This window comes from Magallana gigas, chromosome 10 (assembly GCF_963853765.1).
Source record: "Magallana gigas chromosome 10, xbMagGiga1.1, whole genome shotgun sequence".
NCBI classification, from domain to species: Eukaryota; Metazoa; Mollusca; class Bivalvia; order Ostreida; family Ostreidae; genus Magallana; species Magallana gigas.
In genome coordinates, this window is record NC_088862.1 from 8,638,265 (window position 1) to 8,699,212 (window position 60,948).

Sequence of the window (60,948 nt, forward strand, 5' to 3'; positions counted from 1 at the left end):
GAGAGCAAAATTTCATCCAAAATTCTCTGACCTAAAACATCAAACACGTACTGTTCATGTACTGAACTAGTACATAAAATTCATTAATATTAAAAAAAAAATACTAGTAATCCACTGGGGGGAGGAGACGGGATATACATGTAGATACATGTATTTCCTCATTAAAATTTTGATACATATGATTCGCTCCTTGCACTTTTTTTGTAAAAGTTTTCTTTACTTCTTTTTCCCTGCCAAAAGTTTGGATTAAGTTCGTTTCGTTCAAATCTTCTTTTCTTTTTTTTTTATAATTGAATATTAAATAAATGTCGCCTTCCAACATAAATTGGGGCCCAGCACTGCCTCCCTTATTGCTACATGCCTTAATAATTGTGAGTTAACAGAAACAAAGTGAGATTTTCTACTGAAGTTATCTCTCTTATCAGAGGGATATTCCACCTTAAGACAATATGTTCTCAGTGAATATGGCCAAAAGAATCAGAGGTACCATAGCAGGGATTAAGCTAAGCTATAAAAAGCCAACGTGAATAAGACCACACAATTGTTAAAACCAATGCTTCAAATCTAATTTTCCGTGTTTAAGAGACTGAATATAGTACTGCGTATTTCAGTATAATGATTAATTCTAGTCAGTATATTCTGGTGTGGTTCAAAACCTAAGGAACTTATAATTTTTGGGTTTTCATGCTACTGAACTTTTCAAACGTACATGTGTAAACATTCAAACAAATGAACGGAGGAACTGTTGATCCCTATGATCACTGGACCATCGGAATATCAATTCTTTAGACTCCTGTAGCTTGTCTGCCTCGATTACCATACGTAAGCAATATTTTTGAAGCTTAGCTTTACTACACTTGAAATAGACATTGCGAAAAAAGCGGTTGCAATTGCAATGCTTAATTATTATAGTATTTATATCCATTAAGTGGCGTTGTATCATTGATAGCTATTAAGTTACAGTAACAAAAGCCTATAATTACATGATCTATAATTATTAACAATAAATGCGTACAAAATCTAAAATCAATTAGGATGACACTTTTTCTCAAATGCATCAATTTTTAAAAAAAAATTAAAACTCAATTCGAGAAACGAATGTTGTTGATCATTGATTAAGCAGGATGTCAAAGTTAAGAAGGTGGTCAACCATCTGATATATAATTAGATAAAATATCCGAATAGTTTATCTTACAATTTAAATCGTCTTTTTAACATTAAATCGAGCTATTTTCCTCTATGTGATTGATATACATATATTATAAACGATTCACGTAAGGGGATATCTGCGTATGACCACGGAAAAAATAGAAACAACATTGGGGAAGAGGAATGGCAAAAGGTTTGTTCACAAAATTTGATAGTGAAAACCCTCTTTTGACGTAAGCCAAAAATATTCCTTTAAAACTTTATCTAATATTAAATATCTATTATCAATAAATCCATAAACCACCATTTTACTTCATATCTGTTCATAGAATAAGTTAGATGTCGATATTTCCATTTTGGGCCCCTCGACGTTGTTTCCTTACTGAATACTAGGCTTTCGACACCACGTGGTCAGGTAATTATGAATAATTCAAACTGGGTCGGTCAATAAAAATATAATTTAAAACTATTCACTGGTTTTTAATGTGTATGTTAAATATGTAAAATTTTCCGAAAGTGTTTCACTTAAATAGATTATCACCCGACATCGGGTTTCCAACATAACAAAACAGCGTAAAAATGACAAACTTAAGGGTTGTTCGGTAATTATTAAGCAATACGAATTTTCCCTATTAAACGTATGACATTAACAGAATATTTAATATTTTGCTTACAACGGTAGATAAACAAGTCGGTGGTGGGGGTACCCTGCGCAAGCATGAACTCCAAGATTTAAAAACTTTAACATCTATATTCTAAGTGTCTGTAGACTTACAATTACTGATAAAACAAATTAAATTAAATATGTTCATTTTGCTATTTTTTACGACTTACCTTTTATTAAGTTTCAGTATTGTTCAAGCTGAAAAACAGATATGGTACTTTATTTACCTAGCATTAGAAATCTGACAACGACTTTATATTGAATTTTGTTCTCAGGACGGCACAGCGAATATACATCAGACTGGTGGAAATCTCAAAAGAAGACCTTTCCATGCCACGCAATTGCTGAAACAAAACTTACACGATGACAAGTCATAAAGAGCTTCAGTTCATCATATTTTTTCACAGGGTTTTAACTAGAATTAAGACAAAGGGACTAAATATCAAGTAATTTTTACAAACTAACCGTTATAAACAGTTCTGAAATATTTACAAAATGACTGCAGGAGACATAAACAGTAATTTGATTTTCAGGTGAGAATAACTCGAATTTGGTTCCACAAAAAAAAAAATCATGGATAAGAGAAAAATTAAAAGATGACGTCTTGAAATGAAAACAAAAGATGAGAAATAAAAAATAATTTCTATTTCCGTTCGTTTGTAAGGTGTATAAAACAGAGGAGCAATAAGAAGCTTTAACTGACGTTGCAAAAAATTTGCAGTTGCGCTGGGTCACTGGACGAAGGCACGGTGATTCGCTTACCAGAAATGATTTAATCATGCCATGTAGAAGAAGCTTTTTACATTGATAAACTCTATCCTCATGTACGTTTTAGTGAAATTTTGAAAGTTATTTTTTTTCAAAAATAGATGAGAGAAAATGTCTCAATAATTTCCGAACAAAATCAAAAGAAATAGAAAAAAGACAACTATAACAATATACAGCGGTGTAATAAAGCGATAAATATTTGAGCAGTCACAAATTGTTTAGCAATATTCCTTTTTGACTGTCTACGTAGTCCATATATCCCAATCCAACTCGGCGAATCTACTGGGTCAATTTTCTTCGTGATTTCTGTATGAGTATTAATTAGCTAATATAAATTAGCTAAACCCCATTCTGCATAACAATGACCTCACATAATGTTTCATGTGTTCGCAAGTGAGATAACTCTTTCTAGTTGAAATCAAAGCTGTGGCTGTTATTCCTCATTGTTGTAAGATTTGAAAACTCTGAAATCGAACATGCTATCAACAGCATTACATCCTCAAGAACCAGGAAAATGTTGGCTTAAGGTATCAGGTAAGACTTGGATACAAAATGAGAACGTTTAGCAATAAAGCACCAAAATAACGAACATAAGGACAGTAATTTTAGTAGAAGACTCTTTTTAATATTTTTTAGATTTATCAACCCTTTATTTACATTACTTCACACATCAGAGAATCTGTAGCAACAAAACATGAACATGGGTCACAGTGACTAAGAAACACAGGAAATATAATGCTAAGTACTTGCAATCTCATGCCAATAATCTAATTAAAATGCAAGACAAGATGATTCATACATATTGATATATTTTTGTTAGCTATTGCAATACACTAAGCAAAAAAGAAAAAAGAAAACCCCTTAAGAATCACTAGAACGCTATTGACGAAATGAATCGAAAACATGAAGGGCATAAAACATTCATGCGATGGCGTAATGTCATAGTCTACATGATTTTACAAAATTTCTTTTGTTAATCATATTGAAAAAAAAATAAATTCTGTCTGATACGATTACTCCAGAAAGCTTTTGATAAATCGGGATTGATTTGTATTTTAATAAAGATAGGTAAAGTTAGCTACTAGTAACTGGCTACTAGTAACTGGCTACGAGAAGTAAGAAAAGCTAGCTACTAGTAACTGGTTACGAGATTAAATAAAAGTTAGCTACTAGTAACTGGCTACTAGTAACGGGCTACGAGAAGTAAGAAAAGCTAGCTACTAGTAACTGGCTACGAGATTAAGGAAACTTGGCTTCTAGATACTTCTTACTGTCCATGGGAGAACACATACCAAGGATTTCTATTTTTGTTCTTAAGATGTACATTGCACTATATCACTGTCAATTGTCAATATATCTCAAGTAGCTGTATATATAGACTGAATATATATGCCTGACTTGCTAATATCAACATTCTGCCGAGTCATCCACATAATATTACCACACAAATACTCAGATATCTCTCTTTATGTAGTCAGCTACTTGTGCGTTTCGTTACAAATATCTTTATTTTTTGGCTGTTTTTCAATATATCTCAAGTAGCTGTATATATAGATTGAAGATATATGCCAGACATGCTAACATCAACATTCTGTCAAGTCATCCACATAATATTACGACACAATTACTCAGATATCTCTCTTTATGTAGTCAGTTACTTGTGCATTTTGTTACAAATATCTTTATCTTTTCGCTGTTTTGTCTATATATCTAAAGTAGCTGTATATATAGATTGAAGATATATGCTAGTATTGCTAATATCAACATTCTTTCAAGTCATCCACATAATATGATCACTCAATTACTCAGATATCTCTCTTTATGTGGTCAGCTACTTGTGCATTTCGTTATAAATATCTTCATTTTTGGCAGTTTTGTCAATATATCTCAAGTAGCTAAATATATAGATGTAAGATATATGCCAGACATGCTAATATTAACAATCTGTCAAGTCATCCACATAATATTACGACACAATTACTCAGATATCTCTCTTTATGTAGTCAGCTACTTGTGCATTTCGTTACAAATATCTTCATTTTTTTGCGGTTTTATCAATATATCTCAAGTAGCTGAATATATAGATTGAAGATATATGTCAGACATGCTAATATCAACATTCTGTCAAGTCATCCACATAATATTACGACACAATTACTCAGATATCTCTCTTTTTGTAGTCAGCTACTTGTGCATTTCGTTACAAATATCTTCATTTTTTGCGGTTCTATCAATATATCTCAAGTAGCTGAATATATAGATTGAAGATATATGTCAGACATGCTAATATCAACATTCTGTCAAGTCATCCACATAATATTACGACACAATTACTCAGATATCTCTCTTTTTGTAGTCAGCTACTTGTGCATTTCTTTACAAATATCTTCATTTTTTGCGGTTTTATCAATATATCTCAAGTAGCTGAATATATAGATTGAAGATATATGTCAGACATGCTAATATCAACATTCTGTCAAGTCATCCACATAATATTACGACACAATTACTCAGATATCTCTCTTTATGTAGTCAGCTACTTGTGCATTTCGTTACAAATATCTTCATTTTTTTGCGGTTTTATCAATATATCTCAAGTAGCTGAATATATAGATGTAAGATATATGCCAGACATGCTAATATTAACAATCTGTCAAGTCATCCACATAATATTACGACACAATTACTCAGATATCTCTCTTTATGTAGTCAGCTACTTGTGCATTTCGTTACAAATATCTTCATTTTTTTGCGGTTTTATCAATATATCTCAAGTAGCTGAATATATAGATTAAAGATATATGCCAAACATGCTAATATCAACATTCTGTCAAGTCATCCACATAATATTACGACACAATTACTCAGATATCTCTCTTTATGTAGTCAGCTACTTGTGCATTTCGTTACAAATATCTTCATTTTTTTGCGGTTTTATCAATATATCTCAAGTAGCTGAATAAATAGATTGAAGATATATGTCAGACATGCTAATATCAACATTCTGTCAAGTCATCCACATAATATGATCACTCAATTACTCAGATATCTCTCTTTTATGTAGTCAGCTACTTGTGCATTTCGTTATAAATATCTTCATTTTTGGCAGTTTTGTCAATATATCTCAAGTAGCTGAATAAATAGATTGAAGATATATGTCAGACATGCTAATATCAACATTCTGTTAAGTTATCCACATAATATTACGACACAATTACTCAGATATCTCTCTTTATGTAGTCAGCTACTTGTGCATTTCGTTACAAATATCTTCATTTTTTTGCGGTTTTATCAATATATCTCAAGTAGCTGAATATATAGATTGAAGATATATGTCAGACATGTTAATATCAACATTCTGTCAAGTCATCCACATAATATTACGACACAATTACTCAGATATCTCTCTTTTTGTAGTCAGCTACTTGTGCATTTCGTTACAAATATCTTCATTTTTTGCGGTTCTATCAATATATCTCAAGTAGCTGAATATATAGATTGAAGATATATGTCAGACATGCTAATATCAACATTCTGTCAAGTCATCCACATAATATTACGACACAATTACTCAGATATCTCTCTTTTTGTAGTCAGCTACTTGTGCATTTCTTTACAAATATCTTCATTTTTTGCGGTTTTATCAATATATCTCAAGTAGCTGAATATATAGATTGAAGATATATGTCAGACATGCTAATATCAACATTCTGTCAAGTCATCCACATAATATTACGACACAATTACTCAGATATCTCTCTTTATGTAGTCAGCTACTTGTGCATTTCGTTACAAATATCTTCATTTTTTTGCGGTTTTATCAATATATCTCAAGTAGCTGAATATATAGATTAAAGATATATGCCAGACATGCTAATATCAACATTCTGTCAAGTCATCCACATAATATTACGACACAATTACTCAAATATCTCTCTTTATGTAGTCAGCTACTTGTGCATTTCGTTACAAATATCTTCTTTTTTTTGCGGTTTTATCAATATATCTCAAGTAGCTGAATATATAGATTAAAAATATATGCCAGACATGCTAATATCAACATTCTGCCAAGTCATCCACATAATATTATGACACAATTACTCAGATATCTCTCTTTATGTAGTCAGCTACTTGTGCATTTCGTTACAAATATCTTCATTTTTTTGCAGTTTTATCAATATATCTCAAGTAGCTGAATATATAGATTAAAAATATATGCCAGACATGCTAATATCAACATTCTGCCAAGTCATCCACATAATATTATGACACAATTACTCAGATATCTCTCTTTATGTAGTCAGCTACTTGTGCATTTCGTTACAAATATCTTCATTTTTTTGCAGTTTTATCAATATATCTCAAGTAGCTGAATATATAGATTAAAGATATATGCCAGACATGCTAATATCAACATTCTGTCAAGTCATCCACATAATATGATCACACAATTACTCAGATATCTCTCTTTATGTAGTCAGCTACTTGTGCATTTCGTTACAAATATCTTCATTTTTTTGCAGTTTTATCAATATATCTCAAGTAGCTGAATATATAGATTAAAGCTATATGCCAGACATGCTAATATCAACATTCTGTCAAGTCATCCACATAATATGATCACACAATTACTCAGATATCTCTCTTTATGTAGTCAGCTACTTGTGCATTTCGTTACAAATATCTTCATTTTTTTGCAGTTTTATCAATATATCTCAAGTAGCTGAATATATAGATTGAAAATATATGCCAGACATGTTAATATCAACATTCTGTCAAGTCATCCACATAATATTACCACACAATTACTCAGATATCTCTCTTTATGTAGTCAGCTACTTGTGCATTTCGTTATAAATATATTCATTTCTTGGCGGTTTTGTGAATATATATCAAGTAGCTGAATATATAGATTAAAGATATATGCCAGACATGCTAATATCAACATTCTGTCAAGTCATCCACATAATATTACGACACAATTACTCAGATATCTCTCTTTATGTAGTCAGCTACTTGTGCAATTTGTTACAAATATCTTTATCTTTTTGCTGTTTTGTCTATATATCTCAAGTAGCTGTACATATATATTGAAGACATATGCCAGACATGCTAATACCAACATTCTGTCAAGTCATCCACAAAATATTACGATACAATTACCCAGATATCTCTCTTTATATAGTAAGCTACTTGTGCATTTCGTTACAAATATCTTCATTTTTTGTTTGTTTTGTAAATATATCTCAAGTAGCTGTATATATAGACTGAAGATATATGCCAGACATGCTAATATCAACATTCTGTCAAGTCATCCACATAATATTACGACACAATTACTCAGATATCTCTCTGTATGTAGTCAGCTACTTGTGCATTTCGTTATAAATATCTTTATTTTTTGTCTGTTTTTTCTATATATCTCAAGTAGCTGTACATATAGACTAAAGATATATGCCAGACATGCTGATATCAACATTCTGTCAAGTCATCCACATAATATTACGACACAAATTCTCAGATATCGCTCTTTATGTGGTCAGCTACTTGCGCATTTTGTTACAAATATCGTTATTATTTTACGGTTTTCTCAATATATTGCAAGTAGCTGTATATTTAGATTGAAGATATGTGCCAGATATGCTATTATCAACATTTCTTCAAGTCATCCACATAATATTACGATATGATTACTCAGATATCGCTCTTTATGTGGTCAGCTACTTGTGCATTTTGTTACAAATATCCTAATATTTTGACAGTTTTGTCAATATATTGCAAGTAGCTGTATATTTAAACTGAAGATATATGCCACACATGCTATTATCAACATTCCTTCAAGTCATCCACATAATATTACGACATAATTACTCAGATATCGCTCTCAATGTGGTCAGCTACTTGCGCATTTCGTTACAAATATCTTTATTTTTTGTTTGTTTTGTCAATATATCTCAAGTAGCTGTATATTTAAATTGAAGATATATGCCATACTTGCTAAATTAACATTCCTTCAAGTCATCCACATAATATTACGACACAGGTACTCAGATATCTCTTTTTATGTAGTCAGCTACTTGTGCATTTTGTTACAAATATCTTTATTTTTCCCCATACGTTTTTCGTGTGCACGTAAAAAGATGAAGTGAATGAAAGAAAATAACTAGTGAAATTTAAATAATAAGTAAATTTTGCCCCCCCCCCCCTCCCCCATCCCCTTACAGATAAGATTTTTTCAATCTTTATGATTTTAATTTTTTTTGTTTGTTCTTCAATATTTAAATTAAAAACTAGATATCTTTAATCTTTAATCTTTATGTACAGAAACTTGAGTAACATGGAAAGTGTTAAAAATGAAGATCTTTGTAAAGAAATGCAGTAGTAGCTGACGAGATTATGAATGATATCTGAGTAGTTGTGCCGTAATATCATGTGGATGACCTAATAGACTGTTGAAATACCGGGTAAGCAAGACTGGTTAATATGAGCAGTCTATACATAAAGCTACTTGAAAAATGTTGACAAAATCCTAAAAAAAAAAGGAAATATTTTTAACAAAAGGTTTTAGAAGCTGATGAGATTTAAAGGGATATCTAAGTAATAGTGTCATAATATCATGTTGGTGACCTTATAGAATGTTTAAATCAACCACACTAGTAGATATCTTCATTTTTTTACACAGCTACTTGAGGTTTATCAACTAAACTGTTGAAAATGGAAGTTTTTATAACAAAATGCACTTGTAGCTGATGAGATTGAGAAAGATATATAAGTAATAATGTCGTAATATCATGTGAATGTCCTAATATAATATTAAAATGAACATGACTTGTACATATCAGCATTCTATATACAGCTACTTGAGATATATTGACAAAACCCCCAAAAAATAAAGATATTTGTATCAAAATGCACAAGTAGCTGACCACATAAAGGGAAATATCTGAGTAATTGTTTCGTAATATTATGTGGATGACTTGAAGCAATGTTGATAATACAATGTCTGGCATATATCTTCAGTTTAAATATACAGCTACTTGCAATATATTGACAAAACCGTCAAAATATAAGGATATTTGTAACAAAATGCACAAGTAGCTGACCACATAAAGAGCGATATCTGAGTAATTGTGTCGTAATATTATGTGGATGACTTGACAGAATGTTGATATTAGCATGTCTGGCATATATCTTTAATCTATATATTCAGCTACTTGAGATATATTGACAAAACCGTAAAAAAATAACGATATTTGTAACAAAATGCACAAGTAGCTGACTACAAAAAGAGAGATATCTGAGTAATTGTGTGATCATATTATGTGGATGACTTGACAGAATGTTTATAATAGCATATCTGGCACATATCTTCAGTTTAAATATACAGCTACTTGCAATATATTGACAAAACCGTAAAAAAATAACGATATTTGTAACAAAATGCACAAGTAGCTGACTACATAAAGAGAGATATCTGAGTAATTGTGTTGTGATATTATGTAGATGACTTGAAGGAATGTTGATAATAGCATGTCTGGCATATATCTTCAGTTTAAATATACAGCTACTTGAGATATATTGACAAAATCGCCAAAATATGAGGATATTTGTAACAAAATGCGCAAGTAGCTGACCACATAAAGAGCGATATCTGAGTAATTATGTCGTAATATTATGTGGATGACTTGAAGAAATGTTGATAATACAATGTCTGGCATATATCTTCAGTTTAAATATACAGCTACTTGCAATATATTGACAAAACCGTCAAAATATGAGGATATTTGTAACAAAATGCACAAGTAGCTGACCACATAAAGAACGATATCTGAGTAATTATGTCGTAATATTATGTGGATGACTTGACAGAATGTTGATATTAGCATGTCTGGCATATATCTTCAGTTTAAATATACAGCTACTTGCAATATATTGACAAAACCGTCAAAATATAAGGATATTTGTAACAAAATGCGCAAGTAGCTGACCACATAAAGAGCGATATCTGAGTAACTGTGTCGTAATATTATGTGGATGACTTGAAGGAATGTTTATAATAGCATTTCTGGCATATATCTTCAGTTTAAATATACAGCTACTTGCAATATATTGACAAAACCGTCAAAATATGAGGATATTTGTAACAAAATGCACAAGTAGCTGACCACATAAAGAGCGATATCTGAGTAATTATGTCGTAATATTATGTGGATGACTTGACAGAATGTTGATATTAGCATGTCTGACATATATCTTCAGTTTAAATATACAGCTACTTGCAATATATTGACAAAACCGTCAAAATATAAGGATATTTGTAACAAAATGCGCAAGTAGCTGACCACATAAAGAGCGATATCTGAGTAACTGTGTCGTAATATCATGTGGATGACTTGAAGGAATGTTTATAATAGCATTTCTGGCATATATCTTCAGTTTAAATATACAGCTACCTGCAATATATTGACAAAACCGTCAAAATAAAAATATATTTGTAACAAAATGCACAAGTAGCTGACCACATATAGAGCGATATCTGAGTAATTATGTCGTAAAATTATGTGGATGACTTGAAGGAATGTTGATAATAGCATATCTGGCACATATCTTCAATCTAAATATACAGCTACTTGCAATATATTGAGAAAACCGTAAAAAAAATAACGATATTTGTAACAAAATGCACAAGTAGCTGACTACATAAAGAGAGATATCTGAGTAATTGTGTCATAATATTATGTAGATGACTTGAAGGAATGTTGAAAATAGGATGTCTGGCATATATCTTCAGTTTAAATATACAGCTACTTGAGATATATTGACAAAACCGCCAAAATATGAGGATATTTGTCACAAAATGCGCAAGTAGCTGACCACATAAAGAGCGATATCTGAGTAATTATGTCGTAATATTATGTGGATGACTTGACAGAATGTTGATATTAGCATGTCTGGCATATATCTTACATTTATATATTCAGCTACTTGAGATATATTGATAAAACCGCAAAAAAATAAAGATATTTGTAACGAAATGCACAAGTAGCTGACTACATAAAGAGAGATATCTGAGTAATTAGGTCGTAATATTATGTGGATGACTTGACAGAATGTTGATATTAGCATGTCTGGCATATATCTTCAATCTATATATTCAGCTACTTAAGATATATTGATAAAACCGCAAAAAAATGAAGATATTTGTAACGAAATGCACAAGTAGCTGACTACAAAAAGAGAGATATCTGAGTAATTGTGTCGTAATATTATGTGGATGACTTGACAGAATGTTGATATTAGCATGTCTGACATATATCTTCAATCTATATATTCAGCTACTTGAGATATATTGATAAAACCGCAAAAAAATGAAAATATTTGTAACGAAATGCACAAGTAGCTGACTACATAAAGAGAGATATCTGAGTAATTGTGTCGTAATATTATGTGGATGACTTGACAGAATGTTAATATTAGCATGTCTGGCATATATCTTACATCTATATATTCAGCTACTTGAGATATATTGACAAAACTGCCAAAAATGAAGATATTTATAACGAAATGCACAAGTAGCTGACTACATAAAGAGAGATATCTGAGTAATTGTGTCGTAATATTATGTGGATGACTTGACAGAATGTTGATATTAGCATGTCTGGCATATATCTTTAATCTATATATTCAGCTACTTGATATATATTCACAAAACCGCCAAGAAATGAAGATATTTGTAATGAAATGCACAAGTAGCTGACTACATAAAGAGAGATATCTGAGTAATTGTGTCGTAATATTATGTGTATGACTTGACAGAATGTTAATATTAGCATGTCTGGCATATATCTTACATCAATATATTTAGCTACTTGAGATATATAGACAAAAATGCCAAAAAATGAATATATTTATAACGAAATGCACAGGTAGCTGACTACATAAAGAGAGATATCTGAGTAATTGTGTGATCATATTATGTGGATGACTTGACAGAATGTTGATATTAGCATGTCTGACATATATCTTCAATCTATATATTCAGCTACTAGAGATTTATTGATAAAACCGCAAAAAATGAAGATATTTGTAACGAAATGCACAAGTAGCTGACTACATAAAGAGAGATATCTGAGTAACTGTGTCGTAATATTATGTGGATGACTTGACAGAATGTTAATATTAGCATGTCTGGCATATATATTACATCTATATATTTAGCTACTTGAGATATATTGACAAAACTGCCAAAAATGAAGATATTTATAACGAAATGCACAAGTAGCTGACTACATAAAGAGAGATATCTGAGTAATTGAGTGATCATATTATGTGGATGACTTGAAAGAATGTTGATATTAGCAATACTAGCATATATCTTCAATCTATATATACAGCTACTTTAGATATATAGACAAAACAGCAAAAAGATAAAGATATTTGTAACAAAATGAACAAGTAGCTGACTACATAAAGAGAGATATCTGAGTAATTGTGTCGTAATATTATGTGGATGACTTGACAAAATGTTGATATTAGCATGTCTGGCATATATCTTCAATCTATATATACAGCTACTTGAGATATATTGAAAAAACAACCAAAAAATAAAGATATTTGTAACGAAACGCACAAGTAGCTGACTACATAAAGAGAGATATCTGAGTATTTGTGTGGTAATATTATGTGGATGACTCGGCAGAATGTTGATATTAGCAAGTCAGGCGTATATATTCAGTCTATATATTTAGCTACTTGAGATATATTGACAAAACTGCCAAAAATGAAGATATTTATAACGAAATGCACAAGTAGCTGACTACATAAAGAGAGATATCTGAGTAATTGAGTGATCATATTATGTGGATGACTTGAAAGAATGTTGATATTAGCAATACTAGCATATATCTTCAATCTATATATACAGCTACTTTAGATATATAGACAAAACAGCAAAAAGATAAAGATATTTGTAACAAAATGAACAAGTAGCTGACTACATAAAGAGAGATATCTGAGTAATTGTGTCGTAATATTATGTGGATGACTTGACAAAATGTTGATATTAGCATGTCTGGCATATATCTTCAATCTATATATACAGCTACTTGAGATATATTGAAAAAACAACCAAAAAATAAAGATATTTGTAACGAAACGCACAAGTAGCTGACTACATAAAGAGAGATATCTGAGTATTTGTGTGGTAATATTATGTGGATGACTCGGCAGAATGTTGATATTAGCAAGTCAGGCGTATATATTCAGTCTATATATACAGCTACTTGAGATATATTGACAATTGACAGTGATATAGTGCAATGTACATCTTAAGAACAAAAATAGAAATCCTTGATATGTGTTCCCCCATGGACAGTAAGAAGTATCTAGAAGCCAAGTTTCTTTAATCTCGTAGCCAGTTACTAGTAGCTAGCTTTTCTTACTTCTCGTAGCCAGTTACTAGTAGCCAGTTACTAGTAGCTAACTTTTATTTAATCTCGTAACCAGTTACTAGTAGCTAGCTTTTCTTACTTCTCGTAGCCAGTTACTAGTAGCCAGTTACTAGTAGCTAACTTTACCTATCTTTTTAATAATGAATAACTATATCTCTCTAGCCGAATATCTAGCTTTAAAAAACCAAAGCTTAACATTTGTGTCAATATTCTAATCAATGATTTTGATAAAAACTATTTTGGGAAGATCAAGAGCCTTTGTGATGTACAACTGAAGTCACTACAGCCACGAACATTACATTATTCTTCCACTATGAATGAGATACAAGTATTTGAACCAGCAGCAAAGCTTAAAACAAACAGAAACTATAGTAGTCACAATACATGAATCATAAATACTAATACCAAAAAAGAATGCCCCCTAATATATATTTTTGCTAATGTATTAAACCTTTTCACTCAACTAAATTTGATGGACAAGTTTTACATTAATCGTGGTTTAATCGTAGTTTGTTAAGTTTTAGAATAAGCGAAGGTACAACAATTTAATTAAAAAAATACATCAGCTGATAACTGAAAATGAACAAAATTATCTTTTCAATCAAATGAATTAAACTAGCTGACATCGTTATTAAACATCAAAGGAGCATTATATAAGCACAAGCTTTAAATACGAAATGTTTCTCTACAGACATCCGAACCTTAAAAAGAAATGTCTTTCCTCATTTTCTTAAAAGAACAAAATAAGTTCCATTTTTATAAAATTTCAAATGTATACAGGCAACAATTTTATGACAAAGAAAAAAACCCAACAGCATCGCGAAATAACATTTAGGAAAATACTGTATATGCGTGTTTTCGCTTGTCACAAAGCTTGCGTAAAAATGTAAAAGGAGTGTTTTTTTCCTTAATTTTCTTGATATTGTATATTTTGCAATGTAAAATTTAATCATTGCTAAACAATTGATTATACCGCTAGCTAACAAAAAGAAATTATAAATGCTTTCAAGATTAAAAAACACGAAAAACAAGGCACAAGATCACAAATGTTTGAACCAATAGCATTGTGAAGGTTATGAAGAAATTCAGCTTGTTAATAATTCCAGAAATTTCTTTCCAAGTTAGATTTGCTTGGTCTGTCCATTTATTACTTGTTTCACTATTTTCGATTATATCTTTTTGTGTTACCTCGTACTGTTCAATTTCTTCAACTTGGTTTGCGTTTATCTTTGATTTTGATGGACATTTTCGGCAATCCAGGACATATATCAAGCGAACAAACGTTATCCACGATTTTGAGACGGGTTTTTCTGTTTGATGATTGTCATGAATACAAAGTGTAAGTATAGACATCAAAACAATGAGACAACTTGTAGTAAACTGAATGAAAATACCAATGTTAATCAGACTAATCGGTCCTGTTGATGGTAGTCTGTCCGTGATCATGTTGAGGTACAGAATTAATGATAATAACATTGTAAGAGAAAATGAAATCCTCTCTCCAGAAGATTCTGGTAAAATAAAGACAAACAGGTTCAGAAGACATAGAATAGCTAAAGGACCAATAAGGTTTATGAAAAGATGCAAAGGCCGTCTTGAAATTTTAAATGACACGGCAATAAAAGTGTAGTTTAATCCATATATCGTCTCAGAGCTAACACTATTCACTTCCCAATTCACATTATTGTTTGAAAGTTCAATATCGTACGGTAAAAGATTTGAACGATTCAACATTATTTTGTCCTTTGTTTCCTCGGCTGTGAAATTGAGTTCACATTTATGTTCGTCCATGGGAAAGTAAAACGAATCTGCTTCGCAATTAGTAACAGAAAGTCCAATTTCGATAAATCTTAAAATGCCGTTCCGGTATAGAAAGGCAGTCTTAAAATTGGACTCCCCGGTTTGCAGTACGGTATGCTCTGTTTTAGTATTGACGAGAAAAATTTTCGGATGCCACAAAAATTGCAATGGTATTGAAATGGAATCGCTCTCTCCAAAAGAAAAATTTCCATTTGCTATGAATTCATCTTTCCATTCCAAATGTACCATGACAAGAGCATTTAAAGTTCCTGTTGTATCATCATATGATAATAGAGAAAAGAGGATAACGTCAATATTCACAACCATTGGACTTCCTTGGTCCTCTATTGGTTTTATATAAGGACACATGTCCTGTTCAAGAAATTTGAAAAACTTGCGCTGATTTTCAACAGTCATCGCTAAAGCACAAGATGAAAATAGTAAGGCAATACACAAAAGAAGAATTTGTTTCACGATGCTCTGTCTGAAACACATGTCTGCAGTTTTTGAGCGGCTTTAATATATAAGTTTTGATGTGTGCTTTTAATATAAAGGTACAATCTCGAATACTGTTAGTAAAGTACCTAACCTTTCAATGCATCAACTTTGCAAATTCATTTTAAGTGTCGTACTTAACTACGCTTAATGGATTATGAACACACATCAGACAAATCCATTTGGAAAATCAATTCTTCATTGAATTAATACTGTTATGACGTTTTTTGATTGTCACAGCGATGTGTAAAATACTTCATACAATACGACTTCATAATGAACTTAACTCTGTATATTTACCTTTTCTACTCTACTTTCTTTGTTTGTGATAACATAACGGATTAATTGTAAGGCCTAAAACCCAATAATGAAATAAAAGATGAGTGACACAAAATGGGCGTGTCTTATACATGTAGCATAACCGTACAAACGGTATTGGCTATGCCGCATAGTAATTCATAGCATGTGCTACATGAAAAAAGTGGCTTTAATTTATTTAATTAATTAGATTAAAGAGTAGACATTGGTAAAAACATAAATATAATTTATAAGGAATCATTCGGGCTTTATTCGATTTTATTACGCCCCGAACAAAATTATCACCCCATAATACTCAAAGAATGATTCCTTATTCCTTAATTAAGTGTGATGTAGGAAATTTTCTCTAAATGTAATGTGGGAATTTCATATAACCCAATTTGAATCAGTCTAAAGGTATTTTAATTTAAGTGTTTAAACAAATATTAAAAAAATAAAATATCTATTTGAGAACAGCAATTATATGAAATACCTAGTGATTTTTACTTAGCATTTTGTAATCTGTCATTATTTACCTGCACCTGTGCGATAGAACTAGATCATTTGGAGTGTTAGCATACATATATCACACTTTTTAGATAGATTTATTTCAAGTGTCTCTACAATATCATTCAATTTTGAAACAAATCATTTCATTCGTCGGGACTTTGACTCTTGATTGACCTTTTTTATTTAGTGTTCAATATAATGAATATTATGTTTGGCAATTGGTTTTTTGATATCATAATTACTTATTTTCAGACATTTTACATCCTTGAATTTTATACAATTTATATCATGTTGTATAAGGATGAAAGGACCAATTATGTTACAGAACACGGCGTGGGACTTGAGATGTAACACCAATTGTCGTCTTCAAAAGTGATGTCTGGTAATGAAATTTAAAAATTGTATCCTTTTATTATGAAATGCTTCTATAACGTCTTTCCCTTAGTACTTACCTTTTTATCTTAGCACATTCATATATCCACAGATAGATACCGTATATCAAGTTTTTTGCGTGTTATGTTTTCCCCCACGAATCGGAACCTAGAACTGTATATAAAACTTACGGGAATCAAATTTTCACCACTAGTATTACAAAGTCATACTGAAAATAAAATTCACGATTGTTTAAACTGGTGAAGTAAGAGGGAAAAAGTATCTAATTTGTCACTCTAAATAATGAAAGAGATGCAAACACTTATAGATCAATAGATCATGTACTGTTACATACACGAGTAGCTCAGGTATAATAAGACATCGGTTTACGCAAGAAAAGTGAACACTACAGGTAGGTTGTGGATTATTAAAAAAACAACGTACTCACAAAGCTGTTATTTGGTGCTTGTCCTCCAATCCCGCTATATCTACCTCTACTAAACTATCTGAACACAGTTCATGGGTAATGTAACTTACCCGTTCACTTTATAAGGAAAAAGAAAACTCTATTACAAAAACAAAATTTTGACTAGTTACAAAATCATGATTTTATATAGGCCTTAATTTAGAATAGCATGTGAAATACAAATTTTGGCTAACATTCGAAATAAATCACCGTCTTTCTTTAATAAATCTAACTAATTTATAATTTTTCAAATAATTAATCATGATCTCGATTTTAAGTATTTACATTATCTAACATACATGCGCCTGGCAGCTAAAAACTAGTAATAATGCCATCTGACTTTGTCCATCGGTGGTTCTTATTTCTTTGTATCTATTTCAAATTGATTTATTTGCAGGTCAACCAATATGTCCTGCATATATGTGTACTTCGACGCATCTTAGCCTCAGTGTGTCACTGCATTTGATAGTTGTAGCCAGTGTTAAGGCTAGATCGTATCGAAAGGTATTATAGTATTGGTATACCATAATGCATTTGCAATAGGTTTACAATATTGTGTTGGATTGAATAATTTTCACAGGGCGAAAAACCATCTTTAAGCAAGTCCTTAAAGGTGGCTTAAAGGTGACTTAAAGGAGCTTAAAGGCTATACAACCTTTATGCAACCTTTAAGTCACCTTTAAGCAAGTGCTTATAGGTCCTTAATGTCCAAACTTCTTTAAGCCACCTTTAAGCTACCTTTAAGCCACCTTTAAGCATCTTTAAGTGGCATTTACGCTCTCTTTACACTGCCTTTACACTGTCTTTAAGTGGCCTTTAAGTCAATATTGATCAAGCTGAACATTAAAAACATATATTAAATGCAAAAGCTCTTTTATAGAGATGGGAGGGGGTCATCCGAGTGATAATATAATTTCCAAGGAAGGGGGGGGGGTGTTCCAGGCGGTTTTAATCGTCGCTCCATTAAACACAGATCGCTATCATCAGCACCGCTCCGATGGACACAGATTGCCGTTATAAAATTCTTTATAATTTTTGGGGGGTTTTAAAATTATTGAAGGGATGAGCGCAGTCTCTGTATCTTAATATGTGCATAAAACTAATTAAAGTATGTTTGTTTCCTATTTAAAATTAATCGGTGGAAAAAAATCTCTCTCTCTCTCTCTCTCTCTCTCTCTCTCTCTCTCTCTCTCTCTCTCTCTCTCTCTCTCTCTCTCTCTCTCTCTCAGTTCATCCGGTTATTAAACAAAATAAAGATAATGAACCAAAAATGCATGATTTAATTTGATAATCAGTTTAAGGTTTGTATTTTTTTTTTCAATTTTCATTATTTCTAACTCTAGATCTGCTAGATACATGTTAAAGATGAAAAGACTCTCAACTGCCTTTGTTATATCGGGCAGGATATTACTGCTTTGTTTGTCTAGACATAGTTTTGTTCGTTTGTGTATATCTAAATGAAGTCTATTGTTTGTCCAACTTAAGAAAACCCCTGGAACTAACACAGAATATACAAGATATACACAACAGTTGTGTCGTGTGCCCAGGTGCATGTTTGTGTATATCTAATTAAAGTCTATTGTTTGTCCAACTTAAGAAAACCCCTGGAACTAACACAGAATATACAAGATATACACAACAGGTGTGTCGTGTGCCCAGGTGCACGTCAGGGTTTCTAAAGGCGTTGAATCTTAGTATGTACGAGTATACGATAAGTCTAGTGAATAAAAGTTAATTTAATTTGTAATTCATTTTCAAAGTATTATTTCCTAGCTCTGGGTTTCAAAGATGTTACGTCTACAAATTAACGATACATGTATGTAAGAGTAAAATCTTGAGGCTAATTAATTAATGTACCGGTGATCATAAATAGGGGTTGATTATTTAAATATATGTATATATAAGGGTAAATATGTCAAATATACCCGGCCTGGCACATCATACAATTGTATGTACAAGTCATTTGCAATTGCCACATGCAGTAAATACGTGACCGGTAATTGGTAATTTTGTTTGTTATAGAATTGATAGTTTAAAAATCATGTACATACAATTACATGTAAATGTTTAAACATATTGGAACGGCGCCGCGATCATGAAAACCGGGAAATTGCGGGAAATTGAACAAATACCCTAATAGTATCAATGCATTTAATAAAAGAAATGATTTCATTTTTTTTCTTACATTTTTATAGTTATAAATTAGATGAACGTATATCTACTCGGTTTAAATTTATTAACTAAGAAAGCCTACTATAGTGAACCTAACGGTTTCCATTTAGGTATAATATATTTTTGTTCACTGAAGACCAAGTTCCGTATTTCATTCTAAATACATGCATGCATGTAATTTATAAATTAGATATAATTGATTGTTACAAACTGAATGGTTTGTCAAAATCTTTTCAAGTAAACACATTCAATACAGTGATTCAATATCCACTGATATAAAGGATATAAAGACGCCTTTAAGCCATCTTTACGCTTTCTTTAAGCCACCTTTAAGCAACACATATAGCTTAAAGGTGGCTTAAAGATCGTCTTTAAGCTACCTTTAAACACCTTTAAGCTATCTTTAAGGAGGACTTAAAGATGGTCATTCATCCTGTGTTTTATAAACTTGATTAGTGGGGCTGGGCACAAGTTCAAAAAACGTATAACGGTCGCACCTGATATTTACTAATCAATATAACATTCCAAATACAAGTTACCAATTATGAATATATAATTTTTTTTCTTTATTTGGAATTCACATATGTACGTAATGATAATGGACAGACACAATAATAAAATTATGCTTAGTAAATCTTTATTATCTTGAACCGTCTTTTTAGAACGGGGACCAATATTTAGTAAACAAAAGACGGAGCTCTGCCATTTAATTAACTTCTTTTACTTTGAAAATTATTTTTTAAATAAATATACGTTAGCCTCCCTTCCCCCACGAAGACTGACTATATAGTGGAGTTTCTCGCTTTTTATAGCCAGTGTACCCTTATGGAATGATATTGGGGAAAATAACGGATGATGCTTTATCGATTATACATATTTTTGAATCGTCTCTTTAGAGTAAGTGTCATTTTAAATCCATTGCACAGAAAGAAACATAAGCATTTGCTATACCATATTATACTGTAATATCATTTTCACTTTGATTATTAAAAATGGTGTCTCAACATATCATGATCATTTGTCACAAACTAACTGAATAAGACCCCTCTCAAGAAATGATATATAGCATGGGGGCTATGATTCATATCACTTATCTGATCAACATATCGTGATCATTTGTCACAAACTAACTGGATAAGAACCCTCTCAAGAAATGATATATATCATGGGGCCTATGATTCTTATCACTTATCTGATCAACAGTGTTGAATTTATCCATTCCCACTGTCATTTCATCAAAACGAGTCCTCATCTACTGCAGAAAAGGGAATGAGCTTCAAACGTATTAATTGGACATCATTGTGTTCCCTTTTCTATTGATGGTTATGTTGTCAGCCTTAATTTTAAATTTAGATGAAATGCCATGAATGTGTAAGTAAATTAACCGCTGTAACTTACAAATTTCCTTTATTTCCTTAATTAATTTTTTGAAACGTAAATAAAGCATATTTTCACTGTTAACGTGAACTTGCTACATTCAACGATTTTTGATTCTAGGATATTACCCTTTGGTGAAGAATTTTTGTCTGCGTTAAACATTCACATCATACCACAGAACAGAAATGGGATTGCATAAAAATATTCATAAGCGATATCAGAGCTGGGTTTGAGATGAAAATTGGATTACTTTGCAATACTATTGTCTAAAATTTTAAAATGCAGAAAATCGGATAGTGACGACATTGCAACTAAAAGAAAGAATGTATGATAAAAGGCATAGCGAGGTGACGAAATCCAATTTAGAGTTTCAAAAAACAAGTTTAAACCAATACGATAAGTAAAAAAGCATCTAGTATTACAAAAAATTAAGTGTTGTGTAAATCTTAAGTTAACTGCCTCTCGTTATCAATTGTGATCACTTACAATTCAGAATACTCGTACATCTTAGGCGGGCTGAATGGCTGTGACCAGTTTTAAGCTATGTTTACCTCCTTCGAAAGAAGAGCCCTGTTTAAAGATATGAGGACAATTCAAAGTTTAAAGGTCACATATTAAGATTTTTCTTTTACTAAATATTATATTATGGACCAAAATTCATATTTAAAAACTTAAGGTCAACCTAACAAAAAGTAGGAAGGCATTATAAACACTTTTGATTGGCGTACATAATGTTGAGTTATTGATATAGTAGAAAGTACTTGAGGAAAACAAGGCTATTAAAACAGGGAAATGAGACAAAGAAATGAGACACCGATTTTATAACATAAAGCTTTCTGTTTCACAATTCAGAACAATTATAAATGGAGAGTTCCCACAGCAGGGAAAAAATCGAAACGTGTTAACGACTCATAACGATTTTATTATTTACATAGAGTCAGATTACGCTACCACTAAAATTTTCCAATCTTCATAGAGCTCATAGATACATTTCCTGTGCACTCCATATAACACTAAAACAGATGAATACCGGTTTATAATCCATTGTTTTATTACTATTTACATGCATGAAGGATCAATAAATTCTTATATAATCGTTTGATATCCGATTTTTTTATGCATATATTGTGATCTCGGTTTTTACAATATTTACTCGTGTTTGGTGATTTCATAGAAGAATTCAAATATCTGTATAAACTACCAACCGTGGGTCCAACTATTGAACAATAGCTATTGACTACAAAACTATTAGAAAGATTAAATTTCGTTGATAAAGGCTTGCATATTTTGCGTAGATTAGACATGTGTTTTGAGTACTAATGTTAAAACAGTTTTCAGTTAATGTATTTATTGTATTGCATACAATGAAACCGTGAAATCAATTTTTTAGATACAGAACGCACAATAAGATTGAACTATTCTAAAATTCTAAAATTCTCCAAAATTAATATGCTTATTACAGTGTTAGTGGTTTCTACTACCTTCCAAAAACTACAGAATGAAGAATAAGTGATGATTTACGGTTTCTCAGGCGTAATTAAGGACATAAAAAATCATGTTATAACCCATGACAGAAAATCTTCACTTACATGTATCTACATTTGACATGCATGCTACATTTATAACAAATAACAATAAAACTTTAATGTGACATTGGTACGAAAAAACAGACACGATTGTTTCTTTGTTTTATTTAAACATTTGAATAACTCTACATTATAAAACAAGGTATAATCATAATAAACGACTATTCTCAATCAATCATATCAATCATATTATTCAATAGAGCATAGAAATAAGGAAATCATGAATCTTTTCAGTAACACCAAAATAAAATTATTATGCTTGATTGAAAATAGCCAATATATATATATATATATATATATATATATATATATATATATATATATATATATATATATATATATATATATATATATATATACATGTACATACATTCTAATCATGTTTTTATGCATATATATGTAAGAATATTTATCGGAAGTATAATTTGCCTACTTAAAGTAAAGCTTATTCATGCTTTGCTATTTCGGAAATAAACAAAACGGTGCTATATAGAGTTCATTGCATGTACCGTAATGCTTTTGCAATACATTCACAGAGCTGACTAATGTGTTATTTATACATGCCGATCATTCTTTTAAAATGAATTCTTGTTTCCCATTTCCACAACATATTAGAAAACTAAAATGAGATACACAATCACCTGAACCAAAAACATTATGAGGGTTATGAAGAAAAACAGTCGGTTTGTCTTTTGAGAAATTTCTCTCCATGTTGCGTTGCCTTCATCTATCCAATTGGTATTTGTTTTGCAGTCTTTCGTAGTTTCCTCTAATGAATCCTCTTGGTCTTTATTTTTTTTAACAGAGCTTGCATGTACCTTTGATTTGCAGTTATCTTTTGTACTTTTCAGTAAAGACGTGAGTCGAGCAAATACCTGCCACGCCATTGGTACTGGTTTTTGTAGTTGGTTGTTCTCTTGAATACAAAGTGTAACAATAGACATCAAGACAATAAGACAACTTGTAGTAAACTGAATAACAATGCAAATGTTAATCAAGCTGATCGGTCCTGTTGATGGTAGTCTGTCCGTGATCATGTTGAGATACAGGATGAATGATAACAGCATTGTAAGAGAAAATGAAATCCTTTCTCCAGATGATTCTGGTAGATAGAACACAAATAGGTTCAAAAGACAAAGAATGACTAACGGGGAAACCAGGTTTATGATGATATATAAAGACCGTCTGGAAATCTTGAATGACATTGTTTTAACAGAGTGCCGTTGGTCAACGGTCTCTTTGATACTTAATTCGCTCACTTTCCAGTTCACATTTTTGCTCGTGAGTTTAATTTCAAAAGGTAGCATTACTGTACGATTGAATGCAATTTCATCGATTGATTCATCGCTAGCAAAACTTAATTCACACAAGTGTTCATCGTTTGGATAATAAAACGAATTTGCATCACAGTTAGTAATTGCAAGTCCTATTTGCCTATATTTCATGATACCATTTGGGCTACTTAACACAGTCTGATAATTTGATTCCCCTGTCTGCAAAACTGTATTTTCTGTTTTTGTATTGACGATTAAGATTTTCGGATGCCACACAAGTTGTAACGGTATTGGAATAACATCGTTCTCTTCAAAGGAGAAATTTCCATTTTCTATGAATTCATCTTTCCATTCCAAGTACATCAGAATTAGAGAGGACATTGTTCCTGTTGTATCATCATATGATAACAAAGAAAAGAGGGCCATATCGATGTTCACAACCATTGGTGATCTTTGATCTGGTTTCGGTTTAATATAAGGACACATATCTTCTTCAAGAAATTTGTAAAATTTGCGTTGGTTTTCCACGGTCATATTTAACGAATAAGACAAACACAGTAAGAATATTTGCAGAGCAAGAAAATATTGCGGAATGGTTGGCATATAACACATTTTTGTTCATGCAGCCTTTCAAGCTAAAGCAGCTCATATAGAGTGCCGATGTGCTTTAAATAATAATCACGTGAAAGGCATCTATTCGATCAAATGCAGTTATCATTTTAAAGTGCATAACTTTTATCCTTAAAAACTTTATCAACATTATATTTTTTTCCTTTTTCAAGATAAACGTAGTGAATCATATTGATCACGACTTGCATTCATCAATACATTATGCAATACCGATTTTAGTTAAGTATTTTCTATCTACAGCACATATTATATTGACATCGTAAAATGTTTTATAAATAAAATTTGATATAGTGAGTATTTCAAATATCAATATTCGTTGTCGATTTAATCACGTTTAAAAAGCTATATTGTCTGTTTAAAACATTGTTCTATAATTGATAATTTTTCTTTTTTTAATCCAATGTAGATTATCAAGAACAGCTTTTAAAAGGAGTTAACATAAACAAATGAATGATGAATAAAACTTCTGTATACATGCTTTTGTTTTATTTTTGTCATTTTTGCCCTCGTTTTCAGCAGGCAAATTAGAAACTGGAGAATTTCCAATGTCATATTATCTTTCTATTAACGAAATTGTATCTGAGCGAATTCAAGACGGTGCAAAACTGTTTGCAAGTGTAGAAGGGCGAAAATTGTACTGAGCGAAATAATAACTTTGAGACATATTAAGACTAGAACCTTTCAGAATTAATGATAAGGTCCACAGTCATTAGAACATATACTTACACAATACTCTTTATCACTAATTATACTACTCTTTGGCATCTGGACAGTCGAAAGTACATATTCATGGTAATATGTAATTCATATCTATAAATCCCTTTTTTTTAAATCTGGCAATCATTTCATTTCGATAAAATTAAATACCATTTGAATTGTATGCAACATTTTTACTTATTATAACTTGGCCTAGATACAAACTGAATGTGAACTAAATTGTTAATGTGCCTTCATTTCCTGAAATAGCATAGAACATATGAGTGACGGAGTTAGGTTCATTAGATATGATTTGCACGTTTGGTAAACGTCGTATTCAATGTACTTAATCTGAATAATAATGAAAATAGTTTTGAAAATTTTAAATTATGTTTCAGGTTATATTTAGTGACTGCAAATGATAAAAAACACAACAAAATTTACAGAGAAGCGCGGGATGTTTTCTGTTTATGGTGACGGAGTTTTGTTACTCGGGGATAATATTATAATCATCTTGACCTATTAATATATAATGTTTTTTAAAAATTAAAATAAACATTTTAAATTAGTATTTAGATGTGTAGAAATGTCTGAAAAATAACTTTTCAAAAATTTGCCAATTAATGTTCTCTAGATAATTTAAATTTTGTATAATTGCAAAAAATATATAATTATAATAAAAACTGTTTAATGATTACAAAACACCAAACAAAAAACCAAAAAAAGATATCGCTAAATTTAAAGTTTAACATTCCGTATAAAGGTATAAGCGTGTGTGGACTGTCGTTCAACCTACAGTACAGCTCACGAGTATCCCGACACCCACCGTGTAAAAAACACGGTGGAAAACGGTCTGTGTCGCACCGTGTACACGGTGTGACACCGTGTATGTGTATTGGAAAATTCAAGAAAAAGCAACGTGTCGCACCGTGGCCGCCCGTGTAACTCCGTGGCCACTGTGTTACTCCGTGGATATTGTTACCTGAGACGTTGATAGAAATAGCGTATGTTTAGAAATAAATAAATCATGGCTAAACAAGGGTTGAAACATATATATCCTTTTCATATCTAAAAAAAAAAAATGAATGTCGACTTAAGTTGCAGTGACGCAGAAAATTGTCGGGGGCTGTCAACGTGAAGTTATTTTTTGTGATCTGAAAACTCGACGTAAATGGGTACCTTTTAATTCATTTGTTCTTAAATAAATTGAAATAAATTCACCAAATATATTTGATAATCAATTGATATATAATCAAAATTCAAATCAATTTAATTCATCGTGGGTTTTTTTTTTCTAAACACGCTTGATGTTGTTACTGACGATCCAATTAAAATATCGGGAGCTTAAACGTCTTATTTTCTGTTATATCTGAAAACACTTTCTGATTTATTAATTAATTTACAGCCTTACTTTAAACCAATTAAAAATGAGAAATGAAAACATTTCAGATCATGTTTTTTAAAAACATGTTGATGTGCTGTAGTAAATAACAACCCCATATTACCGGTGACTCGAATAATTTGGACTTCAGCTGTTTATGTAGCAATAAATAAACAAAAAATCTCTTTTATATTTTAGATTATAGATAAATACATGTATACTCTTGTTAAATTATATTCAAGCATTGTACATGTACTAAAAATATACCCGCATTTCATAAAATAACTTTCAACTTTATTTCCGTACAGCTGGTAATGGCGCCGTGATTTCACATGAAAAAATCGCTCGTGCAATACACCTGTACGGAAGCTGATCAGATACAAAACATTGTCTTTCATCTTGGGTTCTATACACAACAGGTGTTATTGCCTGTCTTGTTAGGTGTCATTGTAATTTACAACTAACTGTGTATATTTGGACGTCTGAACAGGTGTTCTCGAGATGCCGTTATTCACACCTTTCCACGGACACCTGTTTGGTAACTCATCACAACCCGTCGTGTGTATGGTCTGAATATATTTTACTTCTACTTTGTTAGTTCCATGATTTTTCCTTATCTCTAACAAACAAACAAATTGTCTGTAGATGTGTACACAAACTACTACACGTAAGACTATCGGCGCGTGGATCCGGAGAACAATTCCGAATTCAGCAACTCTATAAATGCGGGAATTTCACAAAGTATTAACTTGCGATAAGAAATTATTTACCGGGTACACATACATATGTACGAAAAAACCTGATTGATTAAAAAGATGAATGAGATAATACCGGTAACCTTTTGCAAGCATTTATAACAAACACAACTTTATTTACTTTATAACCAATCTAATATGTGTGATGTGAAATAGCGTTGAAATTTTAACGAAAAATCTTATTATATCCTATACTTTGCAAACCTCTAGTCATTGTCTTGAAATCGTTATTAAAACCATTGATCTAAAATAAATGAATTAAATTCATACAAATAGAACTCTTATAATTCTAAAATGATTGCACAAAAGACAAAAGTACAGAGAGAGAGAGAGAGAGAGAGAGAGAGAGAGAGAGAGAGAGAGATTTTACAGCGCACTATTCCAACCCTCATACATGCAGTATAAGAATGAAAAAAATAAACATTTCAAACACTAAATACTTCATTGTTAAACATTTTTCTATTTTGCAGACTTAAAAAAACAAAAGAACGACATTTATTCCTTATCATGGAAGGCATGGAAGGAGCACGTGGTCTATCTCGCGGGCTGATTTGATTGACAGGGATAGCACGTGGACTCTGACTGCATAGATTCTATCGCAATTTTAGGGAAAAGGGTTCAATATAAGGGAAACTATAAATCTAACTTATTACACTGAATTACAAGTGAAATGTATTTAAAATTAAACTCATACCAGTATTCTCTCTCTCTCTCTCTCTCTCTCTCTCTCTCTCTCTCTCTCTCTCTCTCTCTCTCTCTCTCTCTCTCTCTCTCTCTCTCTCTCATATGACGATCATTAAACAATCAAACAGTAATTATTGCGATACTGAGTAGTTTCTTGGAACGCATAATTTCTAAACTCGAGTTGCTTATAAAGATGAAATAAAAAATTATCAAGTACCGATCTACGGATTCTAAGCGCTATGAATATGTACCGCGCGGTACTACGTGGACACGTACATCACACAGATGTATAAAAGAAAGAAAATTTGAAAATATGAATATAAAGCTGTATAATTATATTATTTAGAGAAAGTACAGTTGTTTTCAACAACCCGTTAGATTTGTTATCGTTGAATAGAGTATAAGTGAGAGAAGATCACAGTTATGATTCTATGCACTATTGAAACTGCCAATCTACAGCAACTACGATTACTACTACGTTTAAAAACGGACTGAAACAAAAACAAAAACTTATGGAACAGTGTATTTGAATTTTAAAAAGGAAAATAAAGTGTTAGTGTTTTATTTGATCAAACCTTTATGTGGGCTATATCGATTTTTTTGTTCTTAATATCAACAAAAATCAACCGTAACAATCGCATACGTCTGAAAATTGCGTGCCTAAAAATTTTATTTATTTATTTCTATTTTTTTGTCTTCTTCTTTAATTCTTTTACGTACATCAATAAATATTTTATTCTTTATAAGTTTTATTCCTAAATCCTCCTTTTTTCACAGGTAAATACCGCGTGTTACACCGTGTTACTGTCCGTGTTGCATCGCGTTGCACCGTGTCGCACCGTGTTTTTTCTCGTTCTGTGGCCGTAACAGAGAACAATAGATCAAAGGTACCGACACTTCCACGCTCAGCGTGGACTTTCAAACACGGTGGTCGGTGTTTTTGTCGGGATACTCGTGAGCTGTACTGTACCTCTACTTAGGAAAACAAGATGTACAGCGGAGCCCAATGAAGTGTTGTCATAGTTGAGAAAATGTGTACAGCTACATTGCTGTTTCAAGCATTTTTGTTTGTTACAGTCATTGATACATGAGCTTGCTTTGTAGACTGTGAAATAAGAACAATGGAAGTTAAATGCAAGTAAAACATAAATCCCCTTTTTTCTCTCATTCTCTCGTCGTCATCCTCATCTTCGTCATCTCTCTGTCTCCCACTCTGTCTCCCTCTTTCTCTCTTTCTCCCTCTCTCTTTTTCTCTCTTTCTCTCTGATATATTATAAATGTTTCAAAATAATATCTAAATAATAATAAAACATTCTTGATTTGTGTATGAAACTTTTAAATTAGACACTTCTGATAAAAAGTAACTATAAACAAACCTGTGGAGGACAGGTAGGAGTGTTGAAAACATGTCCATTGATTGTTGCTTTCATCACTGGGTTCTGAGATTCTACAACGATAATTCAAAGAACAATGCTATTGTAAAACAGCATTTAAACAAGCAATTTTAAACATTGCATCCATTTTTATTGCTGGCCAATGAAATCAGAATATAAGAAAATTATTATAGAGAAAAAAAATTGTTTAGTAGTTTTCAAATCTTGCTAGGCTAAGAATACCAGGATTTGCTGCTGTGAAATGAATGTTTAGTAAGTCCTCTCGTATTTTTTCTCTAAAAACGTTCTGCATCCGAGAATAAGTGTGGAAGGTTTTAAAACTGTTGTTTTATCTATTTAAGACTATACCCGGAGGCAGATCACGTGGATTATTTTTCCGTGGCGAATTAACGATCCACGCAGAAAACCATTAATTCCTGTCCAGTCCTTGTGTTTGAGACACAAGGACTGGACAGGAATTAATGGTTTTCTGCGTGGATCGTTAATTCGCCACGGAAAAATAATCCACGTGATCTGCCTCCGGGTATAGTCTTAAATAGATAAAACAACAGTTTTAAAACCTTCCACACTTATTCTCGGATGCAGAACGTTTTTCCAAACATGGTCTGAGTGATATTTTTGATTTTAGGAGGGATTCAGACCCTACATTTAGTAGTCTTTATTTATGATTTTATAAGTATGAATTTAATAAAAAGTCAAAAGGCCCCTATCCACCCATTCCCCTGACTACCCTCTCGTTCAGTTTCACACACACTTTAAGCATAGTCTAAGGTAGCGTCAGCTGTGCTTACACATAACAACAAAGGCAGGCAACAAAGAGCACCATTCCATAAACAATTCTGCAGATTAAGCTTTATACTTAAGTTAAGATTATTAATTGCTTCTGTGTCTGAGGTTGACATGTGTGAATAAGTAATAATTGTTTTTCTGTGTGGTATTTTCAAACAAAGTTGATATAAGATTTTTTTAAATTTCTTGTTTTACACAGTATGAACGAGATAGCTTTTGTTATCGGTTAACATTTTCAGAATCATACAAATTAAAATAACTTAAGTGTCGTAGAAACAGGCAAAATTAAATTAGATCGCAAATATCAAGTTTCAGTATGATGGTTGCGATAAATCTGCGTGTAATGCTGTATCATATCCCCAGGAATAAATGGGGCTACCAGGGTTTTATTTCCATTTACTTTAAAACCGGTAATATTAATAAGGACGATATGTAAATTCCTAAACTTTGGTCATTACTTTGAAATATGATACCACAAATCCCATTATGACGAACTTTTTGATTAAGATGCACGGATGAACACATAAATTCACGAAAATGGGTCATATGACTATTGATGATATAAAAGTTGCAAATGTATGAAAGATTTATGTTTGATACCATTCACATACTTATTTGGACAGTTGATAACTTTACAAGCGTTTTCTCGGGTACATTTCTGGCGAGTTGTGTCAGGCAAACTTTCTGGAGCATCTTCATATCTCAAAACAGCCTTCACAACTCCAGTGTAAATAGGGTCCTACAATTACATGAATCAATTCGTATTTAACCTTTTGCTTCATTCAATTATTTCTGTTCAATTAATTTACTTTTGATAACAAAAGAATATAATCTTAAAAGAAAGGATAAACCCATCTATGAAGATGGGGGATAAACCGTTGTTACTTTTTCTTATTTGAGAACAATATTTGTTTCTTCTCAGTTCTTTACATCATATAAAAAAATTGTTGATGAATTCATTACATTTGTTGCTAACAGTATAAAAAAAAATCATACCAGATATTGGCTTTTGAGTTCCATGCTTTCGGCGCGGATAAAGAAGTTTTTCCTCGAATTCATTTTAGTTTTAACCAAAACATCATATCTCTCTCCATTTGCGATAACGACCGATTGGGCAGCTTCCGGTTCAACGTCATGTCCGTCCGTTGCAATTACACGCAACAAGTGCTGACAATTTTTTTTAAGAAAACGATGTTAAATGAAAGTACATATATTAAGAATGATGTATCATTCGACAAAGACTTAAGTTTTAGCTTTCAGTGGGTGTATTAGCAAATTGATTATTTAATATTTTATTATAAGTCCTATTAAATTGCAGTTGGTTATGGAACAATAGTGATTAAAATTCTCAATCAATTCAAAAACAAACTTCCATGTTCAGTGTATCATTGAATAGTATGAATTAAAAGACACACACCTCGTCTATTGAAAATCTGAAGGACACAAACGTGGCAGTATTTATGATTCGAAACCGATAGTTCTTGCTTGGTTTTACTTAAAATATTTCAAGGGGAAGTACCGGAACTCAAGGTTTTTCCGTTTTATCCAGATAATGATGACGTATTAAAAGAACATCAAAATCACAGCATAGCGTATACATACAATTTTCGGTATGCAAGCCAGCCTTATATCCATAAATAAAGAAAAAAATCGTTCAATTTACAGGTAATTCTTTGAATCAGTCAAACAAAACTGTGTCAGGGTGATTGTGAAATAATTTACCGTTGTCTTTTGTGTGTGAATCCGGACGAGTGTACGCCTCTGGCATATATCTAATACAGTTAAAAGCATGCATTTTGCTTATTCATTAAGGTTTAACGTCTATTTAATATTAAAGGGACATGGTGACACAAAATCATGATTGAGCAAATATCGAATTTTTACACGATTTCCATATTTTAATATATTATTTGAAAACACGAGTCTTTAAAAAATTACGTTGTTCAAAAGCAAATAAATTAAATTAAAAAGAAAAAAATAGAATTAAGCCTTGGGCAAACACAAAAACATTGAGTTTTCCTTCCGTTTCATAACCACGCAAGCTCAGAGGCATGTAAATACTGCAGCGTGGAATATATCATGAGCCAGAAGCCTCCCATTGAAACCTGATGTCTTCAAGAACTATATATTTATTAAGATACATTCTTTATTAAAGCATACTTTTTACCACAGACATCGAATAGCTTCATATTCAAAATTTTTTCTCAGAGTCTCAGTCCCTTTGTAACTAATTGTAGACAGAAATTGCAATAAGTGTCACTAAACCAATATCCAAAACAACCCGCGTTGACTTGTAAATTGAAAGGTGATGCCTTATGATGTATGAAACCTTCCGTATAATTAAATTTCGTGGGGATCTTCTTTTTTATTTGTTGTCTTAATCAAAAAGTAAAATATCTTTTGAGTAACCGTGCCACTTTCAACCATCCTGCTATAAACAACAATTGCGAGTTCTATGATGTAAATGATACTTACAACATGTTTCCAGTCCTTCACCCAGAAACCATGGCGTATCAATGTCAATGTGCAAAAAAGATTTTATTTCTAACATAAGGTGTTACATGTATATGGGTGTTTTTAGTAAAAATATGAATTACTTAAAAGATCTGGACAGTTTTTTTTGCACCAAGCTTAAAGGCATTCAGGACTTATCTTTTCAGTTAATTAGTCCGGAATGAAAAGGTTCCATGCCCATGCTGTTTCCGTCCGTGGTATGTGTAACGATATAACAGCTCTCAGTACAATTAAAGTCTTTGGCGTACCTGTAATGAAAATGAAGGTGTATTTCAATAAGTCAACATTGTACATTTAATTGTATTAGTATATGGAATTCAAATAGTAAGCTTCACAGTAATGTTTTACATACTTTATATTGTTTTAAATACGTCAATTTCTTTCTTCATAATAAAAGAAAAACACGTCTTATTTATTTTGAAAATGAGCTTTGTTTTGCAAATATAATTTCTAAGCAAAAAAAGTAGTAAAAAGTAATAAGCCCCGTAAAAGGTCTGAATAACGGATGAATTTTATTAATGATTTTTTGCCATTAATTTACTTTCCACTCTGTTTTTTTTTTCAACAGAAAACCATGAAGAAAACATACAAATGCATTTTCCATGCATGGATTTCGTGATTTTCGTGTGATGATTTGTTTCTGTTCCACTCCTGTATGACAATGATGAAGTCGTCCTCTATCCTGGGTAGATCCGTCCGTTTTTGGCGTGGGAGGACTATCAGGGGTCCCACCAGCCCGTCCCCCCTCATTGACCCCTGTTGGGCGTGGTACCAATGGGTCCCTGCTGGGTCAGCCTTAAATCTTCAAAAACATACACAAGTAAACAATAGGTGATTTGAAATGCTTCCACATCCTTTCTCTGCAAAGTTTTACATATCTATTTATATGAAGAAAAAATTAAAAAAAATCTGAATATAAAGTTTTTTTTCCCATTTTTATTCTAAAAAACTTTAATACATTTCTGTTAAATCAGGTTTTGTTGGTTTGATGGAATGTTAGAGGTTTGGTTACTTACCTGTATATAAATATTTGACCTGGTCCAATAGGACATTAAGATACTATGGAAGCCCCGTTCATCCAAGGCGTATGTTTCTGGTGCATGCCGTGTCAAAGTGAAAGTGGAGACCTCGTTAGAGAGGTGGTTACTCACCAGGACCTCTACCTATAATCATGTTTTAGTTTTTTTAGTAATCATGCCATAGTTTATTTGTTTGTAAGATACAGACAGTCTGATATTTGTTTGAATAGTCGTTTCCACTGTTTCCATTAATATTTGAGGGTATTGATTTTCGTGGATAAAGTGAAAAATTTCAATTTTAATGATAGGTATATTCCTGGCAAATGACCCTACCAATGTTTGTTGTTAGTAGAAAATGCACTTCAATGAACATTTAATTCCATGGAAAACATTTACAACTAATCCATAAAAATTGGTATTCAACAAATATTGAGAAAACAACAGATATGGTTGCGGGGACCATTAAGGTAAAGGAAATAAATGACATTGTTTTAAAAAATCCAAGAATTGAGACCCAGTGAAATAATGAATTAGGATACACTTAGGCTTGACACCATATCCGACAGAAGTTTGAAACACAGATAAATTAAAACACTTAACTAGACAAGAAACAGATGGACGTAAACATCATAAAAACGACTGAAAACGATTTTTCACTCTACAAATTTATATTACTTGCTGGCACGCGATTGGAAAAATCTTAAAAATACATAAAATCGATTCAAGATGAAATATTTCGACATTTTGATCATTGATCTTATATAATGTTAATGAAAACATAATACAGACAATAAACAGTTTTAGTCAATTAATAGTTTGGAGCTTCTATTAGTCAGTTTTTTGTAAAACTCGATCAAAAATGGGTATAATTTTAGAAATTGATAGACGAAATTCGGATTAAAAAAAATTTAAAATATTAGCTTAAAACGATTCATTAAATATAAAATTAATAAAACTATTCGTATTTTATCATTTCCCAACCTACAAATTGTTTTATTATTTTAAATGATTAAAAAATAAGAAAACCTTGAAAATGGTGGATGATTTTGACAAATTTTGACAATTTTTTCAAAAAAACATTTAGAGATCACTAGCAGAAAAAGTAGGTCATTGATCTAGTTATTTGAAAGTGAAAAATAGCATCAGAATAGTGGGGCTACAATGAACAATAAGTAGTTTTTCGTTCCTATTAGTGGATTTTTTTTCCGCCCCTGAGTAAACGTAATCCTTAAATGTCTTTGAACATATTGGAACGATCTAAAATATATAAACATTGCATATGTTATTCGGATGCAAAGGCATTTATTCAGATAAAAAAGTATTGTTTCTAATTATTTTAAATGTAGAGAGGAAATTGGAAATTTCACATGCAGTTTCTTATGCAGTTTTTGCTCTCCCAGGTATTGTAAATTTGTATTTGCAGAATCTTCAAGTGAGAGTTGTTTTTAATAGTTTTATAATTCATATAAAACACCAAATGAATTTGGGTAAAATGCATATTTACAAAGCAATACTGTACATGGAAGAGCTTCTAAAATTTAGATTGCAGTTTAATGTCCTCTTGGTGCATTTTATAAGAATTGCACTTTACAAAAACTGTGTCAAGCTGTCTCATGGCTTAACAAGCTAAAAAAATATTCAAGGTCGGTGATTAACTTCTTAAGATTTGTAAAGAATACTTTCATCTCAATAATTTATGATGTCTAACAACATAATGTATGTGAGAAACCGTATCAGTTGAATGCAAAAAATTATGCCCTAATGTAAGAGTTACATAAACTGCATTCATAAAGTTCAGTGATCTGAATAAAAGTTATGAAACCTTAGCCACGTGGGTCATTAGCATAAAAATCGATTCACATGACTGAAACTTTAGGGCGGAGTCTAGATTTGCATTCTCAGAAGAAGAAAAAAATAAATAGTAGTTCTGTCACGGAGTGCAATTCAATCATTCGTACTATTTTTGTGTTTAAATTAACTTTTTCAGACTTTGTGCTAATTGCTTATAATATTTTCTTCTATTTTGACAACTGTTTAAAAACGTTTTAAATTCTTTGCAAGGTAACAAAGCATGTTTTCTTGTGGGACTGGAATATCTAGATGGATATTACACATTAAATCACCATTTGAACTTAAAAATTTGCTAATTAAATTTGCTATTTTTTTTATGATAATCTATTGCTCTGTGATGTAAATAAATTTGAAAACAAGCTGTTTGCGATTGTATAAAAGCATTAAAACAAATTTTAAAACTGAAAATTACGTTAAGATGAACCTTTCAAAATCGCAAAGATATATTATTGCACAATTCAGATGTGGTATACTCCTAATTAGAATTTAAACAGGGCGACATACGTGGGAACCTCTCGATGAATTAATATGTAATTTTTTATGTATTAAATGAAATGGAAGATAAGAGTCATTTTTCTGTTGAATTGTACAAAGTATTCTTATTTTGGAAGGAATGTTTTTAATAATGTCGGATACAATCCAACTGTTGCACTAGTACTGTAATGTCAAATTTAGACTATATTGTTTTTCTACTGTCAAATTTTACTCCCAAACCTCTAAATATTTTCTTGAAGCTTACATTTACAGTCAGTCATTATAAAAAACCCACAATGCGTAATATGTGTATTATATATGTCATAAATGTATTTGCAGTAATATATAGACCCTATGGGTCGCGGTTGTGTCATTATTTATTTTGTATTACATATATGTAATGTGTTATAACATTAGCTTCCGAAGACAACTGATGATGATGTAATATAAGGGGATATTCGAAAGCATTAAAAGGTGTCAAGGGAGGGGGTATCCTGTCACGGTATCAGGAGAAAACGTACCCAGGTACGCAGGAGACATTGGCTTCGTCGTGTACCCCTTTGATTAGATGTGTGTACACCATGTACTAGTATACACTGTGTGTATTGTATGTATACATTAATTGTATTCGGTGTTTTGTAGAAACTATCAATAATGAACAAAAGCGCACAAAAAGGAAACGTGATATTTAAAAAGGGAGCAATAAAAAGACCTCTTTACAAATATTGGCACATTCTTTTAAAAAAAATTTAACTACCATTAAGCAACAAAATCTAATGGCATGGAAAGTTATGATCCAAGTTTATTCTTTTGATTCGAATTTCGAAATAAGTATCCAGTTAAAACTAAAAAGGTATGCATAAATGTAAGTTCTAAAAATTGTCCTTATTTGTAAATTTTGTTGGCGTAAACACCAGGATACATTTATGTAAAAATTGTAAAACAAAACAAAATATTAATAGCTTATGACTCAAAAAAATACATTTTGAATATCATACTAGACAGCGAAACTATAATCAAAGTACTGTAGGACTGTCGGGAGTTGATTTTATTGATTATTATCAATTTAAAAATCAACAATATGTTATACAAATTTTTATGATATGAATTCTCGAACTTTTCCAACAAGAATTTCGAGAAAAATCCATATGAATCATGTTGTGTAATATTTAAAGATAGAATTAATCCATCAAATTGTGTATCATTACTCGAAATGTTTCTTAAAATTATACACGTCTTGATCCAAGCAATATTGAACTCTAGTCTCGTTCAACCAGACGCTCAGCTGTCTCTCTGCTTGTCGGAGATTTACGGAGACAGCCGAGAGTCTGGTTGAACGGGCTATATTGAAATCTAGCATAGGAATACATGCAACTAAAATAAACCATTGAATTGTTCGTACTATATAAAATCTGACTATTTTCAAGGTATTTATAGATACTATTCTTTTGAAAAACAACGGTACAGCATACAGAACACCGAATTTATCTATTATTACTGTAGAGCATACAGAACACCGAATTTATCTATTATTTTCAAGATCTACGTTTTGTCAGCGGTGATGATTTGTGCTTAGGTCCAAACACTGTTTCACTTTCGATTTGCCAGAGTAACTGCATAGGAGAGTTGATTCAAATCAACTTCGAAAAAGGAAAAAACCCAAGCACGAATAGCAATTTGTGTAGCACTTGAAAAAAAAATGCATTTTACATTCATAATATTTTATAACGAAACTTATTTTGGGGCTCTCGTAAAACACAAAAAACCATGATTTACCCTTTGGAGCATTAGAAAAATTTGCTCATAACATGCAAATTAATACTGTAAGCGAAAGTGACTTTGGGGCGTTCATATGTAAAGAACATTTTTTCATGAAAAAACCAACATTTGGGGTGCTTGTGAGATACACTTGGGGCGCCCGTGGAACGTACTTGGGGCGCACCAAGAACAATTTGGGGCGCTCGTGCATGAGGCGCTTTGGCTTTGGGGCGAAGTGATCTACACCCGGGTAAAATGCATATTTGCAAAGCAATACTGTACATGAAAGAGCTTCTAAAATACAAATTGCAGTTTAATATCCTTTGGTGAATTTAATAAGAATTGCACTATACAAAAACTGGGTCAGGTTGTTTCATGGCTTAACAAGCACAAAAGAAATATTCAAGGTCGGTGATTAACTTCTGAAGATTTATAAAGAATACTTTCATCTCAATAATTTATGATTTCTAGCAACATGATGTATGTAAGAAACCGTATCAATTGAATACAATAAATTATGTCCTTATGTAAGAGTTACTTAAACTACATTCATAAAGTTCAGTGATGTGAAAAAAAGTTATGAAACCTTAGTCACATGGGTCATTAGCATAAAAATTGATTCACATGACTGAAACTTTAGGGCGGAGTCTAGATTTTGTCAGGAAAAAAGACTAAATAGTAGTTCTGTTACGGAGTGCAATTCAATCATTCGGACTTTTTTGTGTAAATTAACTTTTTCAGACTTTGTGCTAATTGTTAAAAATATTTTCTTCTATCTTTACAACTGTTTAAAAACGTGTTAAAATTCTTCGAAGAACATTTACATTACATAAATACATGGTAATCTATATGACATCTTAAGTCCGTAGATGCCAGCTGCAACCACGTGAATTCATTATACGTGATAAATGTGTCATTAAATGAGGGCAGGTAAAAGCAGATCCAGACAGGAAATAATCCAGTACTTGATTATGAAACATTTCTCAATCATTCAGCCATTTGCGTTTCGCTCAAAACCAGCAGAGTCACATGATTTGAAAGTAACATTGTCAGATAGCAAATCAGAAGGAAGAGGATTACCATCGGGAATGTATGCTTTTATTCTAAATGTGCTTTTAAAAGATGAGCAAACTCTTTTTTTCACCGTTAACGTGAATTCAAAAATTATTTCGATACTTAACCGATTCTGAGATAATATCCTTTGGTAGAGAATTGTTGTCTGCATAAAACGTGACATCATAACAAAGAAAAAAATGGGATTGCAAAAAAAAAAATAAAAAAAAAATAACAAAAAACTTGTATTACTGATATAAGAGCTGGGTTTGAGAGGAAAATTGGATTACTTAGCAAAACTATTTTTCTAAATTTCTTAAATGCAGAAAATCGGATAATGACAACATTGCAACTTAAAATGAAAATGTAAAAAAAAGGTACAGCGAGGTGAAATGCATTTCAAAAGTTTCAAAAACAAATTTAAACCAATAGGTTAATAAAAATGACAGCTAGTCTTACAAAAAATTAAGTGTATAATGTGTTCTTTAAACCTTAAGTTAGCTGTCTCTCTTTATTTGTTGGGATCCTTTACGAAATATTATATTATGGACCAAATTCATTTTCAAAGCTTAAGGCAGATCCGATTTGTAGACCACTAGACCCCCTTAAATGATAATACGAATTAGATCAGATATTGAGGAGTATTAAAAACCACGGCTAATAAGACAGGGAAATGAGACAAAGAAGCGAGACACCGATTTTATAACATAAAGGTTTTTGTTTTGCAATTCAGAACAAATATAATTCCGACAGCAGGGAAAAAATCGAAACCTGTTAAAGACTCTTCATAACGATTTTTTTTATTTAAATAGAGTCAGATTACGCTACAACTTAAATTTTCCAATGTTTAATATATCTCCTAGATACATTTCCTGTGTACTCCATATAAAACTAGAACAGATGAATAACGGTTTATAATCCATTGTTTTATTACTATGTACATGCATGAAGGATCAATAGTTTCTTATTTAATCGTTTGTTACATTCATGCTTATATCCGACTCGACTTTTATTTGCAGATATTGTGATCTCGGTTTTTACAATATTTACTCGTGTTAAGTGATATTAGATGCATATAAATATCTGTATAAACTATCAACCGTGGGTCCAACTAGTGAACTATAACTACTGACTACAAAAAATGTTAGAAAAATTTAACTTCGTCGATAAAGGCTTACATGTTTTGCGTAGATTAGACATGTGTTTTGTACTGATGTTGAAAAAATTTAATATATCTATTTTATGGCATAACATGAAACTGTAGATTCGATTTTTTAAATATAAAACGCACAATAAGATTGAACTATTCTAAAACTCTCCAAAAATAATTAGCTTAGTACAGTGTTTAGTGGTTTCCACTACCTTTCAAAACTAACAGAATGAAGAATAAGCAAGGACATAAAAATCATGTAGGCTTATAACCCATGACAGAAAATCTTCACTTATCTACATGTGACACCCATGCTACTTTTTTAACAGATAACAATACAAATTTGGTATGAACATTGATAGGGATCTTAGATGCGTTGATTTTGTACTCCCTTTTTATGTATGAGTGTTATATTTCGACAAAGGCGTAATATATAAATAACGTTGTAGAATTGCAATGTATTTATTGCTATACACATGTATAAGATTTATAATAAATATGTATTTGTGAACATAAAAATAATGGGTGATATAAAAGCGAAGAAGTATGTTATAGGTTCAGATTCCTATAACAGCTTTTGCTTTCTCTTTGCTTATAAGAAAATATGTATGCAGAAAGATAAAAAAGGTAATTATTTCATTTCACTACCTTATTTTGAAGTGTTATTTAATGATAACGGATACTTTGGGGGTTAGTGGAATCCACTAATTGGAACGAAAACCTATTTGACGAACATTAGCTTTTCTAATGTGGTTTCTAATGATGTGCTATTTTTTCAGTTTCAAATGATTAGGTCAATGGCCTATATTTTATGCTAATGAGCTCCGACTGTTTCCTGAATTTTTTTTTAAAATTGCTTACTCTTATTAAAGTCTACTTAATTGTTAAATTATCTAAAATAATCAAACATTTTTGTGATTGGAAAATGATAAAATAATTCACTGATTTGATTTTTCAATTAATCGTAAAAGACCAGAAATTAATTTGAATTTAACTTTAAGGTTCGTCCATATATATAATCTTCTATTTATTAGAAAAATTCTACCTGTTTTTAATCGAATATTACAAAAGTGGACTGATAGGACCTCAAAACCATTGATTGCCTAAAACTATTTTAAAGTCTGTATTCATCCATCAATATTGTGTATCAATACACAAATAACAATACATAACGTCAATGATTAAATTTTCAAGAAATTTTATCCTTAATTAATTTTATGTTATTTCAATTTTTTGCCATGTCGGGCCAGCTAGTGATATAGAATTATACTCGAAATAAAACAACAATACACCAGAAATTTAACTTTTTTGTTTGTGATATCATTGTTACATAAAGTTTTAAGGGATAAAAGAAAATACAAAAAATAGTCCGAATTTCTCCTGTTTAATATAAATCTTGTTTTGTCGAAGTATACTTTATCGAGATAAACAAGACATTGATATATCAATATCGAGATTTGGTTTTTACATCGTTATTCTGTGATTTTTAAAAAAAATTATTTCAGGTATTGGACCTTGTAAACAAAATTGAAATCTCAAAACCCAAGTAAACGTAATTCTTTTTATTTAATTTATCGCGTTCAGCTAGCAATGATAAACTTGTTATTTAACTCATGTTATTTGTCACCGTTACAAATGAACACCAATTATCATTGGGGAACAAAATAAAGTTGCATGTCAACAAACCTCCAATTATTCAACTTTTTCGACGCAATAGCGTCTATCAACACTTTAGATGTATATCTTGTACAATAAACCGTACAATATATTCGCGTGATGTAATTTAACTTTTTGATAAAAGACTTCCGTTTTTATTACAAAACTTATTATCATTAGAGCCATGCTTAACGCGCATACTTGTAAGGTGGCTGTTTTCTAACAATAATGATCTTTATAGAGTTGCTTTCTAAGTCATATTTGGTATATTTTGATAACATTTCAAATAATGTTTCTTTTGCAAATTATTCCTTGTTTTTTCACAAAGGTTTTTGTTTTATATTTTATTAACCCTTAGCAATAATACCGATGTGTTCCGTCAAAAAAGTCTCGAGTTGGCATTGAATATCTAAGCTGTGTCAACGCTATCTCATTTTTTTGCATTTTATACGAATTGTCCGAAAACTAAACTAAAAGTAATTATTTGATTTCGAAGCTCGTTTCCCTTTTGATGTAATTTCGACACTTTCGAATTTTTTGTTTGGTAAAACGTCGTTAATTTGTTTATGATTTTAATATATAAGAACTAGTTTGACTTACGACACTTGTGCCTCAAAACAATATTAACGGAAGGCGCAGTAGCTCTTTAAAGTTTATTATTAATGAAATGAAATACATGAAAAACAATGATGATATATTTTTCTAATAATACTGTCTTTATACAGAACTATATGTCAAGATGAGCCATATGATTGGGGTTTGGCTCTATTGTTCTGTTTCAGCATGCTGTACGGACTCTCCTGATCACGCCTTTCTATGAGACAATTACTTAAGTAGTATTTGAATAGGCATAACAGAAAAAGGACAGCTCCAAATGAACACGTTATTAAAACAGCTATAGTTAAATCCCACAGTAAATCCGTATTGCTCAAGTTCTGGGGATCTGAAATTAGAAAATGATTCATAAAATATTTTTTTAAATGAAAAATAAGATAACCATAAATACACTGATGATTAACACTCATGAAAATTAATGTACTTTGAAGGTATTGTGATTAAAAAAAAATATTAAATAACCTTGACAATTAGATACAACAAAAATTAACATAACTTATTCTGAAAGTTAAAAAGAAATAATCGATTTAAAGATGTAAGTAGCAAGTTTTTTTCATGCTTGACACGTCATTTTTTAAATCTTTATACAGAGGACATGCTCATTAAAAAAGAACTTTCTAACAACGATATGTATTCCCTGCAACTTAGTATATTTAATAAGACACAATATCTATCTAAATTTCCAAACGAGAAATATTTCAATTAATTAAGCCATAATCTTTCAGCAAAGAGAATATATTATGTAAAAAGATTAAGGTGGTATAGGACAACTCCATATTGTGACGTACTATTTATCGAAATAAACAATACGATAAATTGTAATTTAATATATAATTTCTTTCCTAAAATTGTCCCGTTACAGCGTAGCGTAATGGGTTAGAGGATTCCTTAGAGGCTATAAGTAATGAGTTCGAATCCCGTTGGGGATTTTATAATTTTTACCTTTGCAATACTATTTAAAAAGTATTTTTTGAATAAACTTTCTGAAATTATAAATTCTGAACGGTGAAAGAGTTTTATCTTAAATGTACTTTACTCCACATTAATATCGACAGATGTCTCCCATCACCTTAACCATACATACACACTTTATGTTTGTTGATAATCTTAAAATTACAACTACCAACAATATCTTTAAAAAATATTACAATAATAGATTTTGATAGTGAAGTGTTTTCATGACAAATGTTTGTTTTACCATTATTATCCGTCGAGTTGTTTTCATTGCCTAGATTAGCTATTCTGGCATCTGTGATTTCCTTGTACTCATCAAGACTCCAAGTGAAGTCTCCACAAGATGGAAACCTTTTGGGAGGTTTCGGGTGGAATATTCGTTGTCCCTCCTTAATTATAAGTGTCATACCCTCCATTTGGTGGGCATCCATATGGCAATGAAGGAACCAATATCCTTAATTTAAAAAGAAAAATGCGTTTAAGAGTTTTAACTGTTGAAACCAGCTATTTTTAACAATGGTTTATTGATATCATAACATGCTATTTTTTATTTATAGAACGACCAGCTGTATTCTTTAACATTTTTCGATAATTCAAAATATCCCAAACATGATGGGGCTTTCTTTGCTTGGCCTGTGCTTTGCTGCAAAGACTTACTATTTTATCAATGTTAATTATGAAGTGCATTAGAAAGGTAATATTCTACAACAGACTTATTTGCTCTAAGTCGACTAGCAAGACGAGGATTTCAAACTTGTCAAAAAATGTAAAAATTGATACACTAGGAGAAACTCTGCAATAGTTTTGCATTTCAAAGCCATAAAGATAAGGATAACATGCATAATGTGAAAAAAAAAATTAAAAGCTGGCATTAAAACTTTCATATCAGTAAGCTCTTATGAAACGAATAATCATTTGAGATGCCTGTACAATTTTGAAAGGCAAGGGTATTTCATACATGATTGATCTCTTAGGTTTTGCATGTTTTCAAAGATAGAATAAACATTTTTTTTTTAAATTACACATTGAGATATTTCTAAGAATATCGTATTATCAAAGGAAAATCTGCTTATCATACCTGGATTATCCAGGTAAAATCTAAGCACCACATAGCCTCCTCTTGGCACCACCACCGTGTCTTTGAGTGGGGGATTCTGCAAATTCAGGTCAGGAAGGTTTCCACCGGCCCACTCTTTATTACTCCATCTTGGTGTTAGACAAGTCTCGCTTTCACATTCGATGTCCCTGCTAAAGTTCGTCACCAACCCTGTTGTAGGATCAAGTTCAGGGTATACCGTTTTCAAAACATGAAAACTGTGACCGTGTATGTGGATTGGGTGATCTGTCGCTCCACGTAATCCATCTGAAATATCAAACGAGAAAATCGTTTCGTTCATTAGTCGCATAACCCACTAACTCCGTCACTACCTTAACTCCGTCACTTTCGTGAAACTCCTCGCCGTTTGTAATCAAGTGAAATTATGACGTCATAATTTACATGTAAAAATCTCCAATTAAATGTAAACAATTTGCAACAATTAAATCTAAGAATGTGTTAAAACAACAAAATTACACCTTGCTAATTTTTTGCACCAATAATTGCATGAAATATCATTCAGCTACCACTTTTTTTTAACGTATGAACTGAACTATCGATATATCTGACACTGGGGTCCAATCACTAACGGCGGTTTGTCATTTTTAGAGAGGTTAAGATAAAACATTTTACATGTAAAGCATTTTTGATTCAGGTAATTTAATCAGTTTTTTCAGTCCGCAATAGCGTTTATGCATAACACTTGATAATAACGTCAAATCGCTCAAGCCGTAATTTTTGCCTTATACAAAATATAGATATATACAACATGTCGCTATTTAGAATACGCTACATTTATAAAAAATGTAATAAAAAATAATAGAATCATTATTATATTTGTTAATGATATGAAATATTTGAAATAATTAAGGACAGAAATCAAACGGCATCTATGCATTCTGAAAAGGTCGTTGTGCTTATTGTTACAAGGACCAAATTTTTATTCTGGCGATCATTTCATTTCAATAAAATTAAATACCATCTAAAGCGATATGAGCTGTATTTTTTTAAATTTCATTTTGCTGCAAAAACCTGCTAGTATAGTAAGTCTGCATATATCTTAAAATCTAATGATAACGAGGATCTGAAAAAATCACTAATTTTTGTCAAAGGAAATATTTTTCTTCCAAGGAATATATAGCAAAACAATTTTTGTACAGGAAACAATCATTTAATTTTGCTCCAAATAAGGCTTCTAAATCCTAAATTATATCCCATGTTATATTTAGTGACTGCAAATGATAAAAACCACAAAAATACAAAAATAATTTACAAAAAACGTGGGATGTTTTCTGCTTATGGTGATGGAGTTTTGGTACTCGGGGATAATATCATAATCATCTTGACCTATTAACATAATGTTTTTGAAATGTTGAATTTTCAATTAGTATTTAGCTGTGTAGAAATGTCCGAAAAATAACTTTTCAAAAATTTTCCATTTCATGTTTTCTATATAATTGAAATTTTGTATAATTGCAAAAAAAAAATATAAAATAAAAACTGTTTAATGAATACAAAACACCAAAAAAAAAAATAACAAAAATCATTAAATTTAAAGTTTAACATTCCGCATAAAGTTATAAGCATGGCTGTGTGGACTGTCGTTCAACCTACCTCTGCTGAGAAGAACAAGCTGTACAGCGGAGCCCAATGAAGTGTTGTCATAGTTGAGTAAATGTGTACAGCTACATTGCTGTTTCAAGCACTTTTGTTTGTTACAGTCATCGATACATGAGCTTGCTTTGGGACCATATGTAGACTGTGAAATAAGAACAATGAAACCTAAATGCAAGAAGAACATAAATCCCCTTTTTCTCTTGTCCTCTCGTCGTGATCCCCATTCTCATCATCGTCATCTCTCTCTCTCTCTCTCTCTCTCTCTCTCTCTCTCTCTCTCTCTCTCTCTCTCTCTCTCTCTCTCTCTCTTATACATTATAAATGTTTCAAAATAATAACTAAATTATAATAAAACATTCTTCATTTGTGTATGAAACTTTTAAATTAGACACTTCTGATAAAAAGTAACCATATTCAAACCTGTGGAGGACAGGTAGGGGTGGTGAAAACATGTCCATTGATCGTTGCTTTCATCACTGGGTTCTGAGATTCTACAACGATAATTCAATGAACAATGCTGTTGTGAAACAGAATGTAAACAAGCAATTTTAAACATTGCATCAAATATTTTATTGCTGGCAAATGAATTCAGAATATAAGAAAATTATTATAGAATTAAAAAAAAATGTTTAGTAGTTTTCAAATCTTGCTATGCTAATACCAGGATTTGCTGTTGTGAAATGAAAGTTTAGAAAGTCCTCTCGTATTCTTTCTCCATTTTGAGACACAGGGACTGGACAGGAATTGATGGTTTCCTGCGTGGATAGTAAATTCGCAACGGAAAAACAATTCACGTGATCTGCCCTCGGGTATAGTCTTAAATAGATAAAACAACAGTTTTAAAACCTTCCATACTTATTCTCGAATGCAGAACCTTTTTCCAAACATGGTGATATTTTTGATTTTAGGAGGGATTCAGACCCTTCATTTAGTAGTCTTTATTTATGATTTTATAAGTATGAATTGAACAAAATGTCAGAAGGCCCCCATCCACCTATTCTCCTGACTACCCTTTCTCACTGTAAGCATAGTCTAAGGTAGCGACAGCTGTGCTTACATATAACAACAAAGGCAGGCGACGAAGAGAACCATTTCATAAACAATTCCGCGGATTAAGCTTAATACTTTAGTTAAGATAATTCATAGCTTCTGTGTTTAAGGTTGACATGTGTGAATTAGAAATCATTGTTTTTCTGTGAAGTGTTTTCAAACAAAGTCGTCATATAATTTTTCAATTTTCTTGTTTTACACAATATGAACGAAAAAGCATTTGTTATCGGTGAAAACTTTCGTAATCCTACAAATTAAAATAATTAAAGTGTCGTTGAAACAGGCAGAATTAAATTAGATCGCAAATTTAATGTTCCATTATGATGATTGCAATATATCTGCAAGCAATACTTTATCATATCCCCATGAATAAATAGGGCTACCACAGTTTTAATTTTTTTACTTTAATACCGTAATGTTAATTAGGATGATATGTAGATTCGTACACTTTGGTCATACCTTTGAAATATGATGCCAAATATCCCATTTGGACAAACTTTTTGATTAAGTTGCCCGGATCAACTCATAAATTCACGAAAAAGGGTCATATAACTATTGATGAAATTAACGTTGTAAATATTTACAATCTCGCAGAAGATTTTCGACTTTCAGATTTATGTTTGATACCATTCACATACTTATTTGGACAGTTGATAACTTTACAAGCGTTTTCTCGGGTACATTTCTGGCGAGTTGTGTCAGGCAAACTATCTGGAGCATCTTCATATCTAAAGATAGCCTTCACCACTCCAGGGTAAATAGGGTCCTACAATTACACAAACCAATTCATATTTAACCTGTTGTTTCATTCAATTATAATTGTTCAATTACATTTACTATTACTTCATTCTTTACATTATAGAAAACATTTTTTGATAAATTCATTACATTTGTTGCTAATAGTATAAAACAAAAATATTTCATACCAGAAATTGGCTTTTGAGTTCCATGCTTTCGGCGCGGATAAAGAAGTTTTTCCTCGAATTCATTTTAGTTTGAACCAAAACATCATATCTCTCTCCACTTGCTATAACGACCGATTGGGCAACTTCCGGTTCAACGTCATGTCCGTCCGTTGCAATTACACGAAACAAGTGCTGACAATTTTATTTAAGAAATCGATGTTAAATGAAAGTATTTATATATATTAGGAATGATGTATCATTCGACAAAGTTTTAGCTTTCACTGGGTGTATAAGCAAAATAACTAAAAAATTTCATAAGTTGTATTTAAAGGCAGTTTGATTTTGAAACAAACAAAGTTATATAATGATGACAATAGTGATTAAAATTCACACTCAATTCAAAAACCAACCTTCATATTTCAGTTTATAATTGAATTGAATAAATAAAACCACACACACCTCGTCTATTGACAATCTGAAGGACACAAACGTGGCAGCATTTATTATTCGAAACCGATAGTTCTTGTTTGGTTTTACTTTGAATATTTCAAGGGGAAGTACCGGAACCAAGGGTTTTTCCGTTTTATCCGGATAATGATGACCTGTTAAAAGAATATCATAATCACAGCATAGCGTATAAATATAATTTTCAGCATGCAAGCCAGCCTTATGTCTATATGAAAAAAGAGAAAAATCTATCAATTTATCTGTAATTCTTTGAATCAGTCAAACAAAACTGTGTCGGAGTGATAGTGAAATAATTTACCGTCGTTTTTTGTGTGTGTATCCGGACGAGTGTATGCCTATGGCATACGTCTAATACAGTTAAAATCTTGCATTTTGATTATTCTTTTTACTCAGGTTTAACGTCTATTTAACATTAAAGGGACATGGTGACGCACAAAATCATGATTAAGCAAATATCGAATTTTTACACGATTTCCATATTTTAAATATATCATCTGAAAACACGAACTTTTAAAAAATTACGGAGTTCAAAAGTAGATAAATCAAATTAAAAGAGAAAAATAGAATCAAGCTTTGGGCCAACACAAAAACATTGAGTTTTCCTTCCGCTTCATAACCACGCAAGCGCAGAGGCATGTAAATTCTGCAGATGGAATGTATCATGAGCCAGAAGCCTCTCATTGAAACCTGTTGTCTTGAACAACTATATATTTATTAAGATGCATTCTTAAGTCATGCATATTTTTTACCGCAGACATCGAATAGCTTCAAATTCAAAATATTTTTTTCAGTGTCTCAATCCCACTGTAACTATTTGAAGATACAAATTGCAATCAAGTGTCACTAAACCAATGTCCAAAACAACCCGCTTTGCTTACATGTGCCATTCCGGATAAGATTTAATGACTTGTAAATTGAAAGGTAATGACTAATGATGCGCGAAACCTTCCCTATGATAAAATTTCGTGTAGCTCTTCTTCTTTATTTGTTGTCATAATCAAAAATTAAAACCTCTATTTTGAGTAACCGTGCCACTTTAAATAATCCTGCTATAAACAACAATTGCGAGTTCTATGATGTAAATGATCCTAACAACATGTTTCCAGTCCTTCACCCTGAAACCATGGCGTATCAATGTCAGTGTGCAAAAAATAGTTTATTTCATAATATAAAAATATTACATGTATACGGGGGGTCTTTAGTAAATATATGAATTACTTTTTTTGCAGCAAGCTTAAAGGCATTCAGGGCGTACCTTTTCCGTTAATTAGTCCAGAATGGAAAGGTTCCATGCCCATGCTGGTTCCGTCCGTGGTATGTGTAACGATATAACAGCTCTCAGTACAATTAAAGTCATCGGCGTACCTGTAAGGAAAATGAAGGTGTATTTCGAAAAGTCAACATTGTTCATTGTATTAGTATATGTAATTCAAATAGTAAGCTTCACAGTAAAATTTTACATACTTTATCTTTTTTTTCAAATTACGTCAATTTCTTTTTTCATGATTAAAGAAAAACACGATTCACTTATTTTGAAAATGAGCTTTGTTTTGCAAATATAATTTCTAAGCAAAAAAAATATTGTATAAAGTAGTAATAAGGAGTAAAAAGTCTGAATAACGGATTAATTTTATTGTTAATAATTTTTTGCGATTAATTTACTTTCCACTCTGTCTTTTCTACAGAAAACCATGAAAAAAACAACATACAAATGCATGTTCCATGCATGGATTTCGTGATTTTCGAGTGATGATTTGTTTCTGTTCCACTCCTGTATGACAATGATGAAGTCGTCCTCTACCCTTGGTAGATTCGTCCGTTTTTTGCGTGGGAGGACTATCAGGGGTCCCGCCAGCCCGTCTCCCCTCATTGACCCCTGATGGGCGTGGTACCAGTGGGTACCTGCTGGGTCAGCCTTAAATCTTCAAAAACATTTACAAGTTAACAATAGGTGATTTTAAATGTTTCCTCACTTAAATTGAGTCATAGTTGGCATGCTGATGTTGTACAAGGAACCTTTCTCTGAAAAGTTTTACATATCAACACATATAAAAAAAAAATCAAAAATTAAAAATCTGCCTATTTGGGTTTTTCCCCCTTTTTATGCTAAAAACAATTAATACTCTTCTGTTAAATCAGGGTTTGTTGCTTTGATGGAATGCTTGAGCTAAAGGTTGGATTACTTACCTATACATAAAGTTTTGACCTGGTCCAATTGGACATTGAGATACTATGGAAGCCCCGTCCATCCAAGGCGTGTGTTTCTGGTGCATGCCGTGCCAGTGGATAGTGAAGACCTCGTTAGAGAGGTGGTTCCTCACCAGGACCTCTATCTATAAATATGATTTAGTTGTTTTAAGTAAACATGATATAGTTGTTTTTACGTAAGATACAGACAGTCTGATATGTGTTTAAATAGTAGTTTCTACTGTGGTTTCCATTAATATTCAAGGGTATCAATTTTCGTGGATAAAGTGAAAATCGCTGTTTCAAAGATACGTATATTCATGGACAATGACCCTATCAATGTTTGTTGTTAGTAGAAATTGCACTTCAATGAACATTTAATTCCATGGAAAACATTAACAACGAAATCCACGAAAATTGTATTCAACAAATATTGAGAAACCACCGTATATGGTTGCGGGAACCATTAAGAAAAAGAAAATAAATGGCATCGTTTTAAAAAAAAAACTCAAAAATTGAGAACAGTGAAATAATGATTTAAGATACACATAGGCTTGACACCATATCCGACAGAAGTTTGTAATGAATTAAAAAAAAACACTTAACTAGACAAGAAACAGTTGGACGTAAACATCATAAAAACTACTGAAAAAGATTTGTCTCTCTGATTGAAACAAGCGTTGAATACATTGATTAAAAAAATTAAATGGAAATTAAAAGTGCAACATTTTATCAACAACTCGAGCTTGAGCTTAACATTAAAAATAAATTCCTTTCTAATCTAAAAAAGCCTATTTTTAAAGATCAATTAAGGGGCATATTAGAGGTGTATTTGTGTAATGTACCTTTTAACGATGAAAATACATGTACTATTTAACAATCGAAAAAATAATATTTTGTGTAGCTTTGAATATCAAAATCTTTTTATTTGGATGTCACGTAAAAAGGGATTGAAATCGGAACGATTCCGAGTTTTTGGTGCTGGTGCTTTCATTTACCGTTTTCACTAAGTGTAATATAAACTTCACCAAAGAATGTTTCTCATGTTTGCGAATTTTTTGGATTTTTTCCGATAAGACAGCGTAATCATTATCCAAGAAGTCAATAACTTTATGAAATGTATTTATTTATTGTCTTTAGACATATTGGGACGATATAAATTATATATACATTGTATTTGTTATTCTGCTACATTGACAGTTATTCAGATAAAAAAGTATTATTTCTAATTATATTAAACGTAGAGAAGAAATTGGAAATTATTTAACTCTCCCAGGTGTTGTGAGTTACACTTGTATTTCAGAATCTTCAGGTCTGAGTTTTTTAATAGTTTTATAATTCTTATAAAAAGCACAAAATTGGTTTGGGTAAAATGCATATTTACAAAGCAATACTGTAATTGAGAGAGCTTCTAAAATAAAGATTGCAGTTTAATATCCCCTTGGTGCATTTAATAAGAATCGCACTATACAAAAACTGTGTTAAGCTGTTTCATGACTTAACAAGCTCAAAAAATATTCAAGGTCGGTGATTAACTTTTGAAGATTTGTAAAGAGCACTTTCATCTCAGTAATTTATGATGTCTAGCAACATAATGTATGTAAGGAACCATATCAGTTGAATGCAATAAATTATGCCCTAATGTAAGAGTTACATAAACTGCATTCATAAAGTTCAATGTTCTGAAAAAAAATTATGAAACCTTAGCCACGTAAGTCATTAACATAAAAATTGATTCACATGACTGAAACTTTAGGGCGGAGTCTAGAATTGTATTATCAGGAAAAAAGACTAAAAAGTAGTTATGTCACGGTGTGCATAACAATCATTCGCACTATTTTTCTGTTTAAATTAGCTTTTTCGGGCTTTGTGATAATTGCTAAAAATATTTTCTTCTACTTTTACAACTGTTTAAAAACGTTTTAAATAAATTCTTAGCAGTACATTTACATTACATAAATACATGGTAATCTATATGACATCTTAAGTCCTTCGATGCCAGCTGCAACCACGTGAATTCATTATGCGTGATAAATATGTCATTAAATGAGGGCAGGTAAAAGCAGACCCAGACAGGAAATAATCCCGTACTTCATTATCAAACATTTCTTAATCATTCAGCTATTTACGTTTCGCTCAAAACCAACAGAGTTACATGATTTAGGAGTAACGTTGTCAGATAGCAAATCAGAAGGGAGAAAATCACCTCGGGAATGTATACTCTTATTTTAAATGTGCTTTTTAAAGATTTGCAACCTCATTTTTAGCAACAAACTACGCATCTTTTTTTCTTATCTCATCAGAAAACAAGTTTGGAAGACTTATGAAATGAAATATATAGGTTAAATAATGCACATTTAGGTTGCACTTGTAACTTGTTGCACTGCGGTTCGTAAAACTAAAAACAAACGTAATAACTTTATTAATTACATTGTTCATGTGTCTCATTTTTCACCACTCTCAATTGAATTAAAAACGAAATGTTTGTAGACAACCTAAATTTAGTAGATCAATCAATAATCAATATTTGACATTAGCGTGAGATAAAATGAATATACCTTCCGATTATTGATTCCGTGTTGAGGGGTTAAAAGTCAAATCTAAATGTTACTCTTGCATTAGTAACAATACATTAGCTATCTGCATTTGTAACAATACACTAGCTATTATTGGTCTCAATGTAACTGTTGAAAACCATTTTCTTTATTTAAAGATGTAACTAAAAGATTTTTAGGATAATATATTTTTTATTATATGTATTCGGCAAAGTTGTACTAAAGTTAAATTATACAATTAGAGCATATGTTTATATGTAATATAATTTCCATTTTGTTTGCATTGGAAATCTGCGACGATCAATTTCCTGTAAACACACTTAGAGGCGGCTAACCCTTGTCATTGCGCATGAACACAAGTAAAAAGGCTATTGGGCATTTTGAACATATTTATCATTGTAAGATTGAATGAAATGTTCAAACTAATATAAAGAATCGAAAATGTACTTTTGTAAAATGATCGTTTAATCATAACTATTCGTTTATAAAAAAAAAAATTTCGCCAAAGTTCCTCGAACTATTTTTCAAGTCGCGGAAGCGAACTAAATAACATATTGATATAGCCCAATCCAAACTTTGCAAAAGTTGTTCCCCTTTGCGGGGTCAACCCAAAGGAAAAAAACCAACTTTTCCCTTCTTTATGCAACCAAATATTTGGGCGCCCTGTGAAGAAATCTCTCGGAATTTATTTTATTCCTTCGATGTATGGGTTGCCCCAACTTAGGGCAATTCAAATTCACAGCGGAAACGGATTTCCAATGTCAAATGACGAAGTTACAATCCTCTAAACTACAAAGGATACTGTGATAAATATATGGGTTTCCCCCAAAAATGGCGCTCAAGGGACATAACTTTCGTAAAGTGTGGATTGGTCTATTTCTGTTCTATTGTCAGATAGCAAATCAGAAGGAAGAAAATTACCATCGGGAATATATACGATGGTTGATCCAAAAGTAATATTACAAATGCGATAAGAATGTGAAAAGTCCCTGGAAAGTGACAAAAACTTGTGCTTTGAGATATATACCTATTTCATTCAGATCGGAAAATTTTAATTCATTATTGTTAATATTTCTGAAGATGATATATTTTTAGAGCGTGAGGTAAGGATAGTCGCCGCACGTTAGCGAATTGTGTTTTTTTAAAGGAGAACAACCTCATTTTTAGCAACCAACTATGCATCTTATTTTCATATCCCATTAAAAATATTTGGAACACGTATGAGAAAACATAGATTAATTTATGCACACTTAGCTTGCAATTGTAGGCTGCCGTTCGTGAAACTAAAAACAATACATAATAAGTTTTTTAATTAACCCATTCGTCACTATTCTCATGTAAATTAAATACAGAATGTTTGTAGACAATCTAAGTTTAGTAGATTAATCAATTATCAATATTTGACATTAGCATGAGATGAAATGTCCTACACCTTACGATCATTGAATTATCGTGTAGAGAGGTTAAAGTTCAAATCTGAACTTTAATCTTTCATTTGTAACAATACATTAAAGCTGACATGAATTCATAAATACGCATTATTTCCCTTTTATCTCCGACTACCGCCATATTAGTTGTCGATTTATATTGTTCTGTTCATCGCTACACACACCCTTTATAAGGCTGAGAGTACTATTCATGTTTCACCGCATTCAGGAGTTTCATACACCCAAACACATTATATTGGACGAAAAGACATGTAGAAACGCGTTTTGAAGAAAAATAAAATGACAACCACTGCATTGGCAAGATAAATCCAATAAATGACGAAACAAGACACACTGCACAAAATCCAGGCGCAGATACTTATAAAATTCCTCGATAATTGTTGACGGTTTTCCCGTGTATGTTATAACATCGCACATGCGCAAACTACACACTGTGGCAGATCGGGAAATGTCAATGATCGCATGGATTTTAGAAACGGAGCATTTTTGTAGAAACGGATGGAAACGATGTTACATTGTTACTTTCTTGGATTTACTATCATTTTATATACTGTGTTGGATATAGTGTCGCCAGGGTTTTCAAAAATACACAGACATTATCCCCTCTATATGAACGACACATGTGTTCGATGTGAATGCGAAGTGAGGCAGCACTGTCTGTGCAAAATAATAAAGATATCTGGGGAATCCTTTCAAAGAATAAATATACAAAAGAATGTATTTGGTATTTCATTGATTGTTGGTTTTTTTTTCATTCTTTACTATAAACATTTTACTACAATGTGTAGTTCAGGCATATAGAAGTCCAAGCAACCTGAATGCCTCGCTCGGAAAGCAACCGACCGTAACTTTCGCAACCGGTATATATACCCCAGTGGCAGTAGAGGAGCTATCGAAACTTATATGGCTACCAAATGCTTTTATGAATTCATGTAAGCTTTAACCATTATTGGTGACAATGTAATTGTTTTAAACTATTTTTTTGTATTTAAAGATCTAACTATAAGATCTTTTGGATTATATGTTTTATTATAATATGCATTGGAAAAAGTTGTACTATAGTTAAGGAAATAATGATGGATTATCGACCTGTAAATGAGATAAAGTACCTTTAAATGAACTTTCCAAACAATTTCATCATCTTACTAGAAAAACAAAAATATTTTTTTTAACACTACCGAGAGTAACACTTAAATGTTTTTATTTAGGTCAACGAAGTCAATTCATATTTTATAACAATGTATTCAAATCGGGTATGACTTTATTACTAAATTATAACATAAGAGAAAGAGCGTATGTTTATTTGTAATATAATTCCATTTTGTTTGCATTTGAAATCTGCGACGATCAGTTTCCTGTCAACACACTAAGAGGTCGCTAACCCTTGTCGAGGCGCATGGGCACAAGTAAAAAGGTCATTGCACATTTTGAATAAACTTGTATTTATTGCAAGATTAAATGAAACGATCAGACTAACATGAACAATAAACAAAAAATGCACTTAAGAAAAATAATCGTTTTATTATAACTAAACGTTAATAAAAAAGATTGTTCTCTCCAAAGTTCCTAGTACTATATTTTAAGTCGGGGAAACGTACTAAATAACATGTTTATATGGCTGTTCCATGCACGTTTCATGTTCCCAACTAAGGGCGTATATAATGGCTTTAAAGCGCCAATACACAATATTTCATACAAATTGACATAAGTATATACATTTTTGGATTGAATTTTTGAATTTGTTTTCGGATGTCGTCGGTTCTTAAATACACCAAGCCGTGCAGACAAATAATCATACCGCGCAAACGTGCGGTAGTCGATTTGTGTGTTATCAGATGGACGACATCCAGAAAAAAGTATTTAATGCTTAAATAAATACTTACCGTTTGTCCTTCATAAACAATAATTGGCGGGCCTGGAAATTCTCCATTAATGCTGAAAAGAAGTTTGTAAACTCCATCTACCGTCAACACTTGCTCAAGTTCTGAAAAACAAATTTAATACAATCGATGTGCTTAAGATCTTTAGAATGGATGACCTTTATCAACAGGGATGTACAGAACTGTGGAATTACTAGAGTTTGTGGTGGCTCAATTTTTGTGAAATTACGTCCCACAAACCTGCAAAATTTAAGCAATTCACGAAAATGGGCCCCTACGAAATTGATTGATTCCACAGCATGCCTTTTTTTAAAAGAAATTGAACGAGTTCTTTAAATAGGAAAAAGCAGTAAGCATTTAGAGGTGCACTTTGTTTTGTTTTTCTGCTTTTTGATATTTGAATAAGCACCAAACATTTCTAGTTATAAACTGAATTGACAAAAATAATTCTGAACACGTTTGTATTAAAAATAAACAATAAAAGAGTAGATGAAGTCAAAGTACGAGCATAATAAATTAACAAATAATAAAAAATTATTCTATTTACAACATTGTGCCGGATGATGAAGCCAGGGCCAAGGTGGCATTTCATTTTAATGCCCGCTTAAGATGCAGTTTCGGAAAAATCCATACATACCAAATGATAGAACATTTTCTAGAGAGTATATAACCATTTTTGTTTTAAGTGCATTACACCTGACAGGTGAGATATCCCATATCGGATTTTATGAATTCCTATCAGAATTGATATTCCTTTAGGAATTTCTTGTATTATGATAGAAAATTCCCTATAGAAATATTGTTTTTCCTATAGGAATATTGTTTTTCCTATACGAAAAATTATGTTTTCCTGTATGAATTTTTTTTTGAAAGGTAAATATCTCACCTGACAGGTGAGATACAGTGTTAACAAAACTGGTTGTAAACTCTTCAAAGAATGGTTTTTCATGTGGCGTATTTGTATTTTTTCGATATATGCAGCTTAAACGGGTGCAAAAAAACCAGCTTGGCACTGACATTATTATCAGGCACAGTGTTATTATGCTTTGGTAGCAAGAAATAGTTTCGGATAAATTGAAAATTGCTGTATTTGAATCTTATGAGTTTTGCTTAAATTCATGAAATGATTTTTAATGACTGTAATTAGTTAGAGGGATGTCTCTTGTTGAAATTGATATGCAATATACAATTAATGTATAGGCCCCATATGTTAGGTACATGAGAATCAGAAGTAAAATGCGAAACCTGCGGCTAGGACTGTTGTGTTGACTTTACACAGTGAAATTGCAAGTTTCAGACGGGAGGGTAGATAACACGAAAAGTAGGTGGATGGGACATTGTAAACTATACACCGGTAAGTTTTTTGACATGTGATGGTGCAACATGCACACGGTACGGAAGGTCAACCCTTTGGAGTGAATTGTCTGGGAGAGGTCTAAAAAGCTGAAAAATCATGAAAAATTAGCAAAATATGAAAGGGTCAAAATCTCATAAAAACCAGTAGGTTTTGGCTTTCTTCCGAAATTGTTGATTATAAAGAGTGAATCTAAGGTATTTGTGCTTAATAGGCGACTGAGGAAATTCTAGTTACAAAGTTCCGAGGAAACATATCCCCTGGCTATAATGAAATGTATAAAAAATAATGTCCCGTGCAACCTTAATATATTTTAACAGAGGGCTCGTTGGTCGTCACTGTTTTAAAACTGTATTGGAATCCTTTAGTAAAAAGACACACACACACACACACACACATATATATATATATATATATATATATATATATATATATATATATATATATATATATATATATATATATATATATATATATATATATATATATATATATATATATATATATATATATATATATATGTAAAAGAGATATATATATATATATATATATATATATATATATATATATATATATATATATATATATATATATTGTAATGTTGTAACTCTTTTGCACTGATTATTTTTTACATAACTGCAATTGCAGTAAGCACATGTACACAGATAATTGTCACGCGATACACATCATTAAAAAAAAATGACAAACAAGTTACACAACTGCTTATACGATACGTTTGTTTTAATTCTGTATTATTGATAATGCCTCTTCAAAGATAAAATATGCAAATACAATTCTATAATATTTTTTGATGTTTATGTTTCAAGGTGTTCAGAATTACTAGTATTAGAGGGTGGGTGTGGGGGAAAGGGGTAAGGCATGCAACACATTAACTGAAATCAAATTTTAACATAATGCTCTATACTGAAATCTTCATATGTCTAATGTTTAATTTCTTTAATATCCTTTTCGATTCACAAACTATCAACCGACGCGCTTATTTACCCCATTATTTTTTAAGTATGATGTGTATTTTACGAGAGAAATAAGTTAAATATTTTATCATAATTACATTGATATAAAGAACCATCTTTTAAAAATATTCTGTAAAGTTATTTCACATTTTTGGCATAATGATTTAATTATGAATCGTATAATAGATTTAAAGAAACCCTCATATTCCTTTTAAAAATTACACACCTTTTTTTCAATTAAGCATAATTTTTTTTTCATAAATCACCTTTTCGATCCCAAGAGAAAAAGAAGGAGAGTGATAGAGACATTATTTAATAGAAAAGAAAGACTCACCCTTCGGAGTCAGAAGTTCAAATTCCTCTTTGTTATGTGATGATCCTTTCAGCAATGTCCCATTTCGAATTACGATAGGTTTGGCGTATCCCTTTTTGTCACTGTATACCATTGAAAACTTGTACCGTATATCAAACTTAAAACTGCAAACGGTTTCATGCTTACTGCATGATGGAACTACCTTATGATTAAACGCACAGGAAACCCCAGGTAAAAATATCAACAAAACCAGACAAAATCGGACGGAATTCATCAGTAAGTCGTTTTCTTTCGAAGGTCTATAGATGTCGTTACCTTTGTGAAATGCGCATATTGTTGTAATGGACGTTTATACTGAGAATAATAACTATTTATTTAGATAAACACCTCTGTAAATTAATGTTTTGCAATTGACAAAATGAGTTCACACTCAGCAAACGTTTGAATGATGGACTGCGACTATGGGATGCATTAACGGTTCTCAGGTAACGCTTGTCAATCAAAGTAATTTATACATTTCGAGGGGGGAGGCTATTTTCCGTGCACTACTGATCACCTTGAACACAAATTCAGAGTTTATCAACATGAGAAATATGAAAAAACACAATGTTTTTGTTTTTTTTTCTTTTTTATTCGGGTTACAAAAACTGGTTCACATTTGGTAATTATGTATTTAAAATGCGAGTTTAGGTTTTTCCAATGTTAAAGCCTTGGAAGTCTCGACTTAAATCATCAGTCATGGTATAAAAACCATTAACTGGATACTGTCAAGTTTATTTATTTACTCAGATCTGTGGATGAGATACATGGCAGTACATGTATATGCATTTCTTATATCCCTACTAAGAAACTAACATAAAGTGAATCTTTAAAGAAACAAATTCAAGTGTATCGAATATTTCTTATTTCTGAGAAAATGGCATCATTTATTGTAAATACAAAAAAGCTGTTTACCTGCCAGTGTCATTTTTCCTTACAAAATACTATTTCCACCTGAATGTAAATGTCAAATTCATAATTGTTTTATGAACAATAATTTTGCATTTGGTGAATTGTATAGTTTAGCCTTTAATAGATTTTAATTTGTGTTAAACATTACTTAAAAATACTTGTTATTCGTCATTTAAATTTAAAAATCCTTGATGACTCCATGTAAGATAGTCTTCATATATCATTTCTTTTCAAGAGACCCCGACCAATAACGTTCTATAATTATCACAAGAAGTTTCGCTCTAAAATTTAAATGGAAACCTTGTTTCTATCTAAACATATTTGAAAATCCTAGATGTTAAGTTAAAAGTCTCATTTACTGTATCATTTATTTTAATGTCATCATTTAGGATATTAT

General features: G+C 31.5%; 1 protein-coding gene across 1 annotated transcript; it reads right to left on the bottom strand.

Annotated features, from left to right (window-relative positions):
• Positions 1-42,823: 42,823 nt before the first annotated feature.
• On the bottom strand, positions 42,824-60,067 carry LOC105342799 (uncharacterized). Its single transcript, XM_034453240.2, has 14 exons — positions 59,622-60,067; positions 56,963-57,063; positions 51,077-51,222; positions 50,599-50,811; positions 50,145-50,254; positions 48,881-49,023; positions 48,443-48,613; positions 48,155-48,282; positions 47,128-47,282; positions 46,887-46,957; positions 46,464-46,608; positions 44,832-45,116; positions 43,998-44,207; positions 42,824-43,127 (listed from the first exon to the last, which is right to left on the bottom strand). Exons 1-14 carry the CDS (start codon positions 59,872-59,874, stop codon positions 42,919-42,921), a joined length of 2,340 nt encoding a protein of 779 aa, XP_034309131.2. The 5' UTR covers positions 59,875-60,067; the 3' UTR covers positions 42,824-42,918.
• Positions 60,068-60,948: the final 881 nt, after the last annotated feature.

Coding starts and splice junctions, on each gene's coding strand:
- LOC105342799 (XM_034453240.2), bottom strand. CDS start 59,874: ATGAATTCCGTCCGATTTTGTCTGGTTTTGTTGATATTTTTACCTGGG. Junction 57,064..59,621: donor TGAACTTCTGACTCCGAAGG/GTGAGTCTTTCT, acceptor TTTGTTTTTCAG/AACTTGAGCAAGTGTTGACG. Junction 50,255..50,598: donor CATGCATGGAACATGCATTT/GTATGTTGTTTT, acceptor TTTTCCTTACAG/GTACGCCGATGACTTTAATT.